Source organism: Oncorhynchus kisutch, linkage group LG5, assembly GCF_002021735.2.
Source record: "Oncorhynchus kisutch isolate 150728-3 linkage group LG5, Okis_V2, whole genome shotgun sequence".
NCBI classification, from domain to species: Eukaryota; Metazoa; Chordata; class Actinopteri; order Salmoniformes; family Salmonidae; genus Oncorhynchus; species Oncorhynchus kisutch.
Genome location: NC_034178.2, coordinates 18,369,134 through 18,441,222, shown reverse-complemented (window position 1 = coordinate 18,441,222; position 72,089 = coordinate 18,369,134). Strand labels below are relative to the sequence as shown.

The 72,089-nt window shown below is 43.0% G+C and overlaps 1 protein-coding gene across 1 annotated transcript; it reads left to right on the top strand.

The window, feature by feature from the left end:
* The first annotated feature begins 27,217 nt into the window (after positions 1–27,217).
* LOC109890743 (zinc finger protein 883-like) lies at positions 27,218–35,891 on the top strand. Its single transcript, XM_020482757.2, has 2 exons — positions 27,218–27,772; positions 32,514–35,891. Exons 1-2 carry the CDS (start codon positions 27,472–27,474, stop codon positions 33,899–33,901), a joined length of 1,689 nt encoding a protein of 562 aa, XP_020338346.2. The 5' UTR covers positions 27,218–27,471; the 3' UTR covers positions 33,902–35,891.
* Positions 35,892–72,089: the final 36,198 nt, after the last annotated feature.

Here is a 72,089-nt window from a genome sequence, read left to right as displayed (position 1 = left end):
ACGTTTTTCTTTTTTCTATCCCCTTCCACTCTTTTTCTGGCTACCGAAAGCCAGACCCTGGCTGTATATAAGCCTTGTTTATTCTGCTTCTGCATGTCCTTGCTACATTCCTTATGTATCTGTTTTATTAGAAATTCTAACTTTTCAACATCTAGATGCCCATCAAAACCATACCTTTTTTTCAATTTTAAGCAGAAATCAATATTCCTTCTGTTTCTGCTCCATATAACGGTAATCTCCCGTCCATTCCGGGACCTCCTTGGAGGATTTGCAACCCATGTTTAATAAATCCTTGCCGCTCCTAGTAGCTATGGTATTTATCACTATCTATGTGTATATATTTCTATGACCTATGTATGTGTATTTATCATTACACAGTTATTTTAGTTGCTCTTCTGTCTGACTATGTGTGTGTCTCTTTAATGATAATCAATGTGTATGGGTTTCTATATTTATTTCTCCTTTCTGGAAACTTCGTCAATAGATTTGACTTTTGATCGGACATTACATTTCACCCATATAATATTCTCCTTGGGACTTTCAACGTTAATATCTCATATCTCACTACTCTAGACTAGGTTTCCCTCTCCTCCTCTTTGGATATTAATTTTTGTACAGTATTGAACAGGTTACATTTTTCTGTTCGCCTAGAATTACCCTGCCTTCTCACCAAGCCTAATTTATCCTCACCTGTTTTAATATACAGTGCCTTGCGAAAGTATTCGGCCCCCTTGAACTTTGCGACCTTTTGCCACATTTCAGGCTTAAAACATAAAGATATAAAACTGTATTTTTTTGTGAAGAATCAACAACAAGTGGGACACAATCATGAAGTGGAACGACATTTATTGGATATTTCAAAAAAATGTAACAAATCAAAAACTGAAAAATTGGGCGTGCAAAATTATTCAGCCCCTTTACTTTCAGTGCAGCAAACTCTCTCCAGAAGTTCAGTGAGGATCTCTGAATGATCCAATGTTGACCTAAATGACTAATGATGATAAATACAATCCAGCTGTGTGTAATCAAGTCTCCGTATAAATGCACCTGAACTGTGATAGTCTCAGAGGTCCGTTAAAAGCGCAGAGAGCATCATGAAGAACAAGGAACACACCAGGCAGGTCCGAGATACTGTTGTGAAGAAGTTTAAAGCCGGATTTGGATACAAAAAGATTTCCCAAGCTTTAAACATCCCAAGGAGCACTGTGCAAGCGATGATATTAAAATGGAAGGAGTATCAGACCACTGCAAATCTACCAAGACCTGGCCGTCCCTCTAAACATTCAGCTCATACAAGGAGAAGACTGATCAGAGATGCAGCCAAGAGGTCCATGATCACTCTGGATGAACTGCAGAGATCTACAGCTGAGGTGGGAGACTCTGTCCATAGAACAACAATCAGTCGTATATTGCACAAATCTGGCCTTTATGGAAGAGTGGCAAGAAAGCCATTTCTTAAAGATATCCATAAAAAGTGTTGTTTAAAGTTTGCCACAAGCCACCTGGGAGACACACCAAACATGTGGAAGAAGGTACTCTGGTCAGATGAAACCAAAATTGAACTTTTTGGCAACAATGCAAAACGTTATGTTTGGCGTAAAAGCAACACAGCTCATCACCCTGAACACACCATCCCCACTGTCAAACATGGTGGTGGCAGCATCATGGTTTGGGCCTGCTTTTCTTCAGCAGGGACAGGGAAGGTGGTTAAAATTGATGGGAAGATGGATGGAGCCAAATACAGGACCATTCTGGAAGAAAACCTGATGGAGTCTGCAAAAGACCTGAGACTGGGACGGAGATTTGTCTTCCAACAAGACAATGATCCAAAACATAAAGCAAAATCTACAATGGAATGGTTCAAAAATAAACATATCCAGGTGTTAGAATGACCAAGTCAAAGTCCAGACCTGAATCCAATCGAGAATCTGTGGAATGAACTGAAAACTGCTGTTCACATCCAACCTCACTGAGCTCGAGCTGTTTTGAAAGGAGGAATGGGAAAAAATGTCAGTCTCTCGATGTGCAAAACTGATAGAGACATACCCCAAGCGACTTACAGCTGTAATCGCAGCAAAAGGTGGCGCTACAAAGTATTAACTTAAGGGGGCTGAATAATTTTGCACGCCCAATTTTTCAGTTTTTGATTTGTTAAAAAACTTTGAAATATCCAATAAATGTCGTTCCACTTCATGATTGTGTCCCACTTGTTGTTGATTCTTCACAAAAAAATACAGTTTTATATCTTTATGTTTGAAGCATGAAATGTGGCAAAAGGTCGCAAAGTTCAAGGGGGCCGAATACTTTCGCAAGGCACTGTATCTATCTGCTACTTTTCATAGTCAGACTACTTCCCATATACAGTTAGACTACTTAGGTTAAAACTTTATTTAGGTATGTCTTTTGAATTAATGACTATCCTATTTGTACAGAACGACCGTCCTATCTAACAACACTTATTATATCCCACCCTTAATAATCCTTCGGCTTGCAAAACCAGGATCTATTAAGTTCTAGTTTATTTATGGTAGTGCACCTTACCACGGGTAATTTCAGACCTGTTTCCTTCCTATCGATTTGGTTAAAACACAAAGTAGAAACCCATTGTATTTGTTCAGAATATTCAAGCACCTATCATTGATTAAATCCAAACTCCTTTAGAACATTCAATCAAAAATATCTTAAATAATTCCTCCCAAATTCGAGAATAAAGGCTACTGACCTTGCCGCCGACTGGGAAAAGCACTGTTCGTTGGATCTAGTCACCGTCCCTGTCGGTCTGGGGTGTACACAGGCCTGGTCTTTTCCCTCAATTCAGAAGCCAGGTCTTAAATAACGGGACCAGACCCGCTCGTGCACGATTTTCGGTGTACGACCTTCAGATGGCAGAGATGGGTATTTAGTTCCGGCGTTCGAAGGACCAATTGTTACAGGAATTATATTCCTCTATGTTTTAATACCCAATTAAAATAATACCCAATTAAAATTAAACACTCTGTCAATTCCTAAGAATTTGTAAGACTCTTATTTGTATAAAGTGGACAAAGACCAGTCTCAAATATCAACCAGCTGCGTTTGTTCTCAAGGGTACTGAACATGATACAGTTTACCACAGGTTATAAACTGAAGATGTCGTCATTAGTTTTCGTATTACCCCGTCTCATCTCCGCTCCAGTATAATGGCTGTATGGTTCTCAAGACTTAGATATTTTATGACCAGAGCCAAGGTCTGCCTGTGTAGATAAGCATTCTAGCCAGTCTAGCGATAAGTTCATTCATTTCTACCAAGGAACAGACAGTCTTTGTTCTAATTCTTGATTATATTTACACACATTATATTCAGTACTAGGATTAAAAAGAAAATTCATACATATACAGTAACATAATAGTATTCTGATTAGTCAGTCCTGATTGAAATGTATACATAATTAGTCATTATTGATAAAAATTCCCTTAACACTAATACTAATACTAATACCCTACACCACGTAGCTAATACTTATACCCAACACCCTATAGCTAATACTAATTCTAATAACCTACACCTTATAGCTAATACTAATACCCTACACACAATAGCTAATGCTAATACCCTACACACTTTAGCTATACTAATATCTAATACCATACACCCTTTAGCTAATACTAATACCCTTAACCCTATAGCTAATACTATTACCATACACCCTATAGCTAATATTAATACTAATACCCTACACCCTTTAGCTATTTCTAATACCATACACCATATAGCTAATATTAATAACCGACACCCAAAAGCTAATACTAATATCATTCACCCTACAGGTAACACTAATACTTTACACCCTATAGCTAATGCTAATACCCTACACACTATAGCTAATACTAATATCTAATACCAAACACCCTTTAGCTAATACTAATACCCTACACACTATAGCTAATACTAATACTGTAACGGTTTTCTTCTATCTCCTTGTAGCAAGGATCGGACCAAAATGCAGCGTGGTGGTTATTCATGTTTTTAATAAAGACAACTATACATGAACAGACTAAACAAGACAAGACAAGACAAGACAAGACAAGACAAGAAAAGAAAAGAAAAGAAAAGAAAAGAAAAGAAAAGAAAAGAAAAGAAAAGAAAAGAAAAGAAAAGAAAAGAAAAGAAAAGAAAAGAAAAGAAAAGAAAAGAAAAGAAAAGAAAAGAAAAGAAAAGAAAAGAAAAGAAAAGTGAAAACCTAAAAAGTCCTATCTGGTGCAAAACACAGAGACAGGAACAATCACCCACGAAACACTCAAAGAATATGGCTGCCTAAATATGGTTCCCAATCAGAGACAACGATAAACACCTGCCTCTGATTGAGAACCATTCCAGACAGCCATAGACTATGCTAGATACCCCTACTATAATACAAACCCAATACCTAACAAAAACCCCAAGACAAAACACATCACATACAAAACCCATGTCACACCCTGGCCTGACCAAATTAATAAAGAAAACACAAAATACTAAGACCAGGGCGTGACAAATACTAATACCATACACCCTACAGCTAATACTAATACCCTACACACAAAAGCTAATACTAATAATAATAGCCTATAGCTGATACTGATACTAATACTTTACATCCTATAGCTAATATTCAAACCATACACCCTATAACTAATACTAATATCATACACCCTGTAGCTAATACTAATATCATACACCCTGTAGCTAATACTAATACAATACACACTATAGCCAATACTATTACCAATACCCTAGAGATAATTCTAATACTAATACCCCACACCCTATAGCTAATACTAATACTAATACACTACACCCTATAGCTAAAACTAATACTAATACCATATACCCTATAGCTAATACAAATACTAATACCCTACACCCTTTAGCTAATACTAAAACCCTACACTCTACAGCTGATACTAATACCCTACACCCTATAGCTAGTACTAATACTAATACCATACACCCTATAGCTAATACTAATACTAATACCATATACCCTATAGCTAAAACTAACACTAATACCCTACACCCTATAGCTAATACTAATACCCTACACACAATGGCTAATGCTAATACCCTACACGCTATAGCTAATACTAATATCTAATACCATACACCCTTTAGCTAATACTAATACCCTTAACCCTATAGCTAATACTAATACCCTACACACTATAGCTAATACTAATACCTAATACCCTATAGCTAATACTAATACCATACACCCTATAGCTATATTAATACTAATACCCTACACCCTATAGCTAATACTAATACCCTACACCCTATAGCTAATGCTAATACCCTACACACTATAGCTAATACTAATGTCAAATACCAAACACCCTTTAGCTAATACTAATTCCCTTAACCCTATAGCTAATACTAATACCCTACACACTATAGCTAATACTAATACCCTACACACAATGGCTAATGCTAATACCCTACACGCTATAGCTAATACTAATATCTAATACCATACACCCTTTAGCTAATACTAATACCCTTAACCCTATAGCTAATACTAATACCCTACACACTATAGCTAATACTAATACCTAATACCCTATAGCTAATACTAATACCATACACCCTATAGCTATATTAATACTAATACCCTACACCCTATAGCTAATACTAATACCCTACACCCTATAGCTAATGCTAATACCCTACACACTATAGCTAATACTAATGTCAAATACCAAACACCCTTTAGCTAATACTAATTCCCTTAACCCTATAGCTAATACTAATACCCTACACACTATAGCTAATACGAATACCCTACTCCCTAAACATTGGGGAGAACATCGATTTTGCTGGTTTTCCTACTTACAAAGCATGTAGAGGTCTGTCATTTTTATCATAGGCACACTTCAACTGTGAGAAAAATCCAGAAAATCACATTGTATGATTTAAGTAATTAATTTGCATTTTATTGCATGACATAAGTATTTGATACATCAGAAAAGCAGAACCTAATATTTGGTACAGAATCCTTTGTTTAAAATTACAGAGATCATACCTTTCCTGTTGTTCTTGACCATTTTGCACACACTGCAGCAGGGATTTTGGCCCACTCCTCCATACAGACCTTCTCCAGATCCTTCAGGTTTCAGGGCTGTTGCTGGGCAATACGGACTTTCATTTCCCTCCAAAGATTATCTATTGGGTTCGGGTCTCAGCCTCCAGTATTTATGCTGCAGTAGTTTATGTGTCGGGGGGCTGGGGTCAGTTTGTTATATCTGGAGTACTTCTCCTGTCCTATTCGGTGTCCTGTGTGAATCTAAGTGTGCGTTCTCTAATTCTCTCCTTCTCTCTTTCTTTCTCTCTCTCGGAGGACCTGAGCCCTAGGACCATGCCCCAGGACTACCTGACATGATGACTCCTTGCTGTCCCCAGTCCACCTGGCCATGCTGCTGTTCCAGTTTCAACTGACCTGAGCCCTAGGACCATGCCCCAGGACTACCTGACATGATGACTCCTTGCTGTCCCCAGTCCACCTGGCCATGCTGCTGCTCCAGTTTCAACTTCCACCTGACTGTGCTGCTGCTCCAGTTTCAACTGTTCTGCCTTATTATTATTCGACCATGCTGGTCATTTATGAACATTTGAACATCTTGGCCATGTTCTGTTATAATCTCCACCCGGCACAGCCAGAAGAGGACTGGCCACCCCACATAGCCTGGTTCCTCTCTAGGTTTCTTCCTAGGTATTGGCCTTTCTAGGGAGTTTTTCCTAGCCACCGTGCTTCTACACCTGCATTGCTTGCTGTTTGGGGTTTTAGGCTGGGTTTCTGTACAGCACTTTGAGATATCAGCTGATGTACGAAGGGCTATATAAATAAATTTGATTTGATTTGATTTGGAGACTGGCTAGGCCACTCCAAGACCTTGAGATGCTTCTTACGGAGCCACTCCTTAGTTGCCCTGGCTGTGTGTTTCGGGTCGTTGTCATGCTGGAAGACCCAGCCACAACCCATCTTCAATGCTCTTACTGAGGGAAGGAGGTTGTTTGCCAAGATCTCGCGATACATGACCACATCCATCCTTCCCTGAATATGATGCAGTCGTCCTGTCCCCTTTGCAGAAAAGCATCCCCAAAGAATGTTTCCACCTCCATGCTTCACGGTTGGGATGGTGTTCTTGGGATTGTACTCATCCTTCTTCTTCCTCCAAACACGGTGAGTGGAGTTTAGACCAAAAATCTCTATTTTTGTCTCATTAGACCACATGACCTTCTCCCATTCCTTCTCTGGATCATCCAGATGGTCATTGGCAAACTTCAGACAGGCGTGGACATGCGCTGGCTTGAGCATGGGGACCTTGTGTGCAAAACATCACAGCCTTGTGCAGGTCTACAATTTTATCCCTGATGTCCTTACACCCTCTCTGGTGTTGGCCATTGTGGAGAGGTTGGAGTCTGTTTGATTGAGTGTGTGGACAGGTGTCTTTTATACAGGTAACAGGTTCAAACAGGTGCAGTTAATACAGGTAATGAGTGGAGAAAAGAAGGGCTTCTTAAAGAAAAACTAACAGGTCTGTGAGAGCCGGAATTCTTACTGGTTGGTAGGTGATCAAATACTTATCTCATGCAATAAAATTAGAAAAGAGAAAATAGATTCCGTCTTTGACGGTTGGAAGTGTAGCTATGATAAAAATTACAGACCTCTACAGGCTTTGTAAGTAGGGAAACCTGCAAAATCGGCAGTGTATCAAATACTTGTTCTATCCACTGTAGCTAAAACTAATACTGAATCTATAGCTAAAACTAATACTAATACCATACACCCTATAGCTAATACTTATACCCTACACCATATAGCAAATGCTAATACTAATACCCTACACCCTATAGCTAATACTAATACTAATACCATACACCCTATAGATAATACTAATACCATACACCCTATAGCTAATATTAATACTAACACACTACACACTATAGCTAACACCAATACTAATTCCCTACACCCTATAGATAACACTAATAACCTAAACCCTATAGCTAATAATAATACTAATAACCTACACCCTATAGCTAATACTAATACCCTACACCCTATAGCTAATACTAATACTAATACCATACACCCTATAGCTAATACTTATACCCTACACCATATAGCTAATAATAATACTAATACCATACACCCTATAGCTAATACTAATACCATACACCCTATAGCTAATATTAATACTAACACACTACACACTATAGCTAACACCAATACTAATTCCCTACACCCTATAGATAACACTAATAACCTAAACCCTATAGCTAATAATAATACTAATACCCTACACCCTATAGCTAATAATAATACTAATACCATACACCCTATATGTCACGAACCTCGCCGAAGATGGTGCCTCTTCCTGTTCGGGCGGGGCTCGGCGGTCGTCGTCGCCGGCCTATTAGCTGCCATCGATTCCCTTTCCGTTTGTTTTGGTTATTGGTTAATTGGGTACACCTGTTTTGTATTAGGGTTTGTTTGTAGGGTATTTAAGGGCACTAGGCCCGCTGGGTATTTGTGCAGGCTTGTTTTTTGTTACTCTGTGTTTGATGGTGTGATTTATTCGTGTCTTTATTCTCCGGACTATTTTTGTCCTGTTGTTTGGACTGGCAACTTATATGCCCTGTGTGTTGGCGTGACCGTTTTGTTGGGCTGGTGAATAAATTTGACAAACGACTGAACCCTGCTCTCTGCGCCTGATTCCACCCACCACTCCTAGTTGATCGTAACAGAAGCCCGCACCACCAGAAATGTAGTCAGCAGGAGCAGCGACCACCCCTCTCCCCACTATGGAGGAGCGCGTCCATCACCACACAGCTGTCCTCCATCAGATTGGTACGGCGATGGACCAGATGATGGAGAGGATGGAACGATGGGAGAGGAGTGGTCTACCGACGTCTACCCCAGCTCCCCCACTGCCGACACCACCTACTCCACCTACGTCGTCCTCTGGGTCCGGCGCACTGCGTCTCTCCCCCCCGAGGGAGTACGATGGAGCGGCGGCTGGGTGCCAGGGATTTTTGCTCCAGCTAGAGCTCTACCTGGCTACTGTGCGTCCGGCTCCCTCGGGTGAGGAGAGTGTGAGCCTCCTCGTCTCCTGTTTAACGGGCAGGGCCCGTTAATGCGGTCTGGAACTACCTGGAGTTCACCCGCCGTTTCCGAGCTGTGTTCGATCATCCACCAGAGGGTAAAGCGGCGGGTGAGTGACTGTTCCACCTCAGACAGGAGGCGAGGAGCGTGCAGGACTTCGCGTTGGAGTTTAGGACCCTAGCTGCTGGTGCTGGGTGGAATGACATGGCCCTGATGGACCATTACCGGTGTAGTCTACGGGAGGACGTCCGCCGGGAGCTAGCTTGCAGGGACACAACTCTCTCCCTGGATGAACTAATAGACATGTCTATTCGATTGGACAACCTGCTAGCTGCCCGCGGGCGTTCAGAAGGGGTCCTGTTAATTCCACCTTCCAGCTCTCCCACTCCCACTCCGATGCATCTAGGGGGGCCAGAGGGGGCTCCTCCTGCTCCTATTGTGGACGGAGAGGACACACTTCGGACCGGTGTTGGAGGAGTCCCTCTGGGAGTCGAGATGGTCGGCGGAACACTCCTCGGCCACCCCAGGTGATTAAGCACCAATCTCACCCAGAGCTCCCTGTTGGTCACATGTTTCCTGTGTTTTTCCCCTCTCTTCAGCATAAGGCGCTAGTCAATTCAGGCGCAGCTGGGAGTTTTATGGATCGTGGACTCGCCCGTAAATTGGGTATTCCGTTAGTGCAGATAGACCCACCTGTCCCCGTGCACTCCTTAGATAGCCAACCGTTAGGGTCAGGGCTGGTCAGGAAGGCCACGATTCCGCTGGACATGGTAACGCAGGGGAATCATAGGGAGAGGATCAGTTTCTACCTTATTGATTCACCTGTGTTTCCGGTGGTGTTGGGGGTTCCCTGGCTGGCTATTCACAATCCCCTTATTTCCTGGAAACAGGGGGCTCTTAAGGGGTGGTCAGACGAGTGTTCAGATAGGAGTTTCCATCTGTGCCACGACGGTGGAGAGTCCAGACCAGGTTTCCACCGTGCGCATTCCCCCAGAATATGCCGATTTGGCTATCGCTTTTAGTAAAAAGAAAGCGACCAAATTACCACCCCATCGACGGTGGGATTGCGTGATAAACCTCCAGGAGAACGCTGCACTTCCCCGGAGTCATGTGTACCCACTGTCACAGGAGGAGACGCTGGCTATGGAGACATATGTCACGGAAGCTCTGAGACAAGGGTACATTCGGCCCTCCATGTCACCCGTCTCCTCGAGTTTCTTTTTTGTGAGGAAAAAGGAGGGAGGTCTGCGTCCGTGCATTGATTATCGATGTCTCATTTCGATCACAGTGGGTTTTAGTTATCCGCTACCTCTCATCGCTATGGCGGTGGAATCATTCCACGGAGCGCGTTTCTTCACAAAACTGGACCTCAGGAGCGCGTATAATCTGGTGCGTATTCGGGGAGGAGACGAGTGGAAAACAGCGTTTAGTACCACATCAGGCCACTATGAGTACCTCGTCATGCCGTATGGGTTGAAGAATGCTCCAGCCGTCTTCCAATCCTTTGTAGATGAGATTCTCAGGGACTTGCACGGGCAGGGTTTGGTAGTCTATATTGATGACATCTTGATTTATTCTACCACACGCGCCGCGCATGTTTCCCTGGTGCGCAAGGTTCTTGGGCGGCTGCTGGAGCATGACCTATACGTCAAGGCTGAGAAATGTGTGTTCTCCAAACCAGCAGTTTCCTTCCTGGGTTATCGCATTTCCAGCTCGGGGATGATGATGGAGTGTGACCGCGTTAACGCCGTGCGTAATTGGCCGACTCCGACCACGGTAAAGGAGGTGCAGCGGTTTTTAGGGTTTGCCAATTACTACCGGAGGTTTATCCGGGGTTTTGGCCAAGTAGCGGCGCCCATTACCTCACTGCTGAAGGGGGGGCCGGTGCGTCTGCGGTGGTCAGCAGAGGCTGATGGAGCCTTCAACCAGTTGAAGGCACTGTTCACTGGGGCTCCCGTGTTGGCGCATCCGGACCCTTTGTTAGCATTCATAGTGGAGGTGGATGCGTCCGAGGCTGGGGTTGGAGCCGTGCTGTCTCAGCGCTCGGGCACGCCACCGAAGCTCCGTACCTGCGCTTTCTTTTCTAGGAAGCTGGGTCCGGCGGAGCGGAACTATGATGTGGGGGACCGGGAGTTACTAGTGTCGTGGAAAATCGGTTCAAATATGACGCAATCAAGAACTTTGTGAAAATCAATAGACTTTTAATACAAAAGTATCGCAAGCCGGAGTGGTCCGCAGAACACACACTTTTTCAGAGCACTCGCTCTGATTTTATACACACACAACATATGAGTTCATCCTACATGCAAATGAAGTTACATCCCAATCCATGTGTCCTGCTTGTTCAGCCCAATAACGCCCACATCTGCTTTCCATTAGATCCTAATGATGACAAGACCCTTGCTTTGTCCCTGCACTCAGCTCAATGCTGAGCTTCTTCTGTATGTGTGTTATCAAGGGTCAGCAGACTATGTGTCTCCTCTGTTTTTAGCGTGCTCAGCTATACTAAAAATACTATACATTCCTCTATTTTCTAGGCTTGCTTTGTCCCTGCATTTAGCTTAATGCATTCTTTATCTCGGATCAGCAGACTATGTGTCTCCCCTGTCATTCCTTCAGCATCTCCATGTCCTAAGAATATGTGAGTTATGTCTATAATCCATCAGTTGGTCATTTGGCTGACCCCCTCCTTTGTATATCCCTCTGACCTTTGTATGTCCAGCTATCCTAGGCGCCTTCTCTTCATGTGGTTGTCTAAGATCAGCAGACTATATGTCTCCTCTAGTTCTCCTCTTCTATACAATAGACAATGTATTTTACCAGAATGGCAAATGCACTCTATATGTGTATCTCTCTCTTGTGTTACAGTATTTATGTTCCTTCATATATGTACATAATTTCTCCCATACTAGCTATGGTAAAGACCCTGAAGGTGTGGAGACACTGGCTAGAGGGGGCTAAACACCCTTTTCTCATCTGGACTGACCACCGTAATCTGGAGTATATTCGAGCAGCGAGGAGACTGAATCCGCGTCAGGCTAGGTGGGCCATGTTCTTTACACGTTTTAGATTTACGATCTCTTACAGACCAGGTTCCCTCAACACTAAGGCCGACGCGCTGTCCCGTCTCTATGACACCGAGGACCGGTCCATCGAACCCACTCCCATCCTTCCAGCCTCTCGGCTGGTGGCCCCAGTGGTATGGGAGGTGGACGCGGACATCGAGCGGGCGTTGAGGGTTGAACCTGCGCCTATACAGTGTCCGACTGGTCGAAGTTACGTACCGCTTGGTGTCTGTGATAAATTGATTCGGTGGGCCCACACACTACCGTCTGCGGGTGTAGGCGGACAGTGCGGGGTCTTAGGGGGAAATACTGGTGGCCCACCTTAGCTAGGGATGTGAGGCTCTATGTCTCTTCCGGTTCGGTATGCGCCCAGAGTAAGGCTCCTAGGCACCTTCCTAGAGGGAAGTTACAGCCCCTCCCGGTTCCACAACGGCCATGGTCCCATCTCTCGGTAGATTTCCTTACTGATCTTCCCCCATCTCAGGGGAACACTACCGTTGTGGATCGGTTCTCTAAGTCCTGCTGTCTCCTCCCATTGCCTGGTCTCCCTACGGCCCTACAGACTGCAGAGGCTCTATTTACCCACGTCTTCCGGCACTATGGGGTTCCAGTGGATATAGTCTCCGATCAGGGTCCCCAGTTCACGTCCCGGGTTTGGAAGGCATTTATGGAGCGTCTGGGGATCTCGGTCAGCCTTACCTCTGGTTATCACCCCGAAAGTAATGGGCAGGTGGAGAGAGTAAACCAGGAAGTGGGTAGGTTTCTGAGGTCGTATTGCCAGGACCGGCCAGGAGAATGGGCGAGGTACGTCCCGTGGGCAGAGTTGGCCCAGAACTCTTCGGCATTCGTCCATGAATATGTCGCCATTCGAATGCGTACTGGGCTACCAGCCGGTCCTGGCTCCGTGGCATCAGAGTCAGACCGAGGCTCCTGCAGTGGAGGAGTGGGTACAGTGCTCTAGAGAGACCTGGCGGGCAGTCCAGGATTCTCTCAGGCAGGCCAGTGAACGGCAGAAGAGAGACGCTGACCGCCACCGTAGTGAGGCCGCGGTGTTCGCACCAGGGGACAGGGTCTGGCTCTCGACCCGAAACCTGCCCCTCCGCCTGCCCTGCCGGAAGCTGGGGCCGCAGTGTGTGAGCCATTTAAAGTCCTGAGGAGGATAAACGAGGTTTGTTATAGATTGCAACTTCCCTCTTATTATCGCATTAACCCCTCGTTTCATGTGTATCTCCTCAGGCCGGTGGTAGCTGGTCCCCTACAAGACAGTGAGGTACCGGAGGTCCCTCCACCCCCTCTGGACATCGAGGGGTCCCCGGCGTACACAGTACGAGCTATTCTGGACTCGAGACGCCTATAGCTAGTACTAATACTAATAGCCTACAACCTATAGCTAATACTAATACTGATACCCAACAGCCTATAGCTAATACTAACACTAACACCCTACACCCTATAGCTAATACTATTACCCTACACCCTAAAACTAATACTAATACCCTACACCCTATAGCTTTCACTTATACCCTACACCCTATAGCTAATACTAATACTAATATCCTACACCCTATAGCTAATACTGATACCCTACACCCTATAGCTATTAATAAAACTAATACCCTACACCCTATAGCTAATACTAATACTAATACCCTACAGCCTATAGCTAATAATAATACTAATAACCTACACCCTACAGCTAATACTAATACCCTACACCCTATAGCTAATACTAATACTAAAACCATACCTCCTGTAGCTAATAGTAATACTAATACCCTACAACCTATAGCTAATACTAATACTAATACCATACCTCCTGTAGCTAATAGTAATACTAATACCATACACCCTGTAGCTAATACAAACACCCTACACCATATAGCTAATACTATTACCCTACACCCTATAGCTAAAACTAATACTAATACCCTACACCCTACAGCTGATACTAATACTAATACCCTACATCCTATAGCTAATACTAAAACTAATACCTTACACCCTATAGCTAATACTAGTACTAATACCCTACACCCTATAGCTAATACTTATACCCTACACCCTATAGCTAAAACTAATTATAATTAGCTAAATAGCTAATACTAACACTAATACTAATGCCCTATAGCTAATACTAATACCTAACACCCTATAGCTTAAACTAATACCCTACACACTATAGCTAATACAAAATCCCTATACCCTATAACTAATACTAGAACCATACACCCTATAGCTAAAACTAATATCCTACACCCTATAGCTAATACTAATACCCTACACCCTATATCTAATACTAAAACTAATACCATACATGCTATAGCTAATACTAATACTAATATCCTACACCCTATAGCTAATACTAATACCCTACACCCTAGAGCTATAGCTAATACTAGTATGAATACCCTACACACTACTGCTAATACAAATACTAATATCCTACACCCTATAGCTAATAGTAATACTAACATCATACACCCTATAGCTAATACTAATACCCTACAACCTATAGCTAATACTAATACTAATACCATACATCATATAGCTAACACTAACACCCTACACCCTATAGCTAATACTATTACCCTACACCCTAAAACTAATACTAATACCCTACACCCTATAGCTTTGACTTATAATATCCTACACCCTATAGCTAATACTGATACCCTACACCCTATAGCTATTAATAAAACTAATAACCTACAACCTATAGCTAATACTAATACTAATACCCTACACCCTATAGATAACACTAATTCTAATTAGCTAATATAGCTAATACTAACACTAATACTAATAGCCTATAGCTAATACTAATACTAATACCCTTCACACTATAGCTAATACTAATACCCTACACCCTATAGCTAAAACGAATACTAATACCCTACAACCTATAGCTAATACTAATACTAACACCATACAGCCTATAGCTAATACTAATACTAATACCCTACACAGTATAGCTAATACAAAATCCCTACACCCTATAACTAATACTAGAACCATACACCCTATAGCTAAAACTAATATCATACACCCTATAGCTAATACTAATCCCCTACATCCTATAGCTAATACTAATACTAATACCATACACGCTATTGCTAATACTAATACTAATACCCTACAACCTTTAGCTAATACTAATACTAATATTAATCCCATACACCCTATAGCTACTACTAATACCATACAGCCTATAGCTAATACTAATACTAATACCATACCTCCTATAGCTAATAGTAATACTAATACCATACACACTTTTGCTAATACTAATAATAATATCCTACACCCTATAGCTAATACTAATACCCTACACCCTATAGCTATAGCTAATACTAGTACTAATACCCTACACAATACAGCTAATACAAATACTAATACCCTACACAGTATAGCTAATACAAAATCCCTACACCCTATAACTAATACTAGAACCATACACCCTATAGCTAATACTAATACCCTACATCCTATAGCTAATACTAATACTAATACCATACACGCTATTGCTAATACTAATACTAATACCCTACAACCTTTAGCTAATACTAATACTAATATTAATAACATACACCATATAGCTACTACTAATACCATACACCCTATAGCTAATACTAATACTAATACCCTACACCCTATAGCTAATACTAATACTAAAACCATACCTCCTGTAGCTAATAGTAATACTAATACCCTACAACCTATAGCTAATACTAATACTAATACCATACCTCCTGTAGCTAATAGTAATACTAATACCATACACCCTGTAGCTAATACAAACACCCTACACCATATAGCTAATACTATTACCCTACACCCTATAGCTAAAACTAATACTAATACCCTACACCCTACAGCTGATACTAATACTAATACCCTACATCCTATAGCTAATACTAAAACTAATACCTTACACCCTATAGCTAATACTAATACCCTACACCCTATAGCTATAGCTAATACTAGTACTAATACCCTACACAATACAGCTAATACAAATACTAATACCCTACACAGTATAGCTAATACAAAATCCCTACACCCTATAACTAATACTAGAACCATACACCCTATAGCTAATACTAATACCCTACATCCTATAGCTAATACTAATACTAATACCATACACGCTATTGCTAATACTAATACTAATACCCTACAACCTTTAGCTAATACTAATACTAATATTAATAACATACACCATATAGCTACTACTAATACCATACACCCTATAGCTAATACTAATACTAATACCCTACACCCTATAGCTAATACTAATACTAAAACCATACCTCCTGTAGCTAATAGTAATACTAATACCCTACAACCTATAGCTAATACTAATACTAATACCATACCTCCTGTAGCTAATAGTAATACTAATACCATACACCCTGTAGCTAATACAAACACCCTACACCATATAGCTAATACTATTACCCTACACCCTATAGCTAAAACTAATACTAATACCCTACACCCTACAGCTGATACTAATACTAATACCCTACATCCTATAGCTAATACTAAAACTAACACCTTACACCCTATAGCTAATACTAGTACTAATACCCTACACCCTATAGCTAATACTTATACCCTACACCCTATAGCTAAAACTAATTATAATTAGCTAAATAGCTAATACTAACACTAATACTAATGCCCTATAGCTAATACTAATACCTAACACCCTATAGCTTAAACTAATACCCTACACACTATAGCTAATACAAAATCCCTATACCCTATAACTAATACTAGAACCATACACCCTATAGCTAAAACTAATATCCTACACCCTATAGCTAATACTAATACCCTACACCCTATATCTAATACTAAAACCAATACCATACATGCTATAGCTAATACTAATACTAATATCCTACACCCTATAGCTAATACTAATACCCTACACCCTAGAGCTATAGCTAATACTAGTATGAATACCCTACACACTACTGCTAATACAAATACTAATATCCTACACCCTATAGCTAATAGTAATACTAACATCATACACCCTATAGCTAATACTAATACCCTACAACCTATAGCTAATACTAATACTAATACCATACATCATATAGCTAACACTAACACCCTACACCCTATAGCTAATACTATTACCCTACACCCTAAAACTAATACTAATACCCTACACCCTATAGCTTTGACTTATAATATCCTACACCCTATAGCTAATACTGATACCCTACACCCTATAGCTATTAATAAAACTAATAACCTACAACCTATAGCTAATACTAATACTAATACCCTACACCCTATAGATAACACTAATTCTAATTAGCTAATATAGCTAATACTAACACTAATACTAATAGCCTATAGCTAATACTAATACTAATACCCTTCACGCTATAGCTAATACTAATACCCTACACCCTATTGCTAAAACGAATACTAATACCCTACAACCTATAGCTAATACTAATACTAACACCATACTGCCTATAGCTAATACTAATACTAATACCATACCTCCTATAGCTAATAGTAATACTAATACCATACACGCTTTTGCTAATACTAATAATAATATCCTACACCCTATAGCTAATACTAATACCCTACACCCTATAGCTATAGCTAATACTAGTACTAATACCCCACACAATACAGCTAATACAAATACTAATACCCTACACAGTATAGCTAATACAAAATCCCTACACCCTATAACTAATACTAGAACCATACACCCTATAGCTAAAACTAATATCATACACCCTATAGCTAATACTAATACCCTACATCCTATAGCTAATACTAATACTAATACCATACACGCTATTGCTAATACTAATACTAATACCCTACAACCTTTAGCTAATACTAATACTAATATTAATAACATACACCCTATAGCTAATACTAACAGTAACACACTACACCCTATAGCTAATACTATCACCCTACACCCTATAGCTAAAACTAATACCCTACACCCTATAGCTAATACTAGTACTAATACCCTACACCCTATAGCTAATGATTATACCCTACACCCTATAGCTATAGCTAATACTAGTACTAATACCCAGCGTTATACAGCGTTCCTCACTGAATTCAGTTCCCTGAATTCCTATCGGACCTTGTAGTCATAGCAGATAATATTCTAATCTTTGGTGACTTTAATATTCACATGGAAAAGTCCACAGACCCACTCCAAAAGGCTTTCGGAGCCATCATCGACTCAGTGGGTTTTGTCCAACATGTCTCTGGACCCACTCACTGTCACAGTCATACGCTGGACCTAGTTTTGTCCCATGGAATAAATGTTGTGGATCTTAATGTTTTTCCTCATAATCCTGGACTATCGGACTACCATTTTATTACGTTTGCAATTGCAACAAACAATCTGCTCAGACCCCAACCAAGGAACATCAAAAGTCGTGCTATAAATTCAAAGACTACACAAAGATTCCTTGATGTCCTTCCAGATTCCCTCTGTCTACCCAAGGACGCCAGAGGACAAAAATCAGTTAACCACCTAACTGAGGAACTCAATTTAACCTTGTGCAATACCCTAGATGCAGTTGCACCCCTAAAAACTAAAAACATTTCTCATAAGAAACTAGCCCCCTGGTACACAGAAAATACCCGAGCTCTGAAGCAAGCTTCCAGAAAATTGGAACGGAAATGGCGCCACACCAAACTGGAAGTTTTCCGACTAGCTTGGAAAGACAGTACCGTGCATTACCGAAGAGCCCTTACTGCTGCTCGATCATCCTATTTTTCAAACTTAATTGAGGAAAATAAGAACAATCCGAAATTCCTTTTTGATACTGTCGCAAAGCTAACTAAAAAGCAGCATTCCCAAAGAGAGGATGACTTTCACTTTAGCAGTGATAAATTCATGAACTTCTTTGAGGAAAAGATTATGATTATTAGAAAGCAAATTACGGACTCCTCTTTAAATCTGCGTATTCCTTCAAAGCTCAGTTGTCCTGAGTCTGCACAACTCTCCCAGGACCTAGGATCAAGTGTTTTAGTAATATATCTCTTGACACAATGATGAAAATAATCATGGCCTCTAAACCTTCAAGCTGCATACTGGACCCTATTCCAACTAAACTACTGAAAGAGCTGCTTCCTGTGCTTGGCCCTCCTATGTTGAACATAATAAACGGCTCTCTATCCACCGGATGTGTACCAAACTCACTAAAAGTGGCAGTAATAAAGCCTCTCTTGAAAAAGCCAAACCTTGATCCAGAAAATATTTAAAAAATATATATAAAAAAATCGAATCTTCCATTCCTCTCAAAAATTTTAGAAAAGGCTGTTGCGCAGCAACTTACTGCCTTCCTGAAGACAAACAATGTATACGAAATGCTTCAGTCTGGTTTTAGACCCCATCATAGCACTGAGACGGCACTTGTGAAGGTGGTAAATGACATTTTAATGGCATCGGACCGAGGCTCTGCATCTGTCCTCGTGCTCCTAGACCTTAGTGCTGCTTTTGATACCATCGATCACCACATTCTTTTGGAGAGATTGGAAACCCAAATTGGTCTACACGGACAAGTTCTGGCCTGGATTAGATCTTATCTGTCGGAAAGATATCAGTTTGTCTCTGTGATTGGTTTGTCCTCTGACAAATCAACTGTAAATTTCGGTGTTCCTCAAGGTTCCGTTTTAGGACCCCTATTGTTTTCACTATATATTTTACCTCTTGGGGATGTTATTCGAAAACATAATGTTAACTTTCACTGCTATGCGGATGACACACAGCTGTACATTTCAATGAAACATGGTGAAGCCCCAAAATTGCCCTTGCTAGAAGCATGTGTTTCAGACATAAGGAAGTGGATGGCTGCAAACGTTCTACTTTTAAACTCGGACAAAACAGAGATGCTTGTTCTAGGTCCCAAGAAACAAAGAGATCTTCTGTTGAATCTGACAATTAATCTTAATGGTTGTACAGTCGTCTCAAATAAAACTGTGAAGGACCTCGGCATTACTCTGGACCCTGATCTCTCTTTTGAAGAACATATCAAGACCATTTCAAGGACAGCTTTTTTCCATCTACGTAACATTGCAAAAATCAGAAACTTTCTGTCCAAAAATGATGCAGAAAAATTAATCCATGCTTTTGTCACTTCTAGGTTAGACTTCTGCAATGCTCTACTTTCCGGCTACCCGGATAAAGCACTAAATAAACTTCAGTTGGTGCTAAATACGGCTGCTAGAATCCTGACTAGAACCCAAAAAATTGATCATATTACTCCAGTGCTAGCCTCTCTACACTGGCTTCCTGTCAAAGCAAGGGCTGATTTCAAGGTTTTACTGCTAACCTACAAAGCATTACATGGGCTTGCTCCTACCTATCTCTCTGATTTGGTCCTGCCGTACATACCTACACGTACGCTACGGTCACAAGAAGCAGGCCTCCTAATTGTCCCTAGAATTTCTAAGCAAACAGCTGGAGGCAGGGCTTTCTCCTATAGAGCTCCATTTTTATGGAACGGTCTGCCTACCCATGTCAGAGACGCAAACTCGGTCTCAACCTTTAAGTCTTTACTGAATACTCATCTCTTCAGTGGGTCATATGATTGAGTGTAGTCTGGCCCAGGAGTGGGAAGGTGAACGGAAAGGCTCTGGAGCAATGAACCGCCCTTGCTGTCTCTGCCTGGCCGGTCCCCCTCTTTCCACTGGGATTCTCTGCCTCTAACCCTATTACAGGGGCTGAGTCACTGGCTTACTGGGGCTCTCTCATGCTGTCCCTGGAAGGGGTGCGTCACCTGAGTGGGTTGATTCACTGATGTGGTCATCCTGTCTGGGTTGGCGCCCCCCCTTGGGTTGTGCCATGGCGGAGATCTTTGTGGGCTATACTCGGCCCTGTCTCAGGATGGTAAGTTGGTGGTTGAAGATATCCCTCTAGTGGTGTGGGGGCTGTGCTTTGGCAAAGTGGGTGGGTTATATCCTTCCTGTTTGGCCCTGTCCAGGGGGTGTCCTCGGATGGGTCCACAGTGTCTCCTGACCCCTCCTGTCTCAGCCTCCAGTATTTATGCTGCAGTAGTTTGTGTCGGGGGGCTAGGGTCAGTTTGTTATATCTGGAGTACTTCTCCTGTCCTATTCGGTGTCCTGTGTGAATCTAAGTGTGCGTTCTCTAATTCTCTCTTTCTTTCTCTCTCTCGGAGGACCTGAGCCCTAGGACCATGCCCCAGGATTACCTGACATGATGACTCCTTGCTGTCCCCAGTCCACCTGGCCGTGCTGCTGCTCCAGTTTCAACTGTTCTGCCTTCTTATTATTCGAACATGCTGATCAATTATGAACATTTGAACATCTTGGCCATGTTCTGTTATAATCTCCACCCGGCACAGCCAGAAGAGGACTGGCCACCCCACATAGCCTGGTTCCTCTCTAGGTTTCTTCCTAGGTTTTGGCCTTTCTAGGGAGTTTTTCCTAGCCACCGTGCTTCTACACCTGCATTGCTTGCTGTTTGGGGTTTTAGGCTGGGTTTCTGTACAGCACTTTGAGATATCAGCTGATGTACGAAGGGCTATATAAATACATTTGATTTGATTTGATTTGATACCCTACACACTACAGCTAATACAAATACTAATAGCCTACACCCAATAGCTAATACTACTACCATACACCCTATAGCTAATACTAATACTAATACCCTACATCCTAAAGCTAATACTAATACCCTACAACCTATAGCTAATACTAATACTAATACCATACACCCTATAGCTAATACTAACACTAAGACCCTACACCCTATAGCTAATATTATTACCCCACACCCTATAGCTAATGCTAATTCTACAGTGCCTTGCGAAAGTATTCGGCGACTTTTAACCATTGATTACACACAGGTGGATTGTATTTATCATCATTAGTCATTTAGGTCAACATTGGATCATTCAGAGATCCTCACTGAACTTCTGGAGAGAGTTTGCTGCACTGAAAGGAAAGGGGCTGAATAATTTTGCATGCCCATTTTTCCCGTTTTTGATTTGTTAAAAAAGTTTGAAATATCCAATAAATGTCGTTCCACTTCATGATTGTGTCCCACTTGTTGTTGATTCTTCAAAAAAAATACAGTTTTATATCTTTATGTTTGAAGCCTGAAATGTGGCAAAAGGTCGCAAAGTTCAAGGGGGCCGAATACTTTCGCAAGGCACTGTAATTAGCTAATAAAGCTAATACTAATACTAACACTCATTCTAATACCCTATAGCTAATACTAATACTAATACCTAACACGCTATAGCTAAAACCAATTCCCTACACCCTCTAGCTAAAACGAATATCCTACACCCTATAGCTAATGCTAATACTAATACCATATACCCTATATCAAATCAAATCAAATGTATTTATATAGCCCTTCGTACATCAGCTGATATCTCAAAGTGCTGTACAGAAACCCAGCCTAAAACCCCAAACAGCAAGCAATGCAGGTGTAGAAGCACGGTGGCTAGGAAAAACTCCCTAGAAAGGCCAATACCTAGGAAGAAACCTAGAGAGGAACCAGGCTATGTGGGGTGGCCAGTCCTCTTCTGGCTGTGCCGGGTGGAGATTATAACAGAACATGGCCAAGATGTTCAAATGTTCATAAATGACCAGCTTGGTCGAATAATAATAAGGCAGAACAGATGAAACTGGAGCAGCAGCACAGTCAGGTGGAAGTTGAAACTGGAGCAGCAGCATGGCCAGGTGGACTGGGGACAGCAAGGAGTCATCATGTCAGGTAGTCCTGGGGCATGGTCCTAGGGCTCAGGTCAGTTGAAACTGGAACAGCAGCATGGCCAGGTGGACTGGGGACAGCAAGGAGTCATCATGTCAGGTAGTCCTGGGGCATGGTCCGAGGGCTCAGGTCCTCCGAGAGAGAGAAAGAAAGAGAGAAGGAGAGAATTAGAGAACGCACACTTAGATTCACACAGGACACTGAATAGGACAGGAGAAGTACTCCAGATATAACAAACTGACCCCAGCCCCCCGACACATAAACTACTGCAGCATAAATACTGGAGGATGAGACAGGAGGGGTCAGGAGACACTGTGGCCCCATCCGAGGACACCCCCGGACAGGGCCAAACAGGAAGGATATAACCCCACCCACTTTGCCAAAGCACAGCCCCCACACCACTAGAGGGATATGTTCAACCACCAACTTACCATCCTGAGACAAGGCTGAGTATAGCCCACAAAGATCTCCGCCACGGCACAACCCAAGGGGGGGGCGCCAACCCAGACAGGATGACCACAACAGTGAATCAACCCACTCAGGTGACGCATCCCCTCCAGGGACGGCATGAGAGAGCCCCAGCAAGCCAGTGACTCAGCCCCTGTAATAGGGTTAGAGGCAGAGAATCCCAGTGGAAAGAGGGGAACCGGCCAGGCAGAGACAGCAAGGGCGGTTCGTTGCTCCAGAGCCTTTCCGTTCACCTTCCCACTCCTGGGCCAGACTACACTCAATCATATGACCCACTGAAGAGATGAGTCTTCAGTAAAGACTTAAAGGTTGAGACCGAGTTTGCGTCTCTGACATGGGTAGGCAGACCGTTCCATAAAAATGGAGCTCTATAGGAGAAAGCCCTGCCTCCAGCTGTTTGCTTAGAAATTCTAGGGACAATTAGGAGGCCTGCGTCTTGTGACCGTAGCGTACGTGTAGGTATGTACGGCAGGACCAAATCAGAGAGATAGGTAGGAGCAAGCCCATGTAATGCTTTGTAGGTTAGCAGTAAAACCTTGAAATCAGCCCTTGCTTTGACAGGAAGCCAGTGTAGAGAGGCTAGCACTGGAGTAATATGATCAAATTTTTTGGTTCTAGTCAGGATTCTAGCAGCCGTATTTAGCACTAACTGAAGTTTATTTAGTGCTTTATCCGGGTAGCCGGAAAATAGAGCATTGCAGTAGTCTAACCTAGAAGTGACAAAAGCATGGATTAATGGGTGTATGGTATTAGTATTAGTATTAGCTATAGGTTGTAGGGTGTTAGTATTAGCTATAGGGTGTATGGTATTAGTATTGTATTAGCTGTCTGAAACACATGCTTCTAGCGAGGGCAATTTTGGGGCTTCACCATGTTTCATTGAAATGTACAGCTGTGTGTCATCCGCATAGCAGTGAAAGTTTACATTATGTTTTCGAATAACATCCCCAAGAGGTAAAATATATAGTGAAAACAATAGTGGTCCTAAAACGGAACCTTGAGGAACACCGAAATGTACAGTTGATTTGTCAGAGGACAAACCATTCACAGAGACAAACTGATATCTTTCCGACAGATAAGATCTAAACCAGGCCAGAACATGTCCGTGTAGACCAATTTGGGTTTCCAATCTCTCCAAAAGAATGTGGTGATCGATGGTATCAAAAGCAGCACTAAGGTCTAGGAGCACGAGGACAGATGCAGAGCCTCGGTCCGATGCCATAGCATGCTATAGCTAATACTAAAACGAATATCCTATGCCCTATAGCTAATATTAATACCCTACACCCTATAGCTAATACTAGTACTAATACTCTACACACTACAGCTAATACAATACTAATACCATACACCCTATAGCTAATACTAACACCCTACAACCTACAGCTAATACTAATACCATACACCCTATAGCTAATACTAACACCCCACACCCTATAGCTAATACTAGTACCCTACACCCTAAAACTAACATGAATAACCTACACCCTATAGCTAATACTAATACCCTACACCCTATAGCTAATAATACAACTAATACCCTACACCCTATAGCTAATACTAATACTAATACCCTACACCCTATAGCTAATACTAATACTAATACCCTACACCCTATAGATAACACTAATTCTAATGAGCTAATATAGCTAATACTAACACTAATACTAATACCCTATAGCTAATACTAATACCCTACACCCTATAACTACTACTAGAACCCTACACACTATAGCTAATACTAATACCCAATACCCTACAACCTATTGCTAATACTAATACCAACACACTACACCCTATAGCTAACACTAATACTAATTCCCTACACCCTATAGATAACACTAATATCCTACACCCTATAGCTAATACTAATACTGATAGCCTACACCCTACAACTAATACTAATACTAACACCCTACACCCTATAGCTAACACTAATACTAATTCCCTACACCCTATAGATAACACTAATAACCTACACCCTATAGCTAATACTAATACTAATACCCTTAACCCTATAGCTAATAATAATACTAATTCCCTACACACTATAGCTAATACTAATACCTAATACCATACACTCTATAGCTAATATTAATACTAATACCCTTAACCCTATAGCTAATACTAACACTAATACCCTACACACTATAGCTAATACTAATACCCAATACCCTACAACCTATAGCTAATACTAATACCAACACCCTAGGTCACACTAATACTAATTCCCTACACCCTATATATAACACTAATAACCTACACCCTATAGCTAATACTAATACTAATACCATACACCCTTGGCTAATACTCATACTAATATCCTACACCCTATAGCTAATACTAAAACTAATACCATACACCCTATAGATAACACGAATAACCTACACCCTATAGCTAATAATAATACCCTACACCCTATAGCTAAAACTAATACTCATACCCTACAACCTATAGCTAATACTAATACTAATACCATACACCCTATTGCTAATACTAATACAAATACCATACACCCTATAGCTAATACTAATACTAATACCATACACCATATAGCTAATACTAACACTAATACCCTACACCCTATAGCTAATACTAGTACCCTACACACTAGAGATAATACTACTACTAATAAACTACAGCCTAAAGCTAATACTAATACCCTACACCCTATAGCTAATACTAATACTAATACCATACACCCTTGGCTAATACTCATACTAATATCCTACACCCAATAGCTAATACTAATACTAATACCCTACACCCTAGAGATAATACTTATACTAATACCCTACACCCTACAGCTAATATTAATATCCTACACACTCTTGCTAATGCTAATACGAATACCCTACACCCTATAGCTAATACCCTACACCCTCTAGCTAATACTAATACCCTACACCCTAATGCACTTTATACCCCTAATTCACTGTATACCCCTTTCTACCGCTGGCAGAGTGTTGGCAGCGTTTTCTATCGCTAGCAAAGTTTTCTACCATTGGCAGTTTTGTACACAGTCAGGTGATTTGTGGTATAGAAAAATCCAATCTTAGGAGAGTACATGGGAGGCACTATATCTGCAGGTGTCTATCCTATCAAAACCACTGATACAGGTGCCCCTCCACCCTCTGGTGGGATGGATCATGTCTACAGAGAAACCTAGATTCAAATACTTAGATGTGTGTGCATTGGGTATATGTTGTGAAATTGTTAGATATTACTTGTTAGATATTTTTGCACCGTCGGAGCTAGAAACACAAGTATTTCGCTACATCCGCAATAATATCTGCTTAACATGTTCATGTGACCAATAAAATATGATTTGATTTTGATTTTAAATAAATGTCCTATTTATCAAAGGTGTTTTTGGCAGGGGTCAAAATTACTCCAAAGGATTTTAATTTGTTAAAAGTCCATTTTGATACAGAAACACTAAACCATGATTTAGATTTTATTAAGAACAAGTTGATTGACAAAGTCATGAAAAATTGGAAGAATTGAATAAACCACATTTTTGGCGATGATAAAAGATATGCCTCTGGGGTCAAAATGATCCATATCAGAAATATAGTTAAATGTAAATATGTAGTGGGTGTAAAGTTTGTTTTAAATTCTCACTCATTAAACACGAATCAATCAACACATGCTTCTCTTTGAACGACTTAATATAATATTACACTTTTATGAAGGAAATGAAAAATAAAACGTTTGGTTCCTCAACTGCGTTGCCAACTCCAGTCAGCTGATGGCGATGTGTGTCTTTTAGGTTCAGGCGATGCTGCCAGTGTGACGTAAAATCTAGTGGAAGGGACGTTCCTTCAACAACAACAGCTAGTCAGACACCTCGGTAGCTTTCTAGCAAACATAGCCACAACATTCACGATCTTTACACTTTGTTGGTGTATATTAGTCGCTGTGTTTTAAACAGACTTCTGTCATGTGTACTTGTTGGCCCATTTAATTATATATTTACGTTGTTTGTCAGCTAGCTGGTTTGCTAAGTTAACTTAGAACTAGGCTAGTCGCTAATGCTAGCTAGCTAACATCCTCGAACATGAGTTCACTAAGCTACTCTCCTGTTAAAGAGGAGGTCTGCTGGACGGAGAAAGAAGCTCTCGTGAAAGAGGAGGAGGAAGAGAAGGCTGTTACAATACAAAAACAAGTAGAGGGTGAGGCTGTTACCGTGAAAAAAGAAGAGAAAGACGTTTCGGTGAAAGAAGCGGAAGACGCGTTCAGAGTGAAAGAGGAGGGTGTTACAGTAAAAGAAGAGGAGGAAGCCGTTTTGGGAGTGAAAGAGGAGGAGATGACTGTCACATTGGAAGAAGAAGAGGAGGTTGGCGATCTGTTTAACACCAGTAAGTACCATCTCTGCAGTCGTTGAACCAATATGCAGTAAAGGGGTTCTACACTTTAATGTTGCTCTGTAGGAATGGCTGAAGCTACACTGTAACGTTTAGAACATCAAGAGTGGACCATCAACAAAACGTTAACAATTGATCAAATGCATCCAATGACAATGCCTGAAATACTATAGTCCTCAATATCTCATATTAGATTAGCCCAAGATGTACTCTTAAAGGGGCAATCAGTAGTTGTTACATCCATTTAGGGACTTATACATTAATGATATGTACCCATTGTTTCTTGAAGAAATCACGTATTAATGCCTCATGAGCTTAGTTCAACTGTCGTACCCCATCAAAACCTAAAATATAAGCATTTTTCTGTTATTAGTCAGCTAGCGTGCTGGTTAAGTTAGCACTAGCCTAGCTAGCTAACATCTCTCGACCATGAGGTCACTAAGCTACTCACCTCCTGCTAAAGAAGAGGTCTGCTGGACAGAGAAATAAGCTCTCGGGAAGAGGAGGCACTTTCAGAGTGAAAGAGGTGGAGGATGGTACAGTAAAAGAAGAGGAGGCCAGTTCCAGTTCTCTGCTGCCAATGACTGGAACGAACTGCAAAAGTAACTGAAGCTGGAGACTCATATCTCCCTCACTGGCTTTCAGCAGCAACTGTCAGAGCAGCTCACAGATCACTGCACATGTACACTGCACATCTGTAAATAGCCCATCCAACTACCTCATCCCCATACTGTTATTTATTTATTTATTTATTTATTTTGCTCCTTTGCACCCCAGTGTCTCTACTTGCACATTCATCTTCTGCACATCTATCACTCCAGTGTTTAATTGCTATATTGTAATTACTATGGCCTATTTATTGCCTTTACCTCCCTTCTTACCTTATTTGCACACACTGTATATAGAATTTTTCTATTGTATTATTGACTGGCGGTTTGTTTACTACATGTGTAACTCTGAGTTGTTGTATGTGTCGCACTGCTTTGCTTTATCTTGGCCAGGTCGCAGTTGTAAATGAGAACTTGTTCTCAACTAGCCTACCTGGTTAAATAAAGGTGCTTTTTTTTAAAGACCAGCCTTTCAAAGCACTTCAGGGCAACAGATGTGAGTGCTACCCGTCGGTAGTATTTTAGGAAGGTTACCTTAGTGTTCTTGAATGCTTGAAACATGTTGGTATTACAGACTCAGACAGGGAGAGGTTGAAAATGTCAGTAAAGACACTTGCCAGTTGGTCAGCGCATGCTCGGAGTATGGTGGTAATGGTAATTACAGATGGTAATCCATCTGGCCCCGCGGCTTTGTGAATGTTGACCTGTTTAAAGGTCTTACTCACATCGGCTGCGGAGAGCCTGATCACACAGTTGTCCGGAACAGCTGATGCTCTCATGCATGATTCAGTGTTACTTGCCTTGAAGTGAACAGTGATTTAGCTCACCTGGTAGGCTCGTGTCAGTGGGCAGCTTGCGGCTGTGCTTCCCTTTGTAGTCTGTAATGGATTGCATGCCCTGCCGCATCCGATGAGCGTTGGAGCCGGTGTAATACGATTCAATCTTAGTCCTGTATTTATGCTTTGCCTGTTTGCTGGTTCGTCGGAGGGCATAACAGGATTTCTTATAAGCTTCCGGGTTAGAGTCCCACTCCTTGAAAGCGGCAGCTATACCCTTTGGCTCAGTGCAGTTGTTGCCTGTAATCAATGGCTTCTGGTTGGTGTATGTACATATGGTCACTGTGGGGATGATGTCATCAATGCACTCATTGGTTAACCCAGTGATTGATGTGGTGGGCTCCTCAATGCCATCGGAAGAATCCCGGAACATTTTCCAGTCTGTGCTAGCAAAACAGTCCTGTAGCTTGAACTTTTTTTTACTGGTGCTATTCACTGGTGCTTCCTGCTTTAGTTTTTGCTTGTAAGCAGGAATCAGGAGGATAGAATTATGGTCTAATTTGCCAAATGAAGGGCGAGGGAGAGCTTTGTACGATGCTGTGTCTCTGTGTGTGGAGTGACGGTGGTCTAGAGTTTTTGTGACATGCTGGTGGAAATAAAGAAAAAACGGATTTGAGTTTCCCGGCACCACGTTTAAACTAATAACACACAAACAATTATACGTTTTCATATCTTTTTTTTTCATATAACATTCACAATGCAGGGTGGGAAAAGTATGTGAGCCCTTGGATTTAATAACTGGTTGACCCTCTTTTGGCAGCTACAACCTCAATCAAACATTTTCTGTAGTTGGGGATCAGACCTGCACAACGGACAGGAAGAATTTTGGACCATTCCTCTTTACAAAACTGTTTCAGTTCAGCAATATTCTTGGGATGTCTGGTGTGTACCGTTCTCTTGAGGTCATGCCACTGCATCTCAATCGGGTTGAGGTCAGCACTTTGCCTGGGCCACTCCGGAAGCTTTCTTCTGTTGAAGCCATTCTGTTGTTGATTTACTTCTGTGTTTTGAGTCGTTGTCCTGTTGCATTACTCAACTTCTGTTGCTTCAATTGGCACACAGAGAGCCTTACATTCTCCTGCATAATGTCTTGATAAACTTGGGAATTCGTTTTTCCGTCGACGATAGCAAGCTGCCCAGGTCCTGAGGCAGCAAAGCAGCCCCAAAACCATGATGCGCCCTCTGCCAACTGTAAAGTATGGTGTACATTTTTAATGTATTTTTTTCTCCACACATAGTGTTGTGTGTTCCTTGCAAACAACTCAACTGTAGTTTAATCTGTCCACATAATATTTTGCCAGTAGCGCTGTGGAACATCCAGGTGCACTTTTGCAAACTTCAGACATGCAGCAATGTATTTTTATTTTTTTGGACAGCAGTGGCTTCTTCCGTAGTGTCCTCCTATGAACACCATTCTTGTTTTGTGTTTTACATATCGTAGACTCGTCAACAGAGATGTTAACATGTTCCAGAGATTACTGTAAATCTTTGACTGACACTCTAGGATACTTCTTAACCTCATTGAGCATTCTGCTCTGTGCTCTTGCAGTCATCTTTGCAGTATGGCCACTCCTAGGGAGAGTAGCAACAGTGCTGAACTTTCTCCATTTATAGACCATTTGTCTTACCGTGGACTGATGAACATCAAGGACCTGCCTTGTTGATAGTGCTGTTAAGGCAGAGCAGCACTTTATTATTGACTTCGCCCATGACAGTTTTACAATCCAGGGTTACACAAAACAGTTGTCACCTCAACTTGCTCAATTTCCACATGATTCATTACAAGATTTAGTTGAGGTTTAGAGTTTAGTGAATGATTTGTACAACGCTTTTAGTTTTTCAAATATTTAGGACTAACTTATTCCTTGCCACACATTCTGAAACTAGCTGCAGCTCTTCGTTAAGTGTTGCTGTCATTTCAGTTGCTGTGGTAGCTGGCGTGTATAGTGTTGAGTCATCCTCATACATAGACACACTGACAACAAGCCAGTGGCATGTTGTTAATAAAGATTGAAAAAAGTAAGGGGCCTAGACAGCTGCCCTGGGGAATTCCTGATTCTACTTGGATTTTGTTGGAGAGGCTTCCATTTAAGAACATCCTCTGTGTTCTGTTAGACAGGTAATTCTTTATCCACATATAGCAGGGGTTATAAACCCATAACACGTAAGTTTATCCACCAACAGACTATGATCGATAATGTCAAAAGCCGCACTGAAGTCTAACAAAACAACCCCCACAATCTTTTTATCATCAATTTCTCTCTGCCAGTCATCAGTCATTTGTGTAAGTGCTTATTGAATGTCTGTAATCATGTCTGAGTGTGGCCTGATATCATTGGTTAATTTACAGATATAAATAGAACATATAAAAACATAAATGGATAGCTGATCTCTGAAATGCACTCTAACAACGTAACATTTAGTGTCTCCTTATATTACGCTGGGAAAACAGTTTATGGGCACAGAAATCCTAAATAATTTCAGTGTTTGCTAAATCCAATGGTTTTACCTGAGAGTCACGTTAACTTTATTGACAACACCCAAATGGATGCTGTCATTAATGTGGTTCTTCAATAATTACTCATAATTCTTAATATTGTAGCTGTTTAGTTACAGTCACATGTTCAACTATCATCAGCTGATCCAGGAAGTTATTTTCTGAATGCCAGTCAAATGACAAACATCATGACATGCAACAACAACCAAAGTGCTTCTTCATTCATTACTCTGGTAAAGACAGTTATGCCGTGCTCCACTTTGGATCCAACATCCCTAACAAATTGATGTTATTGTCAGCTTGAGTAGGGTCTCGTTAGTCAGTTTGGACACAGAGATACATAGCTCATAGTGTGTATAGAACTGTTCCTTGATGGATAGGCTATTATACAACACACAGCTATTTTCTTATTCAGAACATTTAGAATGACAGCACATTACAGAGTAACGTAATGGGATTATTCACAAAATTATCTGGTAATCAGGTTATGAAATGTCATGACAGACATTTTAGTTTCCATGTTTCACCTGAAATATTAAATTATATATAGTCCTAGGTCTATGGTGTTGTTATGTGTCCTACAGTAGTTATCTATGTTATTACTATTGTGAAAACAAGACAAAATAAAATTACTATTGTTGCTCTCTTGACTGTCTTAATTGTCAAGATTTAAGATGTAATTTGTTGTACAACTTCATGTGTATGCTCTGGGCATCTCCTTTTACCTCAAATAAACAGTGGATTTCTGCTCATGTGGGACTTTAACCATCTGTCTGACTTTGTCGTTCACACAGGAGAGAGATCTGACTGTCGTGGATTCTCTTGGGAGCCTCAACTACATCATGATGCCGACGAGGCAGAGAAGATTCTTTCCAGATCAGAACACCTCAAGAAATCCCAGCAGAGACTCACAGGGAAAAAGCCTCACTGCTGCTCTGACTGTGGGAAACATTGCAAATGTTCATCAGAACTAAAAATACACCAGCGAGTACACACAGGAGAGAAGCCTTATAGCTGTGATCAATGTGGGAAGAGTTTTACTACGTCTTCCAATCTGACTAAACACCAGAGAAGACACAAACAAGAGAAGCCTTATAGCTGTACTCAATGTGGGAAGAGTTTTGTTACTTCTAGCTATCTGACTTTACACCAGAGAACACACACAGGAGAGAAATCTTATAGCTGTGATCAATGTGGGAAGAGTTATGTTACATCTAGCTCTCTGAAGGTACACCAGAGAACTCACACAGGAGAGAAACCATTTAGCTGTACTCAATGTGGGAAGACTTTTACAACATCAAGCTCTCTGAAGGCACACCAGAGGACACACACTGGAGAGAAACTTTATAGCTGTAATCAATGTGGGAAAAGTTTTACTCGGTCAAGCTCCCTGATCATGCACCAGAGAACACACACAGGAGAGAAACCATATAGCTGTAATCAATGTGGGAAGAGTTTTACTCAGCCAAATGGACTGATATTACACAAGCGGACACACACAGGAGAGAAACCGTGTAGTTGTACTCAATGTGGGAAGAGTTTTATTCAGGCAAGCTGCCTGAAAGTACACATGAGAACACACACAGGAGAGAAACCTTACCACTGCTCTGACTGCGGAAAAAGTTTTGTTAGCTTAAGTGATTTAAAATCACACCAGAGAACACACACAGGAGAGAAACCACCATATAGCTGTACTCAATGTGGGAAGAGTTTTATTCAGTCAAGCTCCCTGATAGTGCACCAGAGAATACACACAGGAGAGAAACCTTATAGCTGTACTAAATGTGGGAAGAGTTTTACTCAGGCAAGCTGCCTGAAAGTACACCTGAGAACACACACAGGAGAGAAACCTTACCACTGCTCTGACTGCAGAAAGAGTTTTGTTAGATCAAGTGATTTAAAATCACACCAGAGAACACACACAGGAGAGAAACCACCATATAGCTGTACTCAATGTGAAAAGAGTTTTAATCAGTCATGCTCCCTGATATCACACCAGAGAACACACACAGGAGAGAAACCTTATAGCTGTACTCAATGTGGGAAGAGTTTTACTCAATCAAGCGGCCTGATAGCACACCAGAGAACACACACAGGAGAGAAATCTCATAGCTGTCATCAATGTGACAAGAGATACTCTGTTAAAAGATCTCTGATCAAACATCAGAAAATACATACATGAAGGAGTTATTTTAATAATCTCACAGTGTAGAATGTTTTAACATTGAAGTATGAGTATTTTAATAATGTCACAATGTAGAACACTAAACGTTTGCCCCATGTTCTATTGATTTCAGCATGATATGGATATTCGCCTCATGGAAAAATACAAGCTCTGAATTGAAAGAGTACTATTTATGTGATTTAACAAAAAGTGACTAACAAAAAAAGAGTTGTGTTGCACTTCCCACATTGGCGACCCACTTGAATCAAAATGCAACACTTCAAAATGTAGCGAGCTGTTTTCTACAAATTGTCCTCTAACCAGTGATGTACACATTATTTCCAGATTCCGTTTGGTTTTTGAGTTGTTAGTTTTAACAGGACATGCAACCTCATCTCCCTCCTCTTGCACAATTGATTTCAACATGATATCGATTTGGTGATGACAAATAAGTGTTGCGTTCCTTTATTTAGCGACCCCTAAATTAAAAGGCATCACTCCAAATTGTAGCTGACTCTCTTCTGCAGGTGGTCCTCTAACTAGTGAGATAAAAGATATCTCCCATTTCCATATGTTTTTTTAGTTGTGTTAGTTTCAACAGCACAAACAACCTGATTTCCACCCTAATCGATATCAGTAGTTTATTGCTACTTGTCAAAACAACAGCGTTTTTGGTGCTTGTGTCCATGGTGAGGACAACTTGGTTTCTGATTGTCTCAAGGTGGCCAGTCAAAAAGGTTTGTGTTTTGCGTTTAGCCAGTGAGTTGCCATGGATCTTATTCTGACTGCACGTTTTTCCTTATTGGAGAGGAGTTTTGTTTGGGCTCGTTCCAAGTGGTTGTGAGTTCAAGAACAAGTGAGTAATAGGAAGACGACAGTCAGAAGCTAGTGGGGAGAAGAAAAAATATATATATTTAAAAAAATTGTTGACAGCCAGTAGACACCATGTTTATATTGGTGAAGCATTGTAGTTGATTATAAAGTGAAATGGAAGTTGTTTTCTGTTGGTGGTAAGCATTCTCTTACAGTGTTACAAATGTTAGTTTTTTTATGGTTTGAGGTTGGACTTTAGCACGTCTAGCTCCTTAGCACGTCTAGCTCCTTAGCACGTCTAGCTCCTTAGCACGTCTAGCTCCTTAGCTCGTCTAGCTCGTTAGCACGTTTCGCCTCGTAAGTCGGTATATGTTACACCTGTGCTGGTTGTCCATCTCGTTATTGGGAAGGTGTTTCATCTGAGCTGGTCCAGGTTCTATTTAAGAGTGTCTTGCCCAGTGCTCCAGTTGTCTTGGTAGATGTGGAGAGTCAACACCTTTAGTTGCGCTACCGTTTTGGTTTGCTTCCTGTCTGTAAGATTGTTGTGGGTTTTTCATTTGTTTGCCTCTTCTCGGGCAGATTTAGTGGGTGACTTTTATGTCCCAGTTGTTGTTACTAGTCAACATTCAGTGGACACAGAGCAAAAATGCAAGATTATGTTAATATACTGTTATTGCATCAAATGGTAGTTTTATGCAACAGAATAGAGGGGTTTTATAACTATTGTGTCTGTGTGTTCTACTGAGGAAGGGCCTCTGGGAGATAACAGTGACAGGAGATTTACGATGATAAAACCTAAAGAGACCGCATTCCAGATTATGAGTTAATGTTTCTGTTCTATATGGTACCAGGGAGAGATGACCCCAGGGCCAGACCCTGGTCTCTACACAAAGGGTACTGTTTTTACAGCAGATACTGTCTGCTGAGAATTATAAGTATCTTTCATACAAATCTTAACCTTGTGACCCGTTCTAAACAACTGTTGTTCGTCATGTAGGTTGAAAGGGGTGTTTCTTGGCTGTAAAAGACCTTTGTACTTTTGTCTCGTGGCTCTCAATTAATCATCTGGGGGTGATTCGTCGACCAGCCATCATTACCGTAGAGCACTCAATTGATTAACTTTAACTTTATATTTGTGTGTTGTATTGACCTGCTCCCTTATTAATAAGTGAATAAAGGTTTAGTTTAAGAATAATTCTGACTTGTGCGATAAGTTTGTCTTCTCATTTGATATTTAAAAAAATTAACAACCACATTTGGCGATGGGGATGTGAATCTTCACTTGGTGACCGCTCCTAACGCTCTGGGTAAATTGTGCACAAGGGATCTCAGGAAAACCACACTTCGGGAACAGAGCAGATGGACCCACCTTTGATCTGAGAGGCAGCGAGCCGATCTCAAACGTAGTTCAAAAATAAAATAAAAAAGTGAGTGAAACAAGTGGAGTTTTTAGAAAAGCCTCGTAGGCTCTGAGTGTGTATTCCTGAGTGAGGGGGGCTCCTTGGAGGCGTAAACAGGGCCGAGGCAGTAGGCTCTGAGTGTGTATTCCTGAGTGAGGGGGGCTCCTTGGAGGCGTAAACAGGGCCGAGGCAGTAGGCTCTGGGTGTGTATTCCTGTGTGAGGGGGGCACCTTGGAGGCGTAAACAGGGCAGAGGCAGTAGGCTCTGAGTGTGTATTCCTGAGTGAGGGGGGCACATTGGAGGTGTAAAGAGGGCCGAGCCAGCTATCTGTGTGAGTTGGATGAAAACTAGAATCTGTGTTTACGAGTTAAGACCATGTATGATAGTGTAAGGTGAACCTGTATTTGTTTTAAACCTGTAATTTATTTTAAACCTGTAATTGTTCTAAACCTGGATCCCATTTTAGAAGTATTGAAATATGTAAATGTATGAGTTACATTATCCTAGGAACTAACCATGACATAGAAATGTGAAAATATCCCTTTCGGTTAAAATATTGTTGAAAAACAACTAATTGATTAGCTATGTTTGGTAATAGCATTGTGTGACTGCGATATGAGAGTTGTGTGACTGTGATATGAGAGTTGTGTGGTTGAGTCTTAATCTGAAGTTTTGGTGGTAACAGAGATCTATATATTTTTTGGGGTTCTGCTGAGAGTATGTTTGGAGAGCTGCTTCGTAGCTATGGAGAGTCCTTGAAAAAGCAAATGGAATGGTTGTCGTGAGTACCTGAGAATTTCTTACGTTTTGTATGGGTTCTTTGAATATATGAAAATATGATGAATTGCATCATCGATTACCAGAGATTTGATAAAGTAATACTGTGAATATAATTAGATACAATTTAAACAACTGATATATAGACGAACATAGGCTTTGAGTTGGTTTTTTGAATTTATACAAAAGAGGTTGTCTAGACACTGTATTAATACCATTATGCATCTGAATCCCATCTACAGCTACCATCTAAGAAATTATTTTCCCTCCACAAGGGGGCGGACATGTAACGTTTCCAAAATTTGATAGTATTGTCCATGTAACGTTATGCCCCCTTGTGAGTTAATAGTATTGCATGCTGTAGCCGGCTATATAAAGAGGGAGACCTCAGTTCGGTTCGTTGTAACATCACGTCTGGACAGGTCACCGTCCTTAGTTAGTTAACGTTAGCTAGTTCATTATCACAAAAGTGAGAACTGCTCTAGATTGGAAACGTACGTTGATGAGTGTGTAAAGCCATGTTGGCTTTATGGAAACGATATACAATATATGGGAAAGAATATAGTAGAGGGAAATAATCCAAACCTAGTTGTGCCTAGTTAGGACATAACGTTAGCTAGCTAGATAACGGTACTGTACTGTAGCTCATACAACGCCGACGGTCAAACCCGGCTTTCTAATATTTACAGTAATTAGCTATAGTAACGTTGTGGAAGCTTTTCACAGAAAACCATAATTGTCTTCGTTGTTCATTATTAGTATTGTAAAGACCCAGGGTTTATAAGGGTGGAAATCGACTCTGCCGCACGAGCCTGCTTTGCGGCACAGTCGATAGCGCGCCGGACCTCGGGCTAGAAGGTTGAGAGTTCGAGACCTGCTCCCTGCTGTTCTATTACAGTATGTTATATTATTATTATTATTATAAAATATTTATAGACATATTCAGAGCCAAACATCAACCCAACGTAACCTTTTTAACTGTTGTCGCATCCAAACTTGTCACCATCGTTTTCAGTTGTAATTGCGAAGTTCCCGGAAGAAGTCCAGCAACAACGGAGGTTCCTCGATGAACCCACCTTTTTTATTTATTTATTTTACCTTTATTTAACCAGGTAGGCAAGTTGAGAACAAGTTCTCATTTACAATTGCGACCTGGCCAAGATAAAGCAAAGCAGTTCGACAGATAAAACGACACAGAGTTACACATGGAGTAAAAACAAACATACAGTCAATAATGCAGTATAAACAAGTCTATATACAATGTGAGGTGAGAAGGGAGGTAAAGGCAAAAAAGGCCATGATGGCAAAGTAAATACAATATAGCAAGTAAAATACTGGAATGGTAGTTTTGCAATGGAAGAATGTGCAAAGTAGAAATAAAAAATAATGGGGTGCAAAGGAGCAAAATAAATAAATAAATTAAAATTAAATACAGTTGGGAAAGAGGTAGTTGTTTGGGCTAAATTATAGGTGGGCTATGTACAGGTGCAGTAATCTGTGAGCTGCTCTGACAGTTGGTGCTTAAAGCTAGTGAGGGAGATAAGTGTTTCCAGTTTCAGAGATTTTTGTAGTTCGTTCCAGTCATTGGCAGCAGAGAACTGGAAGGAGAGGCGGCCAAAGAAAGAATTGGTTTTGGGGGTGACTAGAGAGATATACCTGCTGGAGCGTGTGCTACAGGTGGGAGATGCTATGGTGACCAGCGAGCTGAGATAAGGGGGGACTTTACCTAGCAGGGTCTTGTAGATGACATGGAGCCAGTGGGTTTGGCGACGAGTATGAAGCGAGGGCCAGCCAACGAGAGTGTACAGGTCGCAATGGTGGGTAGTATATGGGGCTTTGGTGATAAAACGGATTGCACTGTGATAGACTGCATCCAATTTGTTGAGTAGGGTATTGGAGGCTATTTTGTAAATGACATCGCCAAAGTCGAGGATTGGTAGGATGGTCAGTTTTACAAGGGTATGTTTGGCAGCATGAGTGAAGGATGCTTTGTTGCGAAATAGGAAGCCAATTCTAGATTTAACTTTGGATTGGAGATGTTTGATATGGGTCTGGAAGGAGAGTTTACAGTCTAACCAGACACCTAAGTATTTGTAGTTGTCCACGTATTCTAAGTCAGAGCCGTCCAGAGTAGTGATGTTGGACAGGCGGGTAGGTGCAGGTAGCGATCGGTTGAAGAGCATGCATTTAGTTTTACTTGTATTTAAGAGCAATTGGAGGCCACGGAAGGAGAGTTGTATGGCATTGAAGCTTGCCTGGAGGGTTGTTAACACAGTGTCCAAAGAAGGGCCGGAAGTATACAGAATGGTGTCGTCTGCGTAGAGGTGGATCAGGGACTCACCAGCAGCAAGAGCGACCTCATTGATGTATACAGAGAAGAGAGTCGGTCCAAGAATTGAACCCTGTGGCACCCCCATAGAGACTGCCAGAGGTCCGGACAGCAGACCCTCCGATTTGACACACTGAACTCTATCAGAGAAGTAGTTGGTGAACCAGGCGAGGCAATCATTTGAGAAACCAAGGCTGTCGAGTCTGCCGATGAGGATATGGTGATTGACAGAGTCGAAAGCCTTGGCCAGATCAATGAATACGGCTGCACAGTAATGTTTCTTATCGATGGCGGTTAAGATATCTAACAAGTTCTTTGAAGAACCTTTAGGGGCTGTTTTTCATTGACCAAGAACCCTACGGTTCTTAGGGGATCTGAGAACAACTCCAGTTGAACCCTTCATTTTTAGAGTGTAGTCGGCTCTATTTACTCTCAGATTCAAAACATGATGATTAGCATCAACGATCAAGTCAGCTACTGCTGCTCCAATACAGTATGAGGTGAGACGGTGAACTGATGTTTAACTGGGCAGTCAGTCATTCATTCTGTACTATGAGTCTATCAAATCAAATTTACCTTACAGTGAAATGCTTACTTACAAGCACCTAACCAACAATTCAGTTTAAAAAAAGTACAAATAGGAAATAAATTAAATCATACCTTTTTTGTTGTTGTTTTTTTCCACCTTTATTTAACCAGGTAGGCTAGTTGAGAACAAGTTCTCATTTGCTACTGCGACCTGGCCAAGATTAAGCATAGCAGTGTGAACAGACAACACAGTATGGAGTGTTGTCACATGGAGTAAACAATTAACAAGTCAATAACACAGTAGAAAAAAAGGGGAGTCTATATACATTGTGTGCAAAAGGCATGAGGAGGTAGGCGAATAATTACAATTTTGCGGATTAACACTGGAATGATTAATGATCAGATGGTCATGTACAGGTAGAGATATTAGTGTGCAAAAGAGCAGAAAAATAAATAAATAAAAACAGTATGGGGATGAGGTAGGTAAAAATGGGTGGGCTATTTACCGATAGACTATGTACAGCTGCAGCGATCGGTTAGCTGCTCAGATAGCAGATGTTTGAAGTTGGTGAGGGAGATAAAAGTCTCCAACTTCAGCGATTTTTGTAATTCGTTCCAGTCACAGGCAGCAGAGAACTGGAACGAAAGGCGGCCAAATGAGGTGTTGGCTTTAGGGATGATCAGTGAGTTACACCTGCTGGAGCGCGTGCTACGGGTGGGTGTTGCCATCGTGACCAGTGAACTGAGATAAGGCGGAACTTTACCTAGCATGGACTTGTAGATGACCTGGAGCCAGTGGGTCTGGCGACGAATATGTAGCGAGGGCCAGCCGACTAGAGCATACAAGTCGCAGTGGTGGGTGGTATAAGGTGCTTTAGTGACAAAACGGATGGCACTGTGATAAACTGCATCCAGTATGCTGAGTAGAGTGTTGGAAGCAATTTTGTAGATGACATCGCCGAAGTCGAGGATCGGTAGGATAGTCAGTTTTACTAGGGTAAGTTTGGCGGCGTGAGTGAAGGAGGCTTTGTTGCGGAATAGAAAGCCGACTCGACTTGATTTTCGATTGGAGATGTTTGATATGAGTCTGTAAGGAGAGTTTACAGTCTAGCCAGACACCTAGGTACTTATAGATGTCCACATATTCAAGGTCGGAACCATCCAGGGTGGTGATGCTGGTCAGGCGTGCGGGTGCAGGCAGCGAACGGTTGAAAAGCATGCATTTGGTTTTACTAGCGTTTAAGAGCAGTTGGAGGCCACGGAAGGAGTGTTGTATGGCATTGAAGCTCGTTTGGAGGTTAGATAGCACAGTGTCCAAGGACGGGCCGGAAGTATATAGAATGGTGTCGTCTGCGTAGAGGTGGATCAGGGAATCGCCCGCAGCAAGAGCAACATCATTGATATATACAGAGAAAAGAGTCGGCCCGAGGATTGAACCCTGTGGCACCCCCATAGAGACTGCCAGAGGACACACTGAACTCTGTCTGCAAAGTAATTGGTGAACCAGGCAAGGCAGTCATCCGAAAAACCGAGGCTACTGAGTCTGCCGATAAGAATATGGTGATTGACAGAGTCGAAAGCCTTGGCAAGGTCGATGAAGATGGCTGCACAGTACTGTCTTTTATCGATGGCGGTTATGATATCGTTTAGTACCTTGAGCGTGGCTGAGGTGCACCAGTGACCGGCTCGGAAACCAGATTGCACAGCGGAGAAGGTACGGTGGGATTCGAGATGTTCAGTGACCTGTTTGTTGACTTGGCTTTCGAAGACCTTAGATAGGCAGGGCAGGATGGATATAGGTCTGTAACAGTTTGGGTCCAGGGTGTCTCCCGCTTTGAAGAGGGGGATGACTGCGGCAGCTTTCCAATCCTTGGGGATCTCAGATGATATGAAAGAGAGGTTGAACAGGCTGGTAATAGGGGTTGCGACAATGGCGGCGGATAGTTTCAGAAATAGAGGGTCCAGATTGTCAAGCCCAGCTGATTTGTACTGGTCCAGGTTTTGCAGCTCTTTCAGAACATCTGCTATCTGGATTTGGGTAAAGGAGAACCTGGAGAGGCTTGGGCGAGTAGCTGCGGGGGGGGGCGGAGCTGTTGGCCGAGGTTGGAGTATCCAGGCAGAAGGCATGGCCAGCCGTTGAGAAATGCTTGTTGAAGTTTCCGATAATCATGGATTTATCGGTGGTGACCGTGTGACCTAGCCTCAGTGCAGTGGGCAGCTGGGAGGAGGTGCTCTTGTTCTCCATGGACTTCACAGTGTCCCAGAACTTTTTGGAGTTGGAGCTACAGGATGCAAATTTCTGCCTGAATAAGCTGGCCTTAGATTTCCTGACTGACTGCGTGTATTGGTTCCTGACTTCCCTGAACAGTTGCATATCGCGGGGACTATTCGATGCTATTGCAGTCCGCCACAGGATGTTTTTTGTGCTGGTCGAGGGCAGTCAGGTCTGGAGTGAACCAAGGGCTATATCTGTTCTTAGTTCTGCATTTTTTGAACGGAGCATGCTTATCTAAAATGGTGAGGAAGTTACTTTTAAAGAATGACCAGGCATCCTCAACTGACGGGATGAGGTCAATGTCCTTCCAGGATACCCGGGCCAGGTCGATTAGAAAGGCCTGCTCATAGAAGTGTTTTAGGGAGCGTTTGACAGGGATGAGGGGTTGTCGTTTGACTGCGGCTCCGTAGCGGATACAGGCAATGAGGCAGTGATCGCTGAGATCCTGGTTGAAGACAGCGGAGGTGTATTTGGAGGGCCAGTTGGTCAGGATGACGTCTATGAGGGTGCCCTTGTTAACAGATTTAGGGTTGTACCTGGTGGGTTCCTTGATGATTTGTGTGAGATTGAGGGCATCTAGCTTAGATTGTAGGACTGCCGGGGTGTTAAGCATATCCCATTTTAGGTCACCTAACAGAACAAACTCTGAAGCTAGATGGGGGGCGATCAATTCACAAATGGTGTCCAGGGCACAGCTGGGAGGTGAGGGGGGTCGGTAGCAGGCGGCAACAGTGAGAGACTTATTTCTGGAGAGAGTAATTTTCAAAATTAGTAGTTCGAACTGTTTGGGTATGGACCTGGAAAGTATGACATTACTTTGCAGGCTATCTCTGCAGTAGACTGCAACTCCTCCCCCTTTGGCAGTTCTATCTTGACGGAAAATGTTATAGTTGGGTATGGAAATCTCAGAATTTTTGGTGGCCTTCCTGAGCCAGGATTCAGACACGGCAAGGACATCAGGGTTAGCAGAGTGTGCTAAAGCAGTGAGTAAAACAAACTTAGGGAGGAGGCTTCTGATGTTGACATGCATGAAACCAAGGCTTTTTCGATTACAGAAGTCAACAAATGAGGGTGCCTGGGGACATGCAGGGCCTGGGTTTACCTCCACATCACCCGCAGAACAGAGGAGGAGTAGAATGAGGGTGCGGCTAAAGGCTATCAAAACTGGTCGCCTAGAGCGTTGGGGACAGAGAATAAAAGGAGCAGATTTCTGGGCATGGTAGAATATATTCAGGGCATAATGCGCAGACAGGGGTATGGTGGGGTGCGGGTACAGCGGAGGTAAGTCCAGGCACTGGGTGATGATGAGAGAGGTTGTATCTCTGGACATGCTGGTTGTAATGGGTGAGGTCACCGCATGTGTGGGAGGTGGGACAAAGGAGGTATCAGGGGTATGAAAGGTGGAACTAGGGGCTCCGTTGTAAACTAAAACAATGATAACTAACCTGAACAACAGTATACAAGGCATGTTGACATTTGAGAGAGACATACAGCGAGGCATACAGTAATCACAGGTGTTGAATTGGGAGAGCTAGCTAAAACAGTAGCTAAAACAGTAGGTGAGACAACAACAGCTAATCAGCTAGCACAACAACAGCAGGTAAAATGGCGTTGACTAGGCAGGGAGGGTCGGATTAACTACACACAGAGCCTGAGTGCGGCTGGGGCCGACAGATAAAACATAAACAAGCAGAATGGAGTACCGTGATTAATGGACAGTCCAGCATGCATCAGCTATGTAGCCAAGTGATCAGTGTCCAGGGGGCAGCGGTGGATGGGGCAGGGAAGGTAGACTGGCGAGTATTATCCAGGTAAAAAAACTGGCTGGCTGTGCAGAAGGTAATAAGGTAAAAGCAGATAGCAGTGGGTAACAATGACTAAATAGCTTGTAGATAGTTAGCTGGTTAGCTTCTGGAGGTTCTTGAGTGTGTTCTAAAAATTAAAAAATAATAGCGTTTCCGTATCACATTGGGTGAGGCAGCTTACCGGAAGGTATGAACTAATTAAAAATCGAAAAGAGATTGAAAGTAAATATGGGTACAGTGAGTGGTTGGGACGCGGCGATTCAGACGGTTAGCAGGCCTGTGCTAACAAGCTAACAGTTAGTAGGCCGGGGCTAAACAAGGTAGCAGTTAGCGGACCGGGGCTAAACAAGCTAGCAGTTAGCAGGCCGAATTAGCAAGCAAGGAGATAGCAAGGGCTAGAAAGTTAGCCTTTGGGGGACGTCGCGATGGGGTGAGTCTGTTTATGCCTCTTCATGCGGTGACATCGATAGACCGGTCGTGGGTCCGGATATTGTAGCCCAGGAGTATGCTTCGGTGGTAGCACAGGAGCTCTGGCCGGGATAGCTTCAAGCTAAGTGGGTGGAAACGCTAGCCAGGAGTAATCATCTGGGGTTGCAGTTAGCTAGTTGTGAAGATCCAGCTGAAAATGTTCCGTTTGCGGTGGGAATCCGGGGCTAAAAAAGAATAGGTCCGTTATGCTCTGGTTAGAGTCGCATTGTTCGAACTAGCGAGAGCTTTCTGAGCTAAAGGTTAGCTGATGACCGGTTAGCTGAAGACCGCTAGCAATGGTTTACTGATAGCTGGTAGTTAGCTGGCTAGCTTCAGTTGAGGGGGTTTCCAGATCCGAATTAAATATAAATACTTTAGAAAAAAAAGCAGATCCGCGCTACATTGGGTGAGGCGGGTTGCAGGAGAGTATTTAGAAGTTGAGGTTTAGCAAAATGTTTTAAAAGATATGCGAAGAAAAATATGTAAAAAAAGGATATATACAATTGGATAAAATATCATTCATTCTGTACGAGTCTATCAAATCAAAGTCTAGTCTATCATTGTTGATATTGAAAAAGCCTACTGCACATTGTGGTGGAAATTGTAACCAATCAGGAGAGACTTTGACATTTCTTCAAACAATCAACCTTTTTTTGATAAGAATTGCAATAATGTAGCTGGTCAGCCCTACACTCTGAGGTGGAAGGCCACGAGGTCGATGACACAAGGCGTTCAGAAGCCTTATATAGTCAAACTATCTTGTGCATATAGAAAACATGTGATCTTGGTATGTGTACGTGTCTGGAGAACGAGACACAGACTAACTGTGAATTGGTAGTCTCGTTCTGTAGCAGCAGCTAGTTATTCTAGTTTTCCAGTGAGGTGTCAAAACAACAGGAAATCACTCTAGACACAGTTCCTCTGAAGTAGATCAATGGTTCCCCCGAATTGGGGCAAGCGCCTTTGGCCTGTCTGTCCAGAGGGTGTGTCTAGAGCTAGACTGGAGATAAATAAAACCTAGCCTGTACTGTGTGATGTAGTAGGGAGTTGTAGTTTCTCTAGAGATAACTCAGACCCAGCCTGAACTGTGTGATGTAGTAGGGAGTTGTAGTTTCTCGAGAGATAAATCAGACCCAGTCTGAACTGTGTGATGAAGTTTCCAACAGGCCAATATTCTACATAGTTTAGCGCATTAAACATAATTAACTACAATGACCATAATCCATTGCGTGCCTAATTGTCTTGTCTGTTTATTTTACACCTGTTATGTGAAAGAGAAAGAAGAATGCATGATGGTCAATGCTATCTGGGATCCTTGGGACATCTCTACCCTAAACCCTAACCTTAACCCCTACCTTAACCATTTTAAATGTCAACTTCAACTGGCTAGGGACGTCCCAAGGATGTATCTCTACCTGAAAATACATGATCTAAGTGATTGATAGTTGGTATTCAGCAGTCATAAAGCTTTATTTACTTTAATGACCTACTAAAATTGTGATTTTGTCAGACAACAGCTCTACACTTTATTGACTGACTGATCCTTCCATCCCTCTTCAGCCTTCCTCTCCTCTGAAGACCCAGTGAGGGTGGAACTCAGTCAGAGAGCTGTTGAGGGACTGGTTAGGAAGAACACTTCTACAGCCAGAGAGGTGAGAGGTCACACATGGTTTAGATGGTAAATATTTATGTCCCCTTAGTGGTTCTTTAGTTGTAAGGAAACGGAAATATGTTCCATCATCTATGTTTATTTACATTCGTGCAAATTGTCCACTGATATTGGTGTAATTTCTCACCCCTTTTGGCTGTATGAAAGTTAATTTCCACTCAGGCATACACATTTGTTCTTTAATATTATGAAGGTAATTTGTGTCAAATGTACTTTTCCCCAGTCATTCACCCCATCTCTTTACGTTGAGTCGCCTGACTGCATCCAGACTATGTCAAAGGCCCATCCTGGTAGATCTGAACCTAATGCAGCTTGGAATGATCAGATGACATAAGTCACATTTAGGTGCCAGGTGTAACTGAGGCCATAGATGCTCCATATCCATTACTTTGAGTGTTTTTTATAATATGACAATGTGTTTATTTCTTTGTTGCTGGGGCAGTCAAGAAATGGAACATGACATAAGCAGAGCTGTGGGAGACCACCTCAAGCCCCTGGTAGAGCCGGGGGTGGTGTTTACCACTCCATCACACCTTCAGCAGGCTGGAAAAGTGGCATTGATCCATTTGTTTGTTTCTGATTTCAGCAGTTGAATCCTTTGACATGGGATTGATACTGATTTTCATACTAAGATGGACCAAGAGTCTTTCGATTGGTCGGTCATTGGGTTCATATATATATATATATCCCCCTCACAAACTTTAAGCATCATTGCACCTGTACACAGCCCATCAGTAAACAGCCACACCCAACTACCTCATCCCCGTATTATTTATTTTTGATCCTTTGCACCCCAGTATCTCTACTTGGACATTCATCTATCACTCCAGTGTTTAATTGCTCAATTGTATTTATACAGCACATTTCAGACATGGATGCAACACAATGGCTTCAAAGGAAAAAAATATGAAAATAAAAAAATATTTTTAACACAACAAACATAAGACTAATGAGCACCCTAAAGAAATTCCATTGATTAAAATATTAATCGGATGCAATATTCAACCCAAAATATAAGCTTGTTTTTTAGGAGGGGTTCTGATAGACACTGAGGATGTTCACTGACAATTGACTAGTAACAACAACTGGGACATAAAAGACAACCACCATAAGACCCACTAAATCTGCCCAAGAAGAGGCAAACAAAAGAAAAACCCACACCAAACTGAAAGACAGAAAGTAAACCAAAAAGGTGGTTAAAATAATTTATTACAATCAATACCATTCATACTATTACAAAATCATAATTCTCATTCATTCTTAATTAATTCTATTTACAAAAACATCAAACAAAAACAAACCTCAGGGGAGCATCGTCCCTCCCCATCATACCTAACCAATACCTAACCCTTTCCCTATCTCCCCTTCCCTAATCTATCCCCTTACCAAACTCACTCTAACACTCCCAGCCCTAAACCCCCTTTCCACCTCTCCCGTGCCGCATGCTTCCCCCACTTCCTCTCCTCCCTCTTCATCTTCCCCCTCAAATCACCTTCCACCCTTCTCACTATCCCTTCCACCCCCCAATCTCTCCCTGTCTTGACTAAATTCTGCCTGGCTTCCCACAGTCCCTTTTTAAAGAGACTCATGAGAAGCCAGAGCAGAAACCTGTCCCTATCCGTTCCCTTTGCTCTCCCTACGCCTCTCTCTAGCCTAGCCCATGTCAAAACAAAATCACTCCTAACCACACCTAGCATCACCCGTGCCCTAGCCCAGACTAGTCCGGCAAAGGCACAGTCCCAGAAGGCATGGCGCACAGTCTCCTCCCTGCCACAAGAGGATCTTGGACAGGTGGGGGATTGCACCAAACTATACCGGTACAAGATGGCACGTACCGGCAAGCACTTATGGAGGCCCAACCAATTCAGGTCCTTGAGCCTGTTGTCCAGGCCCCGCGCCTGCACTCCCTCCCAGACCACTGACGAGATGCCCGCTACAGGCGCAGGACTCCCTGCCTGCCTGACCTCCTCGTACAGGTGCCTGTGGTCTAAACCTACTCGGGCAACTTCAACCTCGGGGTGCGCACGCAGCCACTTGGCCGCATGGCCAAAGTGCCACGGCAGCTGTTCCGCCCGAGGACCCGCGTTAGACCACACCATTACGCTTCTCGCCTTATACGAGAAGAACACCCGCAGGAGGTAACCGGACGGGTGTATAACCGGACGAGCAAGCTCCGTCAACAAGAAAGAAACAAAAATGGCGTCCAGCTTGAGGGGGAAATGTGGTACCCCCCTACCTCCCTCCCCGATGGGACAGATCATGCGTGCCCTGGCGACCCACTCGCACCTGCCACTCCACATAAACTGAAACACAAGCCTCACTAGAGGCCTCCTCAGACAAGCCGGCAATGGGTAGATGTATGCCAAATACAAAAGAGACGGCAACACATCCACCTTTAGGACCAGGACTTTGCCCATAAAAGACAAATACCTAGCCTTCCACATTGCTAGCTTCCTCTGTACCACTGCGATACGCATGTTCCAGTTTAGCGTCGCTGAGCCGGAGGTCTCAAAATGAACCCCGAGAATCCTCAGGGCCCCTTCACAGAGAGATAACCCCCCAGGCACATCCGTTCTACCGCGCCATCTTCCGAAAAACTTGAAGGACGATTTTGCATGGTTCAGAACTGCTCCCGACGCTCGGGTGAAATCCCCAAAGATGGCAAGGGACCTTGTCAGGCACGAGTCCTTGCACAACAGCAAGGAAGTATCGACGTAGGGAAGGGCTGTGCGCAACCGGTCTGCTAAAACCTTTGCAAGAATCTTGTAATCTACGCACAGCATGGTCAATGGCCGCCAGTTGCCAAGGTCAGTTGCTTCCCCCTTCTTATAAAGAAGTGACAGCACACCAACAGCCATTGATCCCCCCGGGACCCCCGTCTCAAGGATGGCCTTCAAGACTTCGAGAACCACTGGTCCAAGTATACCCCAAAACTTGAGGTAAAACTCAGCCGGCAGCCCATCCATCCCAGGCACCTTCCCTTTTCCCATCCTCCTAAGAGCGCTCTCAACCTCTTCTAGTGAGATCTGGGCCTCCATCACGTCTCTAATGTCCTCTGGCAACCGCCGGGACAAGTGTTCTAAAAACACGTTTCCCTGCTCTACATCTATTTCCCTTTCCTTAAATAAACCTTGGAAATGATCAGTTGTCACCCTGACCATTTCCTCTGGTTTACTTACCATACTACCATTTTCTTCCCTAACTCCCTGCATTACCTTCCTACTCTGTCTGGCCCTAACCGACTTAAAGAACATAGCGGAACAAGTCTCATTATGTTCTAGAAAGCCACTATGCGCACGCTCCAGGAAAGCTCGAGCCTTCTGCTCCTGCAGCTCCCTGAGCTGCGCCTTTAGGGCTGCGAATCTCTCCCAGTCAATCGACCCGCCGAGGTTGCCTGCCTCGTACTCGAGTTCAATTAACCTTTGGATACGATCCACCTCCCTCCTTTCCTCCCTTTTTTTCCTTCTACAATATCCTATTATAAAAGCCCTTATCCTCCCCTTGACTAAATCCCACCACTCTAACACCCCCTCGCACATGGACCGGAGGCCGTCAAGCCTCCGAAAGAAACTAAAAAATGCGTCAACGAAAGCCTGCTCCTCCAGTATATCCCGATCTAACTTCCAGTACCCCCTACCGAAGAGGCAGACTGGCAACCCCACCTGCAGGAACACCCCGTCGTGATCCGTGAAGAAAACAGGCAACAGGCGCCCAGACAACTGACCCAAAGACCTGGATACAAAAATGTAGTCGAGCCTCCGCGCAACCCCCCTGGAGTTGCACCATGTAGGACCGACCATTGCCGGAGTAGTGTGCAGGCCACCATCAACCAGACCATGGCAAGCCATTAGCCCAGAGATGGCACCTGCACTGCTATCACCGCCTACCCCTAAATCTATATTAAAGTCTCCTCCTATCACCAAGTGCCTGTTTGTAACACACAGGGGCGCCAGACAGTCCACCATCTCCCTCCTGTCTGCCGCCACCTGTGGCCCATACACCCCAATTAACCTATATCTAGCTTCTCTAAACTTAACATCTGTCCCCAAAACTCTACCCTGCATTATTACAAAAGTGTTCTCTATTTTAACCTCTCTATGCCCACACAAAATCCCTACTCCTGTTGAGTGCACCCCTCCTAAACCTGAACCTCCTGTAAAAAACAGAAATCAAACCCCACACCCTCTAAATAACAAAAAAACGCCCTCCTTTTAACATTATCCCTTAACCCCCTAACATTTAGACTAAAAAAAGAAACAGAACTATTCATTTAATTATTTACAACAAATAAAAATACAAAAAAACTAAGAAAAACCAGGAGACTCACCCGATGCTCCCCTGGTCCATCTCCACCGGCGGGGACGTCCTCTCCTCTCCTGACGCCCCCCGTCCTCCATCCCAACCCATGACCCAGGCAGTGTGTTGGGTCCTCGCTCCCCACCCACCATCCCCCCCTCCCTGTTTGCCTCGGGGCTGCATGTAGGGGACCCCATCTCCCCAAACAGGAGTTGGGATCCCTCTAGCAATCCCCCTCACTGGAGTCATCCACTAAAATGCAAGGGGCTGAGGCAAACCGGGAGGACAAATTACCCCCCCCCCCCCGCCACTCTCTTAGCCCCTCCCCCTCCACCCCCCCCTCCCTCTCACTTCCTGCCAAGCTCCCCCTCTTTATCCCTTTCTTCTTTGGTGAAGGAGGTAGCGGGGAGACACAACGTCCCATCCCCGCTAACTCCTCCACCAAATCCCTCATTTCGACCTCGAGGAAGCCTGGCAGGCTGTCCCCCCACTCCTTCACCCCATCTCCCCCCTCCCACCCCCTCCCCTCCCACCTCCACTCCTCCCTCCTTCTCCGTCACTGTCCCCGTTCCCTCTTCCACTCCTTCTCGTACCACTGTCCCCTTCTCCCTCTTCTCAGCTCCTCCACCTTCTTCCGTCCCCTTTTTCTTCTCTCCTTCTGTTCCATTCTTTTCTTCTCCTCGCCTCTTTCTTCCCACCTCATCCTTCTTCCCATCTTCTTCCTGCGCCATCTTTACCCCTGTGCCATCCATGCAATCCGCACGCGTCCTTTCTTTCCTCCCCCCATCCCCCGCTCCCCCCCCAGCTCCCCCTGACCTGTGACGAGCCTTGGGCTCGTCACACTCCTTGGCCTCGTGCTCTTCCGACCCACAAAAACGACATTTCTTGGCACTGCACGAGGCCAGGATATGGCCGTAGGCCATACAACGCCTGCAGAACGGGGGCTGACGTGCATAGTAGAGTGTTCCCCTGTCAGCCCCCAGGGAGAACATCGCCGGAGGATGGAGGTAGCCATCCACACTCTTCGGGGACTCCCTGAGTAACGCCTGGAACCCTCTCCTCCTGTTCCAGAAACCCAGGGAGTCCCTGAGGTACCTCGCTGAGGAGACATTGTCCATGTATCTCCCCAGAAAGGCCCTCACTTCTTCATCCTTCACGTGCGGATTGTACATGTTTACGGTGACCACCCTGAAGTTGTTCTTTGCCAGGCTGGCCACCGCATAATGGCACAGGGGTCCTTTTCTTTCCGCTTCCTTTGCCATCTTCAATACATCATCATGTTTCTCTTGCTTGTGAAACGTCACATCAAAACCCTTTTCATTTCGGTTGCCTTGAAGGCAGAGTACTTCCTTCACCTCTATCCTGAGGCACCCCATCAATATGGTCCTTCCAAAAGTTTCCCTGCCCCAAGGTTCCATCTCCTTTTCAGTCCATGAAAATCTTACGGTATTTGCTATACCAATCCCCGGAACCGACCAGGTTTGCTTGTTTGTATAAATTTTTCTTCTTCAAAAAAAATCTCTCTTCAGAAAGAAGCTTCAACCTGAAATGAAATCATCTTAAACCAAAAAGGTGGCGCAACTAAAAGGTGTTGACTCTGCACATCTATCAAGACAACTGGCGCACTGGGCCAGACATTCTTAAATAGAACCTGGACCAGCTCAGGTGAAACACCTTCCCAGTAACGAGATGGACAAGCCAGCACAGGTATAACACATACTGACTAACAAGGTGACACCAATCAGTGCGTCCTACGTGCTAATGAGCTATACGTGCTAAAGTCCAACCTCAAAACAAATGGAAAAACCAAAGCCTGTAACCAAAGCCTGTTGTCTTAAAGGGGAAGCCCTTTAAGACAACAAATATAGCCTACATTTTTGATGGACAAGTTTGCTCACCACCAACAGAAAACAACTTCCATTTCACATTATAATCAACTACAAGGCTTTACCTTCTACAATATAAACATGGCGTCTACTGGCTGTCAACAATTAAAAACACTATTTCTAAATAATATACAAAAGTATTATTTTTTTCAAGATTTTCTTTATAGAATCCGAAAACTCACTAGCTTCAAGAACTCAAGTCTACTTTTTATTTAACCTTTTTTAACTAGGCAAGTCAGTTAAGAACAAATTCTTATCAACAATGACAGTCTACCAGGAAACAGTGGGTCAACTGCCCTGTTCAGGAGCAGAACAACATGTTTTAACTTGTCAGCACGGGGATTCAATCCAGCAACCTTTTGGTTACTGACCCAACGCTCCAACAACTAGGCTACCTCAAAGTACTTTGAAATGAAGTTGTTTTCAAGTAATTTCACTATAACAGAACGAATATCGGGCAGCCTTCATTTCAAAGACATTTTGCTAGGTGGGATAGCCCCAATATCAAAACACAGATTTAACGTGTCCAAATCAATAACCATTATGCAGAAACAGTTTCTGATATATTGAAAAACGAAACATAAAATGTGCTATGTACAAAAACATCTGCCACAATAATCATATTACTTGTATTTATTTAAACAAGCTCCTTATAAACTGCACAAGCACCAGAAACACTTGTTTTGACAAATAGCAATAAATCCCTGATATTGATTAGGGGGGAAATCAGGTTGTATGTGCTGTTGAAACTAACACAACTAAAAGAAACACATGGAAATGGGAGATATATTTTACCTCACTGGTTAGAGGACAACCTGCAGAAGACAGTCAGCTACATTTTGGAGTGATGCATTAAATTTAGGGGTCGCTAAACAAAGGAACGCAGCACATTTGTCATCACTCATCGATATCATGCTAAAATCATTTGCGAGAGGAGGGAGATGAGGTTGCACGTCCTGTTAAAACTAACAGCTCAAAAACCACACGGAATCTGGGAATAATGTGTACATCCCTGGTTAGACGACTATTTGTAAAAACAGATTGCTACATTTTGAAGTGTTGCATTTTAATTCAAGTGAGTCACCAACGTGGTAAACACCAAGCTACATTGTGAAGTGTTGCATTTTGATTCAAGTGGGTCACCAACGTGGTAAGTGTGGCTTACATGTGACATACAAAACAGCTACATTATTAAGAATTATGTGTAATTATTGAAGAACCGCGTTAATGGCAGTATCCATTTGGGTGTTGTCTATTTTAAAGAAAAAAGTTATTTCACCCTTATTTAACCAGGTAGGCCAGTTGAGAACAAGTTCTCATTTACAACTGTGACCTGGCCAAGATAAAGCAAAGGAGTGTGACAAAAACAACACAGAGTACATGTGGGATAAACAAACGAACAGTCAATAACACAATAGAAAAATCTATATAGTGTGTGCAAATGGAATACGGAGGTAAGGCAATAAATAGGCCATAGTAGCGAAGTAATTACAATTTAGCAAATTAACACTGGAGAGATAGATGTGCAGATGATGTGCAAGTAGAAATACTGGTGTTCAAAGGAGCAATAAAAGTACATTAAAACATGGGGATGAGGTAGGCAGTTGGATGGGCTATTTACAGATGGGCTGTGTACAGCTGCAGCGATCAGTAAGCTGCTCAGATAGCTGATGCTTAAAGTTAGTAAGGGAGATATAAGTCTCCAACTTCAGCGATTTTTCCAATTCGTTCCAGTCATTGGCAGCAGAGAACTGGAAGGAAAGGCGGCCAAAGCAGGTGTTGGCTTTGACCAGAGAAATATACCTGCTGGAGCTTGTGCTACGGGTGGGTGTTGCTATGGTGACCAGTGAGCTGAGTTAAGGCAGAGCTTTACCTAGCAAAGACTTATAGATGACCTGGAGCCAATGGGTTTGGCGACGAATATGTAGCGAGGGCCAGCCGACAAGAGCATACAGGTTGCAGTGGTGGGTGGTATATGGAGTATTAGTGACAAAACAGATGGCACTGTGATAGACTGCATCCAATTTGTGTTGGAGGTTATTTTGTAAATGACATCGCCAAAGTCAAGGATCAGTAGGATCAGTTTTACGAGGGTATATTTGGCAGCGTGAATGAAGGAGGCTTTATTGCAAAATAGGAAGCCGGTTCTAGATTTAATTTTGGATTGGAGATGCTAAATATTAGTCTGGAAGGAGAGTTTAACCAGACACCTAGGTATTGTAGTCTCCCACATATTCTAAGTCAGAACTGTCCAGAGTAGTGATGCTAGTCGGGCAGGTGGGGGCAGTGATCGGTTGTTGATTGATTGGATCGGTTGTTCTTATCGGCTGTTGAGTCTGCCGATAAGAATACGGAGATTGACAGAGTCGAAAGCCTTGGCCAGGTCAATGAAGACGGCTGCACAGTACTGTCTTTTATCGATGGCGGTTATGATATTGTTTAGTACCTTGAGCATGGCTGAGGTGCACCCATGACCAGCCGGAAACCGGATTGCACAGCAGAGAAGGTACAGTGAGATTCAAAATGGTCAGTGATCTGTTTGTTAACTTGGGTTTAGAAGACTTTAGAAAGGCAGGGCAGGATGGATATAGGTCTGTAACAGATTGGGTCAAGAGTGTCACCCCCTTTGAAGAGGATGATGACCGCGGCAGCATTCCAATCTTTAGAAATCTCGGACTATACGAAAGAGAGGTTGAACAGACTAGTAATAGGGGTAGCACAATGGAGGCAGATAATTTTAGAAAGAGAGGGTCCAGATTGTCTAGCACAGATGATTTGTACGGGTCCAGGTTTTGCAGCTCTTTCAGAAAATCAGCTATCTGGATTTGGGTGAAGGAGAAGCTGGGGAGGCTTGGGCAAGTAGTTGCAGGGGGTGCGGAGCTGTTGGCCAGGGTTGGGGTAGCCAGGAGGAAAGTATGGCCAGCCGTAGAAAAATGCTGCTTGAAATTCTCGTTTATCGGTGCTGACAGTGTTTCCTGGGATGAGGTGCTCTTATTCTCCATGGACTTTACGGTGTCCCAAAACTGTTTGGAGTTAGAACTACAGGATGCAAATTTCTGTTTGAAAAAGCTAGCCTTTGCTTTCCTAACTGACTGTGTGTATTGGTTCCTGACTTCTCTGAAAAGTTGCATATCGCGGGGACTATTCGATGCCAGTGCAGTACGTCACAGGATGTTTTTGTGCTGGCCGAGGGCTGTCAGGTCTCGAGTGAACCAAGGGCTATATCTGTTCTTAGTTCTACATTTTTTGAAAGGGGCATGCTTATTTTTAAGGTGGTGAGGAAATTACTTTTAAAGAACAAATAGGAATAGTCTACTGAAGAGAGAAGGTCAATATCCTTCCAGGATACCCGGGCCAGGTTGATTAGATAGGCCTGCTTGCAGAAGTGTTTTAGGGAGCGTTTGACAGTGATGAGGGGTGGTCGTTTGGCCGCGGACCCATAACGGAGACAGGCAATAATCGCTGGTGGGTTCCTTGATCATTTGTGTGAAATTGAGGGCATTTAGCTTGGATTGTAGGATGGGAGAAGCACCTGGCTCGAGGCTAACTGGTGCTAGCTTCGGGACAAGGGTGTTAGCCACTAAAGCCAATCCTGTGTAAATGTCCAGAACTTACGGCAGGAATCCGGTGATGTAGTGGCTTCTAGTCATCTTAGTGAAGAGTCTGGGAGGCATCAGCTGTGTAGTCAAGTGATCATAGGGTCCACTGACTCAACTGGCTCAAGGCTAGCTTCGGGGCTGGGCCACTCGGTGGCAGCTAGCTAGCTGCGATTATCCGGTGTAATGGTCCAGAGCTTACAGGCAGGAAAAGGGTGATAAAACAGTCCGATATGCTCAGGGTTGATATCGCGCTGTGCAGACTGGCATGTATTATCCAGGCTAAAAGCGGCTGGTGTCAGCCAGCAGTGGCTAACAATGACTAAATTGCTAGTAGCTAATTAGCTGGTTAGCTTCTGATGGCTCGCTTCTGATGGAGGTTCTAGCTATAAGGTCTAAAAAAAATAGCAGATCCGTATCATAATGGGTGAGACGGGTTGCCGGAAGGTATATTTAATTTAAAAATGGAAAAGATTTAAATATATTGCAATATATTAAAAAAAAATACAAAAACATACCATTTACAACAAACACGTCTTAATGCTTCCCCATCTTGGATTACAGATGACTCAGTTAAAAAACATTGGATTTAGCAAACTCTGAAATCATTTAGTGTTCTGTACCCATGAAAACGGTTTTCCCAGCATAACATAAGGAGCCACTAAATTATACATAGTTTGATTGCATTTCAGAATACAAAAAAACTGTCTGACAGCAAGATCCCGTATTTAAGTTGAAGTTCATCATATGACAAGCGTAACGTTATGACTATACCTACTGTTCCCTGAAGGAGGGAAACTAGGTACAACATACTATTAAATCCACACGATATGACTATAACTACTGTTGCCTGAAGGAGGGAAACTAGGTACAACATACTATTAAATCCACACGTTATGACTATAAATACTGTTCCCTGAAGGAGGGAAACTAGGTACAACATACTATTAAAACAGACCTGACCCTACAAGAGTCAGTTTTGGCCATTTATTAATTGTCTTTTGTTTGAAACACTCCTGTCAATGTTGAGTAAGGACGCACACCTGATTACACATATAGAAGCAGGACTAGTCTACTTGGCTTGCACACAAAGCAGAGAACTGGTAGGAAAGGCGGCCAAAGCAGGTGTTGGCTTTGACCAGAGAAATATACCTGCTGAAGCTTGTGCTACGGGTGGGTGTTGCTATGGTGACCAGTGAGCTGAGATAAGGCGGGGCTTTACCTAGCAAAGACTAATAGATGACCTGGAGCTAGTGGGTTTGGCGAAAGATATGTAGCGAGGGCCAGCCAACGAGAGCATACAGCTCGCAGTGGTGGGTAGTATATGGGGCTTTAATGACAAAAACAGGGAGCCCTGTGATAGACTGCATCCAATTTTCTGAGTAGGGTGTTGGAGGCTATTTTGTAAATGACATCGCCGAAGTCACGGATCGGTAGGATAGTCAGTTTTACAAGGGTATATTTGGCAGCATGAGTGAAGGATGCTTAGTTGCGAAATATGAGGCCGATTCCAGATTTAATTTTGGATTGGAGATGCTTAATGTGAGTCTGGAAGGAGAGTTTACAGCCGAACCAGACATCTAGATATTTGTATTTGTCCACATATTCTAAGTCAAAGCCGTCCAGAGTAGTGATGCTAGTCCGGTGAAAGGGTGCGGGGCAGCGATCGGTTGAAGAGCCTGCATTTAGTTTTACTAGCATTTAAGAGCAGTTGGAGGCCACGGAAGTAGTGTTGTATGGCATTGCAGCTCGTTTGGATGTTTGTTAACACAGTGTCCAAAGAAGGGCCAGATTTATACAGAATGGTGTCGTCTGCGTAGAGGTAAATCAGGGAATCACCAGCAGCAAGAGCGACATCATTGATGTATACAGAGAAAAGAGTCGCCCCGAGAATTGAACCCTGTGGCACCTACATAGAGACTGCCAGAGGTCCGGATAACAGGCCCTCCGATTTGACACACTGAACTCTATCTGAGAAGTAGTTGGTGAACCAGGCGAGGCAGTCATTAGCGAAATCAAGGCTGTTGAGTCTGCCGATAAGAATGCAGTGATTGACAGAGTCGAAAGCCTTGGCCAGGTCGATGAAGACGGCTGCACAGTACTGTCTTTTATCGATGACGGTTGACATCATTTAGGACCTTGAGCGTGGCTGAGGTGCACCCGTGACCAGCTCGGAAACCAGATTGCATAGTGGAGAAGGTACGGTGGGATTCGAAATGGTCGGTGATTGGTTTGTTCACTTAGCTTGCGAAGACTTTAGAAAGAGAGGGCAGGATTGATATAGGTCTGTAACAGTCTGGGTCTAGATTGTCTCCCCCTTTGAAAAAAAACTTTGGGACACTGTGAAAGGAATTTAATGCTGCAGGATGCAAAATTTCTGTTAGGAAAGCAACGGCTAGCTTTTTCAAACTGACTGTGTATATTGGTTCCTGACTTCCCTGTATAGCTGCATATCGCAGGGACTATTCGATGCTAATGCAGTACTCCACAGGATGTTTTTGTGATGGTCAAGGGAAATCAAGTCAGGAGTGAACCAGGGGCTATGTCTGTTCTTCGTTCTACATTTTTTGAATGGGGCATGCTTATTTAAGACGGTGAGGAAAGCACTTTTTAAGAACAACCAGGCATCCTCTACTGATGGGATGAGGTCAATATCCTTCCAGGCTACCCGGGCCAGGTTGATTAGAAAGGCCTGCTCGCTGAAGTATTTTAGGGCGTGTTTGACAGTGGTGAGGGGTGGTCATTTGACCGCAGACCCATTACGGATGCAAGCAATGAGTCATTGATCGCTGAGATCCTGGTTGAAGACAGCGGAGGTGTATTTGGAGGTGTATTTGGAGGGCAAGTTAGTCAAATCAAATAAATGTTTATTTGTCACATACACATGGTTAGCAGATGTTAATGCGAGTGTAGCGAAATGCTTGTTCTTCTTGTTCCGACAATGCAGTAATAACCAGTAATAACCAACGAGTAAATCAAACCTAACAATTCCACAACAACTACCTTATACACACAAGTGTAAAGGGATAAAGAATATGTACATAAAGATATATGAATGAGTGATGGTACAGAACGGCATTAGATGGTATCGAGTACAGTATATACATATGAGATGAGTAATGTAGGGTATGTAAAAATTATATTAAGTGGCGTTGTTTTAAAGTGGCTAGTGATACATTTTTTACATACATTTTCCATTATTAAAGTGGCTGGAGTTGAGACAGTATGTTGGCAGCAGCCACTCAATGTTAGTGGTGGCTGTTTAACAGTCTGATGGTCTTGAGATAGAAGCTGTTTTTCAGTCTCTCGGTCCCTGCTTTGATGCACCTGTACTGACCTCGCCTTCTGGATGATAGCGAGGTAAACAGGCAGTGGCTCGGGTGGTTGTTGTCCTTGATGATCTTTACGGCCTTCCTGTGACATTGGGTGGTGTAGGTGTCCTGGAGGGCAGGTAGTTTGCCCCCGGTGATGTGTTGTGCAGACCTCACTACCCTCTGGAGAGCCTTATGGTTGTGGGCGGAGCAGTTGCCGTCCTAGGCGGTGATACAGCCCGACAGGATGCTCTCGATTGTGCATCTGTGTGAGTGCTTTTGGTGACAAGCTGGATTTCTTCAGCCTCCTGAGGTTGAAGAGGCGCTGCTGCGCCTTCATCACCATGCTGTCTGTGTGGGTGGACCAATTCAGTTTGTCCGTGATGTGTGCACCGATATTACATATTTGGCCAATATTTTCCTTACCCCAAAAAACGAAACCAATAAACCAATATTTAAAAATGTTTCTGCCTTTTAAGCATTCTAGTGCAGTTAAATAGTTAACACACACACGGAAGCAGCGGTCTAAGCCACTACATCTCATTGCATGGTTCGAATCAAGGCAGTCCCAGAGTAGTTGTCTGTTATTGGTGTAGAGAGGACAACAAAGGAGAGGGATCCCACATGTGGATGGGAAGATCCATAATAATGATAATTTGTAAAATATCCAGGAATTTTAAAACTAGCTTTCTAGGTCAAACCAGTAGGCTATAGTAGGTTGTATCCAAGTGGAAACATTTATCAACGCACTGTGGAAAGTGTCGAATTTGGTCAACAACAAAATGAATGGCTTATTTGCTACGTGAGGTTTATCTATCTAACAGAAGTTTCGTAATGCTTAAGTTGTGGACACGTGACATACCAACAACTTTTATAAAAACACTATAAGAGTTGACTCCAGATCGCTATGCATATTCATGCTAGTAGCTTAGCATCTCTCTCCATTGAATACAGGCGGTTGACGTCAACAACCCTCATAGTTTTTAAACAATAGATTACAGTAATAAGGTGTATTAAACAAATAAAGAAAGAATAGGTGGCTTTCACCTTGATTCACCTGGTTACCTGGTCACAACTTGCAGACTTGTTTACGTGTTGCTGTGCGTTTTGTGCGTTCTGTTGCCAACCTTACTTTGCTACCGAACGGTTTTTACTTTTTAATTGCCGTTTTTATTTTTATTTTTTCATTAAACTTTTTCACTCAGGACGCTTTATCTGGATGTGGTCGCTGTACTCATAATATACAGGAGAATGATCGCCTTACGGCGAAGCTAGCTGCGTTGCAAGCCCAGCTTCAGACGCAATCATTAGGCAAGGGTAATTTCAGTGTAGGAAAGGATGAAACACCGTCTGTGCCACCAGTAAGTACAGATAGTTACATTAGTATAAATCCCCTCGCACGGTCCCCGCAGCCGGACAACTTTCTCATGGTTTCTGGAGGGAAATGCTGTAGGAATGCTCAACCGGTGTCGCTCATTCAGCCGACAGAAACTTTCAACCGGTTTTCCCCATTAAGCAGTGAGTCTGAGGCCGAGCCTTCTCTTGTCTCTACTCCTCCCGTTACAGGGTCTGAGATGCCGAAGCCTCCCACCATTAGCTCTGACAAATTGAACACCCTAGTCATTGCGACTCCATTACCCGCAGTATTAGACTTAAAATGTTAGGATGAAACAGTCAGACGTCACCAAGTGCAACATAGCTTCAGCGTGTAAATCCGCTAGAAAGATGTGTCGGCATCGAGTAATTGTCTCTGGCCCCCTCCCAGTTAGGGGGAGTGATGAGCTCTACAGCAGAGTCTCACAACTCAATCGCTGGTTGAAATCTGTTTTCTGCCCCTCCCAAAAGATAGAATTTGTAGATAATTGGCCCTCTTTCTGGGATTCACCCACAAACAGGACCAAGCCTGGCCTGCTGAGGAGTGACGGACTCCATCCTAGCTGGAGGGCTGCTGTCATCTTATCTACCAACATAGACAGGGCTCTAACTCCTCTAGCTCCACAATGAAATAGGGTGCAGGCCAGGCAGCAGGCTGTTAGCCAGCCTGCCAGCTTAGTGGAGTCTGCCACTAGCACAGTCAGTGTATTTAGCTCAGCTATCCCCATTGAGACCGTGTCTGTGCCTCGACCTGGGTTGGGCAAAACTAAACATGGCGGTGTTCGCCTTAGCACACTAGGATAAAGACCTCCTACATTCCTGTCATTATTGAAAGAGATCGTGATACCTCACATCTCAAAATAGGGCTACTTAATGTTAGATCCCTTACTTAAAAAGGCAATTATAGTCAATGAACTGATCATAATCTTGATGTGATTGGCCTGACTGAAACATGGCTTAAGCCTGATGAATTTACTGTGTTAAATGAGGCCTCACCTCCTGGTTACACTAGTGACCATATCCCCCGTGCATCCCGCAAAGGCGGAGGTATTGCTAACATTTACGTTAGCAAATTTCAATTTACAAAAAAAAAATGACATTTTCGTCTTTTGAGCTTCTAGTCATGAAATCTATGCAGCCTACTCAATCACTTTTTATAGCTACTGTTTACAGGTCTCCTGGGCCATATACAGCGTTCCTCATTGAGTTCACTGAATTCCTATCGGACCTTGTAGTCATAGCAGATAATATTCTCATTTTTGGTGATTTTAATATTACATGGAAAAGTCCACAGACCAACTCCAAAAGGCTTTCGTAGCCATAATTGACTCAGTGGGTTTTCTCCAACATGTCTCTGGACCTACTCACTGTCACAGTCAAACTCTGGACCTAGTTTTGTCCCATGGAATAAATGTTGTGGATCTTAATGTTTTTCCTCATAATCCTGGACTATCGGACTTCCATTTTATTATATTTGCAATCGCAACAAATAATCTGCTCAGACCCCAACCAAGGAGCATCAAAAGTTGTGCTATACGTTCACAGACAACACAAAGATTCTTTGATGCCCTTCCAGACTCCCTGTCACACCCCGACCATAGTTTGCTTTGTATGTTTCTATGTTTTGTTTGGTCAGGTGTGATCTGAGTGGGCATTCTATGTTACATGTCTAGTTTGTCTATTTCTATGCTTGGCCTGATATGGTTCTCAATCAGAGGCAGGTGTTAGTCATTGTCTCTGATTGGGAACCATATTTAGGTAGCCTGTTTGGTGTTGGTTTTTGTGTGTGATTGTTCCTGTCTCTGTGTTTGCCCCAGATAGGGCTGTTTTGGTTTTTCACATTTCTTGTTTTGTCAGTCTATTCATGTGTAGTTGCTTTATTAAAGAACCATGAATAATAACCACCCTGCATTTTGGTCTGCCTCTCCTTCAACTCAAGAAAACAGTTACAGAATCACCCACCATAACAGGACCAAGCGGCGTGGTAACGGGCAACAGCAACAGCGGCGCAAAGAGGAATGGACATGGGATGATGTATTGGATGGCAAGGGTTGCTACACATGGGAGGAGATCCTGGCGGGAAAGGATCACCTTCCATGGGAACAGGTGGAGGCAGCTAGGAGAGCAGAGGCAGCCGGAAAGAGGAGCCGGCGATATGAGGGAACACGGCTGGCTAGGAAGCCCCAAAAATGTATTGGAGGGGGGCACACAGTATGTATGGCGAAGCCAGGTAGGAGACCTGAGCCAACTTCCTGTGCTTACCGGAGGGCTAGAGAGACCGGGCAGGCACCGTGTTATGCTTTGGAGCGCACGGTGTCCCCAGTGCGGGTGCATAGCCTGGTGCGGTACATTCCAGCTCCGCGTATCGGCCGGGCTAGAGTGGGCATCGAGCCAAGTGCCATGAAGCCGGCTCTACGCATCTGGTCTCCAGTGCGTCTCCTTGGGCCGGCTTACATGGCACCAGCCTTGCGCACGGTGTCCCCGATTCGCCTGCATAGCCCAGTGCGGGCTATTCCACCTCGCCGCACTGGCAGGGCGACCGGGACCATTCAACCGGGTAAGGTTGGGCAGACTCAGTGCTCAAGAGCTCCAGTGCGCCTGCACGGTCCGGTCTATCCGTCACCACCTTCACGCACCAGCCCTCCGGTGGCAGCCCCCCACACCAGGCTGTCTCTCCGGCTCATCCTTACAGGTGCTCCCGCCTGTCCAGCGCTGCCAGAGTCTCCCGCCTCTCCGGCGCTGCCGGAGTCTCCCGCGCTGCCGGAGTCTCCCGCCTGTCCGGCGCTGCCGGAGTCTGAGGCGCCAGAGCCCCTCAGCCCAGAGGCGCCCCTCTGTCCCAAGCTGCCCCTCTGTCCCGAGCTGCCCCTCTGTCCAGTGGGGTCATTTAGAAGGGTCGCCGTGGTTAGGAGGCCCAGGAAGCGGACAATGGGGCGGACTAAGACTATGGTGAAGTGGGGGCCACGTTCAGCACCAGAGCCGCCACCGCGGACAGATGCCCACCCAGACCCTCCCCAATAGGTTCAGGTTTTGCGGCCGGAGTCCGCACCTTGGGGGTGGGGGGGGGGGGGGGGGGGGGGTACTGTCACACCCTGTGTAGTTGCTTTATTAAAGAACCATGAATAATAACCACGCTGCATTTTGGTCCGCCTCTCCTTCAACTCAAGAAAACCGTTACACTCCCTCTGCCTACCCAAGGACGTCAGAGGACAAAAATCAGTTAACCACCTAACTGAGGAAATCAATTTAACCTTGAGCAATACCCTAGATGCAGTTGCACCCCTAAAAACGAAAAAATTCCAGAGCTCTGAAAGCAAGCTTACAGAAAATTGGAACGGAAATGGCGCCACACCAAACTGGAACTCTTCCGACTAGCTTGGAAAGAGAGTACCGTGCAGTATCGAAGAGCCCTTACTGCTGCTCGATCATCCTATTTTTCCAATTTAATTGAGGAAAATAAGAACAATCTGAAATGTATTTTTGATACTGTCGCAAAGCTAACTAAAAAGCAGCATTCCTCAAGTGAGGATGGCTTTTGCTTCAGCAGTAATACATTAATGAACTTCTTTGAGGAAAAGATCATGATTATTAGAAAGCAAATTACGGACTCCTCTTCAAATCTGCGTTTTCCTTCAAAGCTCAGTTGTCCTGAGTCTGCACAACTCTGCCAGGACCTAGGATCAAGAGAGACACTCAAGTGTTTTAGTACTATATCTCTTGACACAATGATGAAAATAATCATGGCTTCTAAACCTTCAAGATAGATACTGGACCCTATTCCAACTAAATTACTGAAAGAGCTGCTTCCTGTGCTTGGCCCTCCTATGTTGAACATAAATGGCTCTCTATCCACCGGATGTGTACCAAACTCACTAAAAGTGGCAGTAATAAAGCCTCTCTTGAAAAAGCCAAACCTTGACCCGGAAAATATAATAAACTATCGGCCTATATCGAATCTTCCATTCCTCTCAACATTTTTAGAAAAGGCTGTTGCGCAGCAACTTACTGCCTTCCTGAAGACAAACAATGTATACGAAATGCTTCAGTCTGGTTTTAAACCCCATCATAGCACTGAGACTGCACTTGTGAAGGTGGTAAATGACCTTTTAATGGCATCAGACCGAGGCTCTGCATCTGTCCTCATGCTCCTAGACGTTAGTGCTGCTTTTGATACCATCGATCACCACATTCTTTTGGAGAGATTGGAAACCCAAATTGGTCTACACGGACAAGTTCTGGCCTGATTTAGTTCTTATCTGTCGGAAAGATATCAGTTTGTCTCTGTGATTGGTTTGTCCTCTGACAAATCAACTGTAAATTTCGGTGTTCCTCAAGGTTTAGTTTTAGGACCACTATTGTTTTCACTATATGTTTTACCTCTTGGGGATGTCATTCAAAAACATAATGTTAACCTTCACTGCTATGAAAATGACACACAGCTGTACATTTAAATGAAACATGGTGAAGCCCCTAGATTGCCCTCGCTAGAAGCCTGTGTTTCAGACATAAGGAAGTGGATGGCTGCAAACTTCCTACTTTTAAACTCGGACAAAACAGAGATGCTTGTTCTAGGTCCCAAAAAACAAATAGATCTTCTGTTGAATCTGACAATTCATCTTAATGCTTGTACAGTCGTCTCAAATAAAACTGTGAAGTACCTTGATCTCTCTTTTGACGAACATATCAAGACTGTTTCAAGGACAGCTTTTTCCATCTACGTAACATTGCAAAAATCTGAAACTTTCTGTCCAAAAATGATGCAGAAAAATTAATCCATGCGTTTGTTACTTCTAGGTTAGACTACTGCAATGCTCTACTTTCCGGCTACCCGGATAAAGCACTAAATAAACTTCAGTTGGTGCTAAATACAGCTGCTAGAATCCTGACTAGAACCAAAAATGTGATCATATTACTCCAGTGCTAGCCTCCCTACACTGGCTTCCTGTCAAGGCAAGGACTGATTTCAAGGTTTTACTGCTAACCTACAAAGCATTACATGGGCTTGCTCCAACCTATCTCTCTGATTTGGTCCTGCCGTACATACCTACACGTACGCTACGGTCACAAGACGCAGGCCTCCTAATTGTCCCTAGAATTTCTAAGCAAACAGCTGGAGGCATGGCTCGATTTTTATGGAATGGTCTGCCTACCCATGTGAGAGACGCAAACTCGGTCTGAAACCTTTAAGTCTTTATTGAAGACTCATCTCTTCAGTGGGTCATATGATTGAGTGTAGTCTGGCCCAGGAGTGTGAAGGTGAACGGAAAGGCTCTGGAGCAACGAACCGCCCTTGCTGTCTCTGCCTGGCTGGTTCCCCTCTTTCCACTGGGATGCTCTGTCTCTAACCCTATTACAGGGGCTGAGTCACTGGCTTACTGGTGCCCTTTCATGCCATCCCTAAGAGGGGTGCGTCACTTGAGTGGGTTGAGTCACTGATGTGATCTTCCTGTCTGGGTTGGCGCTCCCCCTTGGGTTGTGCCGTGGCGGAGATCTTTGTGGGCTATACTCAGCCTTGTCTCAGGATGGTAAGTTGGTGGTTGAACATATCCCTCTAGTGGTGTGGGGGCTGTGCTTTGGCAAAGTGGGTGGGGTTATATCCTTCCTGTTTGGCCCTGTCCGGGGGTATCATCGGATGGGGCCACAGTGTCTCCTGACCCCTCCTGTCTCAGCCTCCAGTATTTATGCTGCAGTAGTTTATGTGTCGGGGTGCTAGGGTCAGTTTATTATATCTGGAGTACTTCTCCTGTCTTATCCGGTGTCCTGTGTGAATTTAAGTATGCTCTCTCTAATTCTCTCTTTCTTTCTCTCTCTCGGAGGACCTGGGCCCTAGGACCATGCCTCAGGACTACCTGGCATGATGACTCCTTGCTGTCCCCAGTCCACCTGGCCGTGCTGCTGCTCCAGTTTCAACTGTTCTGCCTGCGGCTATGGAATCCTGACCTGTTCACCGGACATGCTACCTGTCCCAGACCTATTATTTTACCATGCTGGTCATTTATGAACATTTGAACATCTTGGCCATGTTCTGTTATAATCTGCACCCAGCACAGCCAGAAGAGGACTGGCCACCCCTCATAGCCTGGTTCCTCTCTATGTTTCTTCCTAGGTTTTGGCCTTTCTAGGGATTTTTTCCTAGCCAACGTGCTTCAACACCTGCATTGCTTGCTGTTTGGGGTTTTAGTCTGGGTGTCTGTACAGCACTTTGAGATATCAGCTGATGTACGAAGGACTATATAAATACATTTGATTTGATTTGAGATAGACAACCCTCAGTGCCGCTTTGTGGACAACGACTCCCCTTGTTAGAGCGGAGAGACATCTTGTCAGTATATCCATAATCTTTGGTGTAGCCAACCCAACTCTCGCATGGCACTATTGGGGGGCACGGTGTGTAGTAAAACATCACTACATTAAAATCACTACATGCCGTGCCCCCCAGTCTGCGGTCAGCGGATAGACCCTTCTCAAATATATATGTTAAGTCACTTTTTGGAAAAGGAACGGAGAAAACAAGGGGTCGTCTGATTCTAGACACATCAGTCATCATCCTAGGGCCCTCCGTTGAAGAGGTATTGACGAGCCAACTCCGTATATCCAAAGTTAAATACAAATTTAACGCGGTACTTACTGGTTTTAATCAGATCCCCTTTCTCCACCTCTTCATCTTTCAATGTGACAGTAATCTCACCTTCCTTCTTCACTACAAAAACTGCATCATCCTCTTTATCTTCCTCTTCTTCTTTCACTGAAATGTCTTTCTCTTCTTCTTTCACAGTAACAACCTCAACCTCTACTTGTTTTTTAACTGTAACATCCTCCTCTTCCTTCTCCTCTTTCACGACAATGTTCAGCCCCAGAGCTTCTTCCTCCGTCCAGCAGACCTCCTCTTCTTTAACAGGAGGAGAGAAGTTTAGTGAGCTCCTGTTCGGGGATGCTAGCTAGCTAGCTATCATTAGTGACCATGCTAGTGCTAACTTAACCAGCCAGCTACTATAGCTGAGAATAAAAATAACGTAATATTCAATAGGTTAACAAGCATTCGAGGTGGTTGACGAGCTGTTTCTGAAAAAACATCCACTAGATTATACGTCAAGCTGGCAGCATCGCCTGAAAGACGCACATCGCCGTCTGCTGACTGGAGGGTAAACGCAGTTGAGGATCATATTTTATTTTCAGACAAAGATGATTTTAAATGGATTTAATTAAATAATACTATTATATTGAGACATACAAAGACAGGAATGTGTTGATTGATTAGTGCGAATAAAAAATGTTTACTTACAGCTCATTTAAGGCAGTTTCATTAAGTCAAACAACATCTAAATAAGTAGCTAGCTACTGTAGGTCTATACTGTTCCTACATGGTGTAAGAATACATCATGTAGATGTATATAATCGACCAACTAGGTCTATACTGCTCCTACATGGTGTAACAATACATCATGTAGATGTATATAATGCACAGACTAGGTCTTTACTGCTCCTACATGGTGTAACAATACATCATGTAGATGTATATAATGAACAGACTAGGTCTATACTGCTCTGCTCCTACATGGTGTAACAAAACATCATGTAGATGTATATAATGCACAGACTAGGTCTATACTGCTCCTACATGGTGTAACAATACATCATGTAGACGTATATAATGAACAGACTAGGTCTATACTGCTCCTACATGGTGTAACAATACATCATGTAGATGTATATAATGTACAGACTAGGTCTTTACTGTTCCTACATGGTGTAAGAATACATCATGTAGATGTATATAATCGACCAACTAGGTCTATACTGCTCCTACATGGTGTAACAATACATCATGTAGATGTATATAATGCACAGACTAGGTCTTTACTGCTCCTACATGGTGTAACAATACATCATGTAGATGTATATAATGAACAGACTAGGTCTATACTGCTCCTACATGGTGTAACAATACATCATGTAGATGTATATAATGAACAGACTAGGTCCATACTCTTCTGCTCCTACATGGTGTAACAAAACATCATGTAGATGTATATAATGCACAGACTAGGTCTATACTGCTCCTACATGGTGTAACAATACATCATGTAGACGTATATAATGAACAGACTAGGTCTATATTGCTCCTACATGGTGTAACAATACATCATGTAGATGTATATAATCAACAGACTAGGTCTATACTGCTCATAGATGGTGTAACAATACATAATGATGTACACTAGCGTTCAAAGGTTTGGGGTCACTTAGAAATGTCCTTGTTTTGAAAGAAAATCACAGTTTTTTAAATTTATAATTTATAAAAACCTGTTTTTGCTTTGTCATTATGGGGTACTGTGATGTCATTATGGGTTATAGTGATGTCATTATGGGGTATTGTGTGTGGATTGATGAGGAAAATGTTTTATTTCATCAATTTTCGAATAAAGCTGTAATGTAACAAAATGTAGAAAAAGTGAAGGGGTCTGAATACTTTCCGAATGCATTGTATATATAGGGGCAGTACCTAGTGACATCACTTCATGAAACAGGAGGTACAAATACATAACATAGGTTCAAAATATCAACATTCAATGTATCAAAATATTTGACCAAGCTGGAAGTGTAAACGCCAGCCCAGCCACAATCCTAGAGGTTCACTGATGATCAAGCTCTTCCTTCACATCTGACTCCTGATGATCAAGCTCCTCCTTCACATCTGACTCCTGATGATCAACCTCCTCCTTCACATCTGACTCCCGATGATCAACCTCCTCCTTCACATCTGACTCCTGATGATCAACCTCCTCCTTCACATCTGACTCCAGTGATCAATCCAGAGCATCTTCTTTCTTGGGGAATCCCGATGGACGACGTCATCCAATAGGCCATCATCACCACCACAAGTTAATTGTCATTCAGGTTATTGTTGAGAAGAGCATTAGCAATATGTCCTGTCTGGTAACTTGTCTCGTTCAATGGATTTACATTGACAGGTGTCAAAAAAAAAACTTTTGGAAGTCTTTCACTGCATCCAAGTCTGTGGCCAGTGATGTTGGGACAAATGATAGTCCCTTATTATACAATTCTACAGCACAATGGCAGAGTCATGTCTTCCGTGTGAAACTAACAATGACTCAATAATCCATGCCTCCTGGGAATGTTATAACATCCCAAAGTTATGGGTGGAGTTAGAAGGTTGGCTGTCAGAAGTACAGTTATACAATGTAAAATTACTTTTAATCTGTCTGTCTGCATATTTCAAACGATAGCATTTGAGTGTGCAGTGAGATACCACAGAGTTGGACGATACTTTTCTCGTCAATCATCTTAAATATTATACTTAATTAAAACCTGGAAATCAAACAATCCTCCGTTGTTAACGCAACGGAAAGGTCAAATGCTTTTCATCTAAAAGTTGAAAGTGTCGGAGAGAAATAAAATGGTGCTGATGCGGGCGCTGGAGATGGGGCTGTGTTCTCGTGGGTCTGGGTAGGTGTGATGTAGTTAATGGAGATGGGGGTGTGTTCTAGTGGGTCTGGGCAGGTGTGATGTAGTTAATGGAGATGGGGGTGTGTTCTAGTGGGTCTGGGCAGGTGTGATGTAGTTAATGGAGATGGGGGTGTGTTCTAGTGGGTCTGGGCAGGTGTGATGTGATGTAATATGGAAGACCAGCCTATTCCCTATGATGTAAACTACAACAGAAATAACATCAAATGTAGAACTTCAAATTAAACCAATCGTTTGCGCTCATGACTTGAGTGATTAAAGTAAACCACAGTTTTGGGAATACATAACGCCATCTAACCAAAATCAAATAATGTTAACTATATGCAGTTATCTTAGCCAGCCATTTAGCAAACTAGCTATGGTCAGCGAGCTGGAGCCCGACTACCAGAGACCAGTTACAACCCGATGAACAAAACCCAACTAAAACATAACTGCAGATCAAAAGAGCAGAGACATACAGAATGATGTCAGGGAAAATCCCCAATATCCAAAATAGAAAGATTACAGATGTCAGTCAGCTAGTGCGCTAGCAGTAAGCCAAGGTTGTAAAAGTTACAAAACTCCCATAGTCTACTTCACAGAGAACATGCTGAAAAGTAGGGATGGGGAAACAAAGCTTCCTGAAGCATTGACACTTTCCAGCCAATTGTGTCAAAAATAGATTCATTACTCAAGGCTTTGAGCGACACATAATTTAGAACAGCCACATTTTTATAGATGACGTCACACACGTCGTAGTGCCTGCGCAGTGTAGCCTTTATGTCATCTACTAAACCACTGGCCATGTTCGAGAGCATCAAATCCATGCGGCATTGTGAGTAAATTATGACTGGTTGACTGATTTATAAATAATAATGAGTAGTTATTTATGATGCAAGGTGATTTGTGGGTCAGTCAGTCAGCAGTTGGCTGCAATGTCAAACAAGCCCAATACCAAACCAATCAGGTGGTTGTTTCGACAAAATGAATCTTCAGACGCCATTGATGACGTGCTGCTGATAAAGTGATACAGGCATCGGCACACTGCTTTGAAGTTTACTGCTTAGCAATTTGGACACATGCCTCATACCTCTGGTGTCAAACGTAACATCCCTATTGAAAAGTTGACAAAACAAAAAGGAGCATGCAAATTGAATTTGGACACATGCCTCATACCTCTGGTGTCAAACGTAACATCCCTATTGAAAAGTTGACAAAACAAAAAGGAGCATGCAAATTGATTTCCTCTGTCATTTTGAACCCACGGCAAGAAGGCACCAGAGACCACCGTGCTAACACGTTCCCACTAGATACCACAACTACACAGTATATGAAAGCATGAGGTGTGGCTAACGTTTGCAAGCTTGAGCTAGATATCGACCTAGTGTGACCTTCCTGGTCCCTCAAGTCAGTGAGTCAACACAGGAAGGAGCAATGAATGGATAGTTAATGGATAGTTTATTTCCAAAGCTACAATGATGGGACACACACAGTATAGATGAATGATCAGTAGTGATGGGATATAAATAGCACTCCCACAGCATTTTTCCATAAATCTGCTCTGTAATATACTAACAAAAAACTATTGAAATGTCTATTATAGTTATTGTGATCGTACAGTGGATTTAACAATTCCTACTAATTCCTAATTTACTATAATAAAAATAAATACATTGTTTCCATGTGTAATCTCATATCCACAACATCAGAATAAACTGTCATCCATTTTAGTATCAAAATATGTCAAATTAACCTGAAAGATTATTCAATGTCCCCCTCTGGAGGAGAAGAAGTATAATACACCTAAACTAACAGAACTGGGCTAATAAACTGGCTGGTGTTCATGAGTTTATAAAACATATACATTGAATGATCAGTAGTTGACAGGGTAAAAATAGCACTCCTAAAAAATATGCATTTTCCAGTTAGCTACCAACTTGAAAGAGGGAACTTTAGCATAAAACCCACATGGAAAACTGAGATTTGGCATATAACATATAAAGAGAGGCTTATTTGATGCCAAACCAACAACAGTAGTTACTAAAACATAAATTGCTAATGTATGATGTAATGGCAAGTTTATACATTTCAATCCCAGGACCACTCACTTTTCAAATTCTCAAAAAATCTGCTGTGGATTACCCAGATTCCCATACCTTTATCACTGACTGTATTACACTGAGTAATACAAACACACGAGCAGCCCAGCGGTCTAAG

What these genes read in the sequence shown, in the direction of transcription:
- LOC109890743 (XM_020482757.2), top strand. Translation starts at nt 27,472, where the DNA reads ATGAGTTCACTAAGCTACTCTCCTGTTAAAGAGGAGGTCTGCTGGACG. An exon ending in TGGCGATCTGTTTAACACCA is followed by an intron (nt 27,773 to 32,513) that starts GTAAGTACCATC and finishes TCGTTCACACAG; the next exon opens with GAGAGAGATCTGACTGTCGT.